Source organism: Dipodomys spectabilis, unplaced genomic scaffold, assembly GCF_019054845.1.
Source record: "Dipodomys spectabilis isolate Male_0828 unplaced genomic scaffold, ASM1905484v1 ptg000327l, whole genome shotgun sequence".
Lineage (NCBI taxonomy): Eukaryota > Metazoa > Chordata > Mammalia > Rodentia > Heteromyidae > Dipodomys > Dipodomys spectabilis.
In genome coordinates this window covers 3,438,766-3,510,854 of record NW_024871004.1, presented here as the reverse complement: position 1 = coordinate 3,510,854, position 72,089 = coordinate 3,438,766, and the positions used below count along the sequence as shown (strand labels likewise).

At 38.4% G+C, this 72,089-nt stretch overlaps 1 pseudogene; it reads right to left on the bottom strand.

Annotated features, from left to right (window-relative positions):
• Positions 1-35,941: 35,941 nt before the first annotated feature.
• Positions 35,942-62,685, bottom strand: LOC122128266 (annotated as a pseudogene).
• Positions 62,686-72,089: the final 9,404 nt, after the last annotated feature.

Genomic DNA, 72,089 nt, shown 5'->3' with positions numbered 1-72,089 from the left:
CTTGGAATAAAACGAGTCATTTAGCAGGTCACAAGAACTTATCGGCAGCGTGACCTGCCAGACTCAGCTCCACCAAGGGAAAAGTCACCCAGCTCAGGCACCAGCCCTAGGAGTGGGTTTCTTCACTGGGTAATCAGAGCCAGAGGCTGCCCCTCCCTCTAGCAGCCTCGAAAATCAAGTGAAAATCAGTAAACAGAAACCCTGAGAATGGCTCCAGGCTGGGCTCTGTGAGGTTTTCACAAACTAGCCCCGGAAAAGCTACTGTCTGTTGAAAGGCCTCAACTCTACCCAGAACCAAGCCTCATCACTTCATCCCCCTCTTTTGTGATACTCAAAGCAGATCTGCCTCTCAATGAACTAGGCTGGGAGGAGGATCGCCAAACACTGGGTAAAGCAGAGCATTTTTCTGCCTGTTCAAACAAACTGACTTAAGATACCAACCAACCCACAGGACCACAAGCAGACCAGAGACTCCAACAAGAGGCTGGTTATGGACACAAGGGAGATACAGGATTTTTCCCACTCCTCCCAAAAAAATCAAAGAAGTTTATATTCTTTCTTCTTCTTCTTCGTCTTCTTTTTTTTTTTATTTTTGGTCCCTTATAAAAAAATAATTTTTTTTCTTTTCTAAAACTTTTTTTAATCTTTAATCTTTGCCTTTTTTGAAAAAAAAATTTTTTTCCTCTTATAATTTTTATTTTAGGGATACATGAATGTGCATTTTTCTTTCTTTTTTGGTCTTCTTCCTCTTTTTATTTCTTTTTTAATTATCTTTTGTTTAGCTTCTTCTCATCTTTTTTTCTTCCTTTCTTATACTTTTCATCTTCTCTCTTTCGTTCTTCTTTATGTGACTTAATTGTTGTACTGTACACCCTCAGATAAACCCGTAGTTGACTATTAGACCCTATCCTCCATTGTGTACACAGTTAATCCATAAATTTATTACTCAAGTCAAAACCTCTAAGACTTAAATTCCTAAATAGCAGTACTACCTCTTTATAGCGATATAATACTTTAAGCATTTTTATTTTTAAGTTTTTCACATCTCCTTTATATCCCTCCCCTTCTCTCAATAAATTCACGTTCTTATCTAAATAGATTGTTATCGGGTCTACATAATTTTATTAATTTTTACCTTTCTATTTTTTCTGGTCTCTTTTCTTTTCCCGTTTCCTTTATTCTTTTTTTCGCTCTCTCTACTTTCATCCTACCCAACCTATTTCCTGCTTTGAGATTAGGACTTAGTTAACTCTCCCTGAGCCTCCCCACATCAATCTATTCCTATTTTTTTACCCACATCTCTCCCTAACCCTAATAATTTCTGGTCTTCCAAATTCTTCTTTGCGGTTTGTAGCCCATTAACGTATAGTTGTTTGATGTTGAATAGATGTATCTGTTGAACTAGATTGTATCTGTAGACTATTGACTGTGCAAATTCAGACTTGGGTTGATGCTTGCCTTAAGATAGTGTTCTAGCACAAAAGTGGTGCTATTTTCATCTCAAATGGGCAGAGTAAGCCGGAAAAACACAAGAAAAATGGCAAATCCGGGTATCTCAACTCCCAATCTTGATAATCAGGGGACAGAACAGATAATGAATAATCCAGAGGAGAGTTCCCACATAGCTCTAGAAACACTGCTGGCAAACATGATAAATGAAAAGATTGAAAGCATACAAAGGACTCTGTATGAGAATGATAGGGAGAGAGAGGAGGCAATCCAAAAGTTTATACAGGAATATCATATGCGTGAGGAAGCTACTCAAAAACTGATACAGGATTTGCAGGAGCAGCTTGAGAATACTCAAAGAGAAAGGCAGGAATGGCAGGAACAGGCTGAGAACACTCAAAGAGAACTACAGCAATTCCATGAACGGGAGGAAGCTAATCAAAGAGTAATACAGGAATTGAGAGAGCAGGTAGAGAATACACAAAGATCACTAAAGGCATTCATGGAATCCATTAACAAAGAGCTGAAGGAAGTCAGGGAGACCACAAAGGGAATGCTGAATGGAACCCAACAGAAGGAATGGGAATCCAAGGAAACCATAACCAATCAACTAAGTGATCTGAACATAAAATTAAGGAAGTAAAGAAGTTCATACAAGATGTAAATCAAAGCTCCAACAAAGAATTTGAATCCATCAAAGCAGACCAATTAGAAGGAAAAGAGATAAAAACAAAGTAGAGAGTCTTGAGAGCAGATAAGACCATGCAGAGGATCAAATCTCAGGGATTGAAGATAGCCTAGATATTAAAGAGAAAGATCATACAACCATTCAAGACAAGTCCCAGAAATATGATAGATCTATCCAACACTTGGAAGACACCCTCAGAAGGCCTAATGTAAGGTTAATGTGTGTAGAGGAGCACCTAGAACAGAAGTTAATGGTCTAGGAAATTTGTTTAACAGGATCCTAGCAGAGAACTTCCCAAACATGCAAAAAGATAGGCCTATTCAGATACAAGAAGCTTTTAGAACTCCAAACAGACCAGACCAGAATAGGACATTCCACCGTCACATTATAATCCACACAGGATCAACTCAAACCAAGGAAAAGATCCTTAAAGCTGTCTAGGAGAAAAGATTAATCACCTATAGAGGGAAACCAATTAGAATCACCTCAGATTAATCAGCACAGACAATCAGAGCAAGAAGAGCCTGGAATGATGTATGCCATGCCCTAAAAACAAACAACTATCAACCAAGAATACTGTACCCAGCTAATCTCTCCTTCATAACTGAAGGCCAAATAAAAACCTTCCATAGCAAAGAAAAATTGAAACAATACATGTCCACCACAACAGCCCTACAAAAGATTCTTAAAGATGTCCGACACATAGAAAACAAACAAGACCACAATAAAGGCCAAGAAATTGCATCCAAACTGAGCATCCAAGAACCATAGGAAGAATCCAGTTTTTGCAGCCCTCAAGAAGGTGGATAACATGCCAGGAACTCCCAAATACCTCTCAGTCTTTTCTGTTAAAATTAACGAACTGAACTCTCCAATTAAGTGACATAGACTGTCTAGTCAGATTAAAAAACAAGTCCCTTCTATCTGCTGCCTTCAGGAGTCACATCTTGCCTGTAAAAACAAACACATTATCATTGTTAAAGGTTGGAACAAAATCTACCAAGCAAACGGCCCCAATAAACAGGCGGGAGTTGCAATCCTAATATCAGATAAAATAGACTTCAAATTAAAATTCGTGAGAAGAGATAAAGATGGTCCCTACATAATAATTAAGGAATCTTCCTTTCAGGAGGATATGCAATTCTAAATATCTACTCGCCAAAAAATGGTGCACCCAAATTTATCCAAGAAACACTACCTTCCCTCAAATCCCATATAAATGCAAAGACATTAATTGTTGGGGATTTTAACACACCACTCTCCCCACTAGATAGACCAACTCGGCAAAAACTCAACAGAGAAACTGCAGATCTAAACAGCTGCATAGATCAACTAGATTTAACAGATATCTACCGAACATTTCACCCAGCAGCATCAGAATACGCGTTTTTCTCAGCAGCACATGGAACATTTTCTGAAATAGACCACATTTTAGGCCACAAAGCAAACTTGCGTAAATTCATAAACATTGAAGTTATACCTTGCATTCTCTCTGACCACAAGACAATAAAATTAGAACTCAACACCAAAAGCCACCAAAATAGGCTGGTATCACATGGAGGCTGAACAACACACTGCTGAATAACGAGTGGGTCATGGAAGAGATTAGAAAGGAAATTCAAATGTTCATGCTATTCAACAAAAATGAACACACAAATTACCAGCTCCTCTGGAAAACAGCAAAAGCAGTACTCAGAGGCAAGTTTATAGCTCTGAGCTCCTACATCAACAAATTGGAGAGATCTGAAACAAACAATTTAATGACACATCTAAACCTCCTTGAAAAAGAGCAGCTAGATAAACCTCAATCCAGTAGACGGAAAGAAATAATTAAAATTAAATCAGAATTAAATGAATTAGAATCCAAAAAACTATAGAAAGAAACAACAAAATAAAGAGTTGGTTCTTCGAAAAAATAAACAAAATTGAGAGATCCTTAGCAAATCTTATCAGAAAAACAAGAGAACACACCCAAATAAATAAACTCATGGGTGAGAATGGAAACATCACCACGGAAACAACCAAGACTCAGAACATTATAAGGGAATACTTCCCAAAAGCTTATGCTAATAAGTTTGAGAACTTAACAGAAATGGAACTTTTCCTAGCAAATATTAACATGCCAAAACTAAACCAAGATGAGTTAAACCAGCTAAAAAGGCCCATATCAAGCATTGAAATAGAAACAGCAATAAGAGACCTTCCTCCTAAGAAAAGACCAGGAGCAGATGGTTTTACAGCGAAATTTTATAAGGACTTCAAAGCAGATATCACACCAACACTGCTCCAACTCTTCAATGAAATTGAAAGAGAAAGTTCACTACCGAACACATTCTATGAAGCCATCATAACCCTCATCCCAAAACCAGGCAGGGATTCATCAAAGAAGAACTATAGACCCATTTGTTTGATGAACATGGATGCAAAACTTCTCAACAAAATTTTGGCCAACCGACTTCAACAATTTATCCAAATATCATACACCATGATCAAACAGGATTCATTTCAGGGATGCGAAGCTGGTTCAATATATGCAAAGCAATTAATATTATTCATCACATCAACAGTAGCAAGAATAAGAGCCACATGGTTATCTCAATAGAAGCAGAAAAAGCATTGGACAAGATCCAACACCCCTTTATGATGAAGGTTTTGGAAAAATTAGGAATCCATGGAACATTCCTCAATACAATAAAGGCTGTATATGACAAACCTACAGCCAGCATTATACTTAATGGTGAAAACCTAAAGCCATTTCCTCTTATCTCAGGAACAAGACAAGGATGTCCACTCTCTCCACTTCTCTTCAACCTAGTATTAGAATGCCTAGCTACAGCAATAAGACAAGCTGAAGACATAAAGGGGATCAAAATAGGGAAAGAAGAAATAAACTCTGCCTCTTTGCAGACGACATGATCTTATATTTAAAGAATCCCATAGACTCCACTCCCAAATTACTCAAGCTGATTCAAAACTTTGGCAAAGTAGCAGGGAATAAAATTAACCCCCCGAAATCATTCGCTTTTCTGTATGCCAACAATGAGAAAAGTAGGGCTGAAATTAGGAAAGCAACCCCATTTGTAGTAGCACCACAAAAAATAAAATACCTAGGAATTAACTTAACCAAAGAAGTGAAGGACCTCTATGATGAAAACTTTAAAATCTTGAAAAAGGAAATCAACACAGAACTTAAAAAGTGTCAAAACTTCCCATGTTCCTGGATTGGAAAGATTAACATCGTGAAAATTGCAATTCTTCCTAAGGCTATCTACAAATTCAACGCTATACTTATCAAAATTCCAACCTCATTCTTCAAGGAAATAGAAGAGGCAATTCAAAAATTCATATGGAAAAATAAAAGACCCCGAATAGCAAAAACGCTCCTCAACGGAAAGAACATTGCTGGAGGAATATCAATACCAAATTCCAACTCTACTATAAAGCCATAGTAATCAAAACAGCTTGGTATTGGCATAAGAACAGACCTCAGAACCAGTGGAATAGAATTGAAAACCCAGAAATGAACCTACAGACCTATAGCTATCTAATCTTCGATAAGGGAGCTAAAACAATAGAATGGAAGAAAGACAGCCTCTTCAGTTAATGGTTCTGGCAAAATTGGTTAACTACTTGTAGAAAATTAAAGCTAGATCCTTATAAATCAACCTGCACCAGAATCAACTTCAAATGGATCAGAGACCTCGAATTCAAAGCAGACACTCGGGAAACATTACAGGATGGAGTAGGAGAAACCCTAGGTCTCCTTGGCTCAGGCCGAAATTTTCTGAATAGAGACCCGGAAACACAACAAATCAAAGAAAGGTTGGACAAATGGGATTGTATAAAGTTGCAGAGCTTCTGCAGTGCAAATGACATAGCTAGCAAGATCAATAGAAAGCCCACGGATTGGGAGAAGATTTTTACTAGCAATACAACGGACAAGGGTCTCATATCTAAAATATACTTGGAACTCAAAAAATTAAATCTCCCAACAACAAATCCTCAAAGAAACAACTGCCCAAAAAATAAGTGGGCGAAAGACTTAAAGAGAAACTTCTCTGAAGAAGAAAGAAGGATAGCCAATATACACATGAAGAAATGCTCAACATCCCTAGCCGTAATGAAATGCAATCAAAACAACATTGAGATACCACCTCACACCAGTTAGAATGGCAAAAATCAAGAACTCTAACCACAACAGATGCTGGAGGGGATGTGGACAGAAGGGAACCTTACTTCATTGTTGGTGGGAATGTAAACTTGTTCAACCACTTTGGAAAGCAGTATGGAGGTTCCTCAAAAAACTTCACATAGAACTCCCCTATGACCCAGCAATCCCACTTTTGGGCATTTACCCAAATGTTTACAAACAAGACCACACTAAAGCTACCAGCACAAGTATGTTTATTGCAGCATTATTTTCCAAAGCTAACATATGGAAACAACCCAGATGCCCCTCAGTAGATGAATGGATCAAGAAAATGTGGTATATGTACACAATGGAATTCTATGCCTCCATCAGAAAGAATGACATTGCCCCATTTGTTAGCAAATGGAAAGGCTTGGAAAAAATTATATTAAATGAAGTAAGCCAGGCCCAAGAAACATAGGCCCCATGGTTTCCCTTATTTGCAATATCTAGTATATGTATGAGTCAAGTAGAAAAGGTCAGATAATGTGATGTTAGGAAAATGAACCCTTAGATATGTATTTTAATGTTTTTTTCTTTCATGCATGTGTTTCTAAGGCTTTTATAAGATTATTTCTTTGTTGCTTTGTATGTCCCTCCCCCACAGTATAACCCCTAATTTCACTGTACTTGATGTCAGTATAACTTGTGGAGGAGATGTGGAAAAACAAGTCGTTTAAGGATACAGGTGGACCTGTTGCAACAATGAGAAGCACAAGTTGTCATGTCCAAAACGAGCTTTACAACGTCGTTGCGGGTGGGGGGGAAGAGAAGGATTGGGATTGGGCGGGGAGAGGAGAGGTTGGGAAGGGATATGAAGGGTAAACAAAGGAGGAGGCTGCAATGCTTGGTAAGAAATGTACGCATTATCCTGTCCATGTAATTGTAACCTCTCTGTACAGTATGTTCACAAATAAAATTAAATTAAAGTAAAAAAAAATATTTAAAAATTTTTGTGGCTCCTTGGCTTGGAATTCATGCCATTTTTTTTTCTGCTAGACATGGGATTTGAACTCAGCACCTGGGTAAATCTGTAGCATAGTGGGGGATGGTATGCTCAGCATGCTGGAAGAGAAGAAAGTCAGGCTTTTTCCCAGGGGTTGGATTCAAGTCCTAGTATACCAATACATGGTTTATATCTACATATACATGTTTACTGCATATTGCAGTTAGTGCTGTTATTAATTTTATTTTGTGTTTTATTTATTTATTTCAAGAAATCAGAGAACTGCAAAATAACTTGCTCAAGGTTATTTAGAAGATTAAGTGTCAGTGCAAGGGTTTAAACCTGAGTCAGGGTGACTACAAAGCCACCTTCCTCCTGCTTTGCTGCTTTATATCAGAGTTGAGACCAAATTCTGTACCACACATTGGCATCTGGAACTTGGTAGAGCCTTGACATCTGGTCATGGGTCCTTTGAAGGTGCTGATTTAATCACTGGAGTTGGGGAAGTTAAAAATCCACAGAAACTCACACGAGGCAGGAATGTATGGTTCACACCTGTAATCCTAGCTACTCTTGAAGCTGAGATCTGAGGCTTGTGGTTCAAATTCAGCTCAGTTAGGAAAGTCCATGAGACTCTTATTTTCAATTAACCAGCAGAAAACTAGAAGTAGAGCTGTGGCTCAAATGGTTGAGCACTAGCCTTGAGCTTTAGAGCTGAGGGACAGCTCCCAGGCCCAGAGTCCAGGGCCCATGACTACCAACAACAACAAAAAACTCAACCTTGATATATCAGTGGTAATAAAAGAAGTATATAATATTAGAATCTTTAAGAAATAATAATATAATTTATGTATCATAATAATGTATAATATAAAATGTAATATTAGAGTTTCTAAGAATTACATGAATTTTAAGAAATACATTTGAATACCTACATACAACTAGAATATTGCCAATTCAAAACAGGCTTTTAATCAATTTACCATTATAGGATTAGCAATCACCAGAAAAGCCAGAAGTGGAGCTGTGGCTCAAGTGATAGAGCACCAGGCATGGGGGAAAAATATCTTAGGGACAGTGCACAGGCCCTAATACTAGCACACTCAAAAATAGCAGCAACAACAAAAACCAAAGAAAAAGCATAATGTGAATAATGTTATACATATACACTATATTAAAAGGGTATATACACTATTATTAAAACAGTTAAAAGGTTATATATATACTATTATTAAAATAAGTTTATGTATACTATATTATTTTAAAAAGTAGCCAAGTTTGGTAATGCACATCTATAATCCCTGCACTCTGGACGCAGGAGGATTAAGAGATCAAGGCAGTCTGGGCTACATTGCAAGACCCTGTCACGAAAAGAAAACCCAAAACAAGAAGCACTAAACTAAACCAAAAACAAACAAGATATTATTCTTCCTGTATTATTATTATTATTGTTATTATTATGATTATTCCTGAATGCCATTACATATAGAAGTCTGTTTTCTTTTTTTTTTTTTGACAGTCCTAGGGCTTTAACTCAGTCTGGACACTATTTCTTTTCTTCCTTCTTCTAAATACATTTTTTTTGTAAAAATACTGTACAGAGGGGTTACAGTTACAGAAGCAAAGTAATGAGTACATTTCCTATTGAGCATTGTTACCTCCTCCTTTGTTTTTCTCCTACCATCCTTTCCCTCCCCACCTCCCCAACTACACTCTCTCCCTCCCCTCTTCCTAGCTTAAATTGTAAAATTCATTTTTCAATATAGTGTCTTGTACATCTCATTGTTACAATGGGTCAATCTGTATACCTATTTAAGAATTTTGCTTTTTCCCTTCCCCTCCCCAGGCTAGAGAAGTGTATATATAAGATGCAGGGACCGACGTCAAATACAGTGAACACGGGTTATACCATGGGGGAGGAACATAGAAAGAAACCAAAAAAAACATGTTTCTTAGGGCCTGGCTTACTTCACTTAATATAATTTTTTCAAAGTCTTTCCATTTCCTAACAAATGGGGCAATGCCATTCTTTCTGATGGAGGCATAGAATTCCATTGTGTATATATACCACAGTTTCTTGATCCATTCACCTAATGAGGGGCATCTGGGTTGGTTCCATATCTTAGCTATGGTAAATAATGCTGCAATAAACATAGCCCTGTAATAAACATATCTTTAATGTGGTCTTGTTTGTGAACATTTGGGTAAATGCCCAAAAGTGGGATTGCTGGGTCATAGGGGAGCTCTATGTGGAGTCTTTTGAGGAACCTCCTTTCCTCCTTTCCAAAATGGTTGAACACTCCCACCAACAATGCAGTAAGGTTCCCTTCTGTCCTTATTTGCAATAACTGGTATATTTCTGAGTCAAGCAGAAAAGGTCAGGTAAGTTGATGTTAGGGAAATGAACCCTAAGATATGTATTCAAATGTATTTTTCTTACATGTGATTGTCTCTAATACATTTATAAGATTATTTCTTTGTTGCTTTGTAAGTCCCTCCTCCACAGTATAACCCCTGCTTTCACTGTATTTGATGTTGGTATAATTTGTGGAGGGGAAGGGAAAATACAAATCGTTTAAATAGGGATACAGGTGGACCCATTGCAACAATGAGATGTACAAGTCGTTATTTCAAAAACGAACTTTGCAACTTTCGTGGGGGGGAGGGGGAGGGGAGTATTGGGTGGGTGAGGGAAGGATGGGAAGGGATAGGAAGGGAAGGGGAAACAAAGGAGGAGGCTACAATGCTTAATAAGAAAGGTACTCATTATCTTGCCCATGTAATTGTAACCCCTATGTACAGTATTTTCACAATAAAATAAAAAAATGGAAAAAAATCACATGGTACATTATAAATACATTAGGAACAATAGCAAGAAAGAAAAAAAAAAACTTCTGTCCCTATCTTGGAGTTCATTTCGCTTAGACTCAACATAGAGCTTCCCTATGACCCAGCAATCCCGCTTTTGGACATTTACCCAAATGATCACAAACAAGACCATACTAATGCTACCAGCACAACTATGTTTATTGCAGCTAAGGTATGGAACCAACCCAGATGCCCCTCAGTAGATGAATGGATCAAGAAAATTTGGTATAAATATATCATGGAATTCTATGCCTCAATCAGAAAGTTAGGAAATGGGAACTCTTGGAAAAAACTATATTAAGTGAATTATACCAGGCCCAAAGAAACATAGGTCCCATGGTTCCATTATTTCCAATAACTAGTGCATGTATAGGATAAGCGGAAAAGGTCAAAAGCTCTGTACATAGGACCAAATAGGATGATGTTAAGCAAAATGGACACTTTCTGAGCTTCTTTTGCTCAATTTGATCACTCTACCACTTGAGCCACAGCGCCATTTCTGACTTTTTTGAGTAGTTAGTTGAACATAAGATTCTCCAGGAGTTTAAAGCCTGCCTAGGCAGGCTTTAAATCATGATCCCCAGAGCTCAGCCTCATGAGTAGCTAGGATTACAGTCATGAGCCATCTGCACCCAGCTGCTTATTCCTTTAAAATGGTACCTGAGAGAGTGTGGACAGTCCACATGCACATGCAAGTTTTAGAATTGTTTAATTGTGCATAAGCTGACAATGGGAAGAAAATTGTTGGAATCATTAAAAATGTGTTTTTTCCAATGGATCTTTCTCCCCCTCCTCTTTCTCTCTCCTTCTCCCTCCCTCCATCCTTCCTTCCTTCCCTTCCTCCCTCCTCCCTTCTCTCTCTCTCCCTCCTTCCTTCCTTCTTCCTTCCTTCCTTCCTTCCTTCCTTCCTTCCTTTCTTCCTTCCTTCCTTCCTTCCTTCCTTCCTTCCTTCCTTCCTTCCTTCCTTCCTTTCTTTCTTTCTTTCTTTCTTTCTTTCTTTCTTTCTTTCTTTCTTTCTTTCTTTCTTTCTTTCTTTCTTTCTTTCTCTCTCTTTCTTCCTTTCTTTCTTTCATTCTCTCTGTCTCTGTGCCTCTGACTGTCTCTCTGTCTCTCCTCTTTCTCTCTTCTCTCTCTCTCTCTCTGTCTCTCCCTTCCTCTTTCTTTTTGCAAGTCCTGAGGCTTGAACTCAGGGTCTGGACACTGCCCCTGAGCATCGTTTGCTCAAGGCTCTACCACGTGAGCCACAGTGTTACTTCCAGCTTTTTCTGTATATGTGATACTGAGCCATTGAACCGAGGGTTTCATGCATGCTAGGCAAGCACTCTACCACTGAGCCACATTCCCAGATCCCCCTATTTTTTTCTTTTTTTTTGTGAGTGGACAGCTGTTTTGCACTTTTTCAAAAAGGCCACAGAGATGAAATGCTGGAAATATTAGAGACATTATTAGAGAAATTGCTGGGTAGAAACAGTGCTCCAAATGGAAAGTTCTTTGATGAGCCCCATGACATTTCAGGGTTGCTAAGGAAATTCTTTTTTTTTTTTTTTTTTTTTTTGGTCTGGTCATGGGACCTGAATTTTGGGCCTGGGCACTAGCTCTTCAGCTCAAGGCTAGCGCTCCACTTGAGTCACAGCACCACTTCCTGGTTTTTTTCTTTTTTGCTTATGTGGTGCAGAGGAATTCAACCCAGGGCCTCAGGCATGCAAGGCAAGTGCTGTATCACTGAGCCAACTTCCCAGCCTGCTAAGGAAATTCTTGTAGCAGGTTTTTTGCTTCCCCACCCCCACCATCAGTGAAATAGTCAGCAAATGAAACAATGCATCTGAGCATACTCAATTGCTAGGAAAACAAATCAGCTGTATAAAGGACTTCTCTAATAAGAAGCAGAAGAAAGATGACAGAGCTGGGTTGTGTTCTGTTCCCTTGGGGGAAATTCTTTGGTGATGAGCTTTTCCAAGAGCCCAGGGCTGATAAACTTCTCACCTCAGGAGTACCTGCCCAGGCTGTGGACATTAAAAACCAGACACAGTGCAGAGACCAGTCCCACTGGCTTAGGCAGAGACTGCAGGGCAACAAATACAGATCCAGTGTGATATAGGGCCTTTTTGAACACCTTTAGGTCTAAAGAACTGACGACTATTCCTGAAATAATAACCCCAACTTCTTTCATGACATAAAATTAGTATAATTTAAAAACCGCGCACCATTTGGCCTACTGAGGAATGAATATTATTTCAATTAGTTTAAATCTGTCTTTATTCTTGCAAAAAAAAAAAAAAAACCAAACTTTCAATGTCAATTAAATGTGTCATACTAGGTGGAAAAGTTAAAATATAGAAATAAAAAATGTAAGTAAAACTACTACAGCCTGACTACAGGGTACATGAATGCAGAGCTTCCATGATGTATTAATTTACCATTCCCTTATAAGTCTCTATTCTACTAAAATCGCTGCCATCGGTTTTTATGGGTACAGTTAGTGCTAGAGTTTGGGTATGGAGTCGTTTAGTTTGCTTTTTTTTCTCCCACTACCCTCATAGCTTTGCATATCAAGAAAATCCAATTAGGTTAATGTAGAGAGTTGCCTGTTTGAGAAAGTTCATAATGCTCAACCATTAAGGAGTATGTGTTGTATGAGATTCATCTAACCGCAGTCCAAGTACTCTAAGCAACAGAAGAAAAAACTGATGAAATTCAAGGAAGATTCTGGAAGGATGACTCAATGGATTGTTAAAGCTACTAAGTGATTCACTATTGTAGTTAGGAGGTAACTCTTCCCTTCAAAGTTCATGGATACTATGGAACAAGTGCAGGTTTTACACAAACAAGAGGTCTAATTGCTCTGGAATAAAAGATCTTATATCTCAAGTCCTAGAAAAGAATGGTGTGAAACATGCTCTCAGGAAAAACAACTAAAAAGACACCATGCTTCTGTTTAGTGTTTAGCAATGCTATGAATAAATTAAAGTTTTTATACCCTTGGTAAAAAGAGTTTTAACCAAGTTGTTTATTTTAGAGAGTGGAAATTTGATGATTGGGGGTGGGGGCGTGGAGAACATGATGTGACTCATCCTGTCTGGCGTTTATTTCTTCATCTGATTCTTTTTAGTCTCTCTCCTACCCAGAATCTTATAAATTGCAAAATTTCTTATTTGCATTGCAGTGGTTCTTATTTTTTTATATCTCTGTATAGCTTTGGGTCATTTTAACTACTTTATGCCCACAAGTGATCCCTAGATACCTACGTATCTTAATGCTCAGACATTTACTTATATGTTGATAGTTTAGAAAATATGTAATCATATTTTTATTAAAAAGAGAAATATCAAGTAATACATTTTTTTTGTTTTTTTTTTAAGTAGGTAGCCAAAATTAAATGTATTGAAAAGGGATGGGGGTAGAAAATGATAAGTAGTGTGGTGGCTTGTTTATCTAGAAATATTATTTACATGAATCAAACAAGAAAAAATGCAGGAAAGGTCAAGTTCAAAGTGAAGTTGGGATGTTTTCATATTTGTCTTTTGTTTTTGTTATTATTTCTTAATCAGAGAAGTATGCAGTAACACCTAGACAAGATTTCCCTTAAGTTGCACAGTCCCTAAGACCCATGAACCTCTCTTTCTTCCCTCTCCCCCACCAGTCCCTCCCTCTCTCCTCCTTCCTCCCTCTCTCTTTGCCTCTCCTGGTACAAGGGCTTGGGAATAGTCTCTTAGCTTTTTCACTCATGGCTGGCACTCTACCACTTGCATCACAGTTCTACTGCCAGTTGTTGTGATTAATTATCAAGAATGTCGTAGACTTTGGTGCCTGGGCTAATATTGAACTTTGATTTTCACAATCTCAACCTCCTGAGTAGCTAGGATGATTGGCTTGAGTCACCAGTGCCCAGCTAGATTTGTATATTTATGTATTTAAGTATGTATTTATTTATTGGAATTCCACACAATTTTATCTGAACCCTAGTTATGGAACCCAAATATTAGGATTGTGGTAAATTGGGTCTGAGGTAGTGCCTTCTCCTCTTATATCCACAGAATTTATGCCTGTATTATGCATTTTGAATATTTGATGTCTAGAAGGCTAAGATGGTCGTTCCTATAGGTCTAAGATCTCGGTCTTCAGGCTCTGTCTCAGAATCCAGGCTACCATCCCTTGTTTAGGCTTTAGAAGTTTATATAAATATAATTTTAATCAAGAATAGTTAATACTGTATCTTTTTTCCATTTATTGTTTTATTTTTTGTGCTCATATTGTAGCATGAACTCAGAGTTTTATCACTCAAGGCTAGCACTCTATCACTTGAGGCACATCTTTACTTTCAACTTTTTTGGTAGGGAATTAGAGATAAGAGTATCATGGACTTTCCTATCAGGGCTGGCTTTGAAGTGGGATCCTTGGATTTCAGTTTCTTGAGTAGTTAGGATTACAGGCATGAGTCACCGAGGCCTGGCCTTATTTTTTATTTTTATTATGAGGGGACCTTTTAAAAAATCTTTAAGTAATTGTACAAAAAGATTTCAATTCAACATGGTTGTTCATTAGTACAATGCATCTAGATCAAGATCATCTAGTAATGTAATCTTTTGCCCTCACTTATTTAATTTGCAGAATATGATATTGCAAAGGAAAATCGACTGAAATTGGACATGCAATTCATGGAGTGAATTCCTGTGGCTGAGATAGAAATGGAAGAACATCTTTTGTGAGCCACTGTGATAGCTTGCACACTTCAAAGCCACTTCCTTTGAGGAAGATTGGTGATGAAAGTTCTAAACAAAACTGAGGTCAAACCGCCTGGAGTAAGCTGAATTAGGGAACAAGTATTTTAGGGGTTTCATTAAAAGTAAAATTGCAGTTTCAGTGCTTGCCCTAATGAAGGTGTTAAAGAAAACTTCGCTATTATCATTATATTTTTATATTTCATTTATTGTTTCTGTTTTATATTATAGACATTTATATTTTCCTTCACATATAATCAGAGGCTTATTATTGTTCAATTTTTCATGATCGGCTCTAATGTCATATAGACAGGAATCATTTTATCTAAAGGAAAGGGAAGAGAATGCATGTCTTTTCTACCCCCACTCTGCCCTGCTGCCTGCCAGTCCTGGTGTGCTGTCCCTGAGCATTTTTCCTCCTTCTTATTTCTCTCCTCTCCTCTCCCTCCTCTCTTTTTTTGTTTCTTTCTTCCTTGCCAGTCCTGGGGCTTAAACCTGGGCACTATCCCCGAGCTCTTTTTGCTAAAGGCTAGTGCTCTACCACTTGAGCCACAGTGCCACTTCCAGCTTTTTCTGTGTATGTGGTACTGAGGAATCAAACCCAGGGCTTTCTGTAGGCTAGGCGAGCACTCTACCACTAAGCTATATTCCCAGCCCTGGACCTAAGTTTTTTTTGCTCAAATCTAACACTCTACCACTTAAGCACCAGATCCACTTCTGGATGTTTAGTGGTTAATTGGACATAAGTTTCTCTGACTTGTCTGCCTGGGTGGACCTGTGATCCTCAGATCTCAGCCTTCTGAGTAGCAAGGATTACAAGCATGATCCATAAGTACCCAGCTAACATAAAAAATTTAAACAATTAATTATAAAGAACAAATCATAAGGTTATCTCTATATGATAATCATGTGACAATGACCCTTCCCTTTCCTTTCCTTCTTTATTTTCTCTTCCTTTCCCTTCGTTTCTTTTCTCTTCTTCCTCTCCCTCCTCTCCCCGACTCTGATCTCCACAGTAAAACAACATGGCCACCTAGTGCCTTCTCATACAAGCAACATATTTACAGTGAACCACAGACTGCATCTTTCTAAAAGATTTATTTTAGCCAAGCATCCATGGTTCAAGCCTAGCTACTCAGGAAGCTGAGATCTAATGAGTAAGTTTCCAAAGCCAGCCCTGGTGGGAAAATCCATGAGATTCTTATATCCAATGAGCCACCAAAATGGTGAAAATAGATGTGTAACTCATGTAGTAGAGTGCCAGACTTGAGCACAAATCTAAGAACATGAAGCCCTGATTTCAAGCCCCAGTACTGGAAAAAAAGTATCTTTCAGTTAGGACTGATTTATATATATATATATATATATATATATGTATGTATATATATATATATATATACACACATATATAATAGATTATTATATTTCTTTATAATTACAAAATATGTATAGTTTATTTAGCAATATATATTTATCATAGATTACATCTACATTATATTAAATATTATATCTATAGTAATTAGATTTGTATGTATTTATTTTATATTATTAATTACATTACAGATTGTATCTATAAAATCTGTATTATATCTATATATGTCATAGGTTATATCTATGATATATAATATTATATAACATATACTATATATTATACACTATATATATATATTACTATATAATCTATATCAGATTATATCTATAATATATAATTTATATCATAGATTATATATGGCATATAAAATATAGATTTTATCGATGACATATAATACATTATAGATTATCATAGATTATATATATGATATAGTATAATTGTGTATACATAGTATATACTATAATATGTAAAATATGTAGCATGAGAGAGAGCTTTTCTGCAAAGATTATATTTTTTTATTTAAAGCTTCAGTGTTTCAAAAAATCATGTGCTTCTTTAACTATAGGCATATAATAATAAAAATAATATTTAATTTTGTAATGAAAACCTGGTGAGGTGAGAATCGGGAGTCAGTGGAATGCTTTACATTGCTCTTAGGAATGGAAGTTAAAACATCATTAAGTTCTAGAATCATGTTTCTCAATATTGGCCAAAGGGAAAATGTGTGTAAGCTGTTCACTAAAAATATCTACAAGAATGTTTATAGAGCACTATTCAGAGCAGCTAAGAATTAAGTACCACCCAAATATCAATTACCTTACAATGGATGAGTAGAACAATTATATAACTGAATAGTACTCTGCAATAATATTATATAAACCACCAGAATACACAGCAATATAGATGATCTCAGAAATTTAACTTCGAACAAAACAAGGTCTTATTATATAGTTATGTTTATATATGACTAAAATACTGACCAATTGCTTTTATTGGTACCTTATGCCTATAATCCTACCAACTCAGGAGGCTGAGGTCTGAGGATGTGTTTTGAAGCGGGTCTGGGAAGAAAAGTGCATGAAACTCATTTTTTTTCTGTTTGTTTGCTTTTTTTGCGTAGTCCTGGGGCTTAAACTCTAGACACAGCACATTTTTTTCTGTGATTAATTGGAACTAAGTGTCTCACAGACTTTGCTGCCTGGGGCTGGCTTTGAACCATGAGCCTCTAAGCTCAGCCTCGTGAGTACCTACCATGAACTTGGCTCCATGAAACTTATCTTAAGTACCATAAAAGTAAGAAGTGGAGCTATGACATGGCAATCAATGAAAAGAAAACAATAAAGAAGGAGAATTTTCTTACAATGAGAGGGTCAACTATAGACAGGAGCAGGTGGTTTATACCTGTAATCCTAGCTACTCAGGAGGCTGAGCTCAGGATAGAAGTTCACATCCTGGACAGTGTCAGGCCCTGAGTTCAAGCCACATGAATGACAAAAAGAAAGAAAGGAAGGAAGGGAGGGAGGAAGGGAGGAAGAAAGGAAGGAAGGAAGGAAGAAATGAAGAAAAAAGAAAGAAAGTAAGAAAAGAAAGAAAGAAAAGAAAGAAAGAAAGAAACAGAAAGAAAGAGGTCAACTATAATAATATAATTATAATCTTTTCCAATTGAATATGTTATGAAGGAGTTTAAATAGTTAAAAACTATGTAAAGATGGGAGCACTATTCTAAGTAGAAATTGCTTACCTTTCTGTGTCTTAAAAAGTTTGTGTTTTAAAGATCTACACCACTGACATAATCTACTGTGTGTCACAAGAATGTTATCTTACATGAAATTAAAAAGGTTGAATGGTATAAAGGAGAGAAAATCATACTGCAATGAGAGTGGGTTCCTTAAGTGTACACCACAACACTGCGCCTGACTGGAAATGCCTTGGATAGGAAAGCAAAGTGGTAAGTGATCACAGATGAAAGAGACCTTAGAAACTGACAAATTTGATGGATACCCTGTGTAAAACTACTTAAAGAATAAATAAGATGAGATGTACAAGTCGTATGTAGCAAACGAACTTTACAATTTTGGTGGGGAGGGAGTAGGGGTGAGGAGGATTGGGTGGGGGGGGTGGAGGGAGGATGGGAAGGAATGGGAAGGGGAAACAAAGGAGGAGGCTACAATGCTTGATAAAAAATGTACTCATTATCTTGCCTATGTAATTGTAACCCCTCTGTACAGTATTTTCACAATAAAAAAAGAAAAGAAAACAATAAAAAAGGAATCTCAACCATCCTTTTTGCAAGTGAGAATGCCAAGACTGAATAATTTTAGGGGTTATGTTTGGTAATAAAACAATGGAGTTTCAAGTTTTGTTTGTTTCTTTCTTTCTTTTTTTTTTTTTTTTTTTTTTTTTGAGTCCGGTCGTGGGGCCTGAACTCTGGGCCTGGGCGCTGTCTCTCAGCTCTTCAGCTCAAGGCTAGCGCTCTACTACTTGAGCCACAGCGCCACTTCTGGCTTTTTTCTTTTTGCTTATGTGGTGCTGAGGAATCGAACCCAGGGCCTTGAGCATGCAAGGCAAGCGCTCTACCACTGAGCCACCTTCCCAGCCCCAAGTTTTGTTTCTTGTGATGTATTAATGTGAATATATTCTTGGACCTGGATTGTTTATTTTGGCCCTCTATAGAAGCACATACTTATTTAGGGAGGTATCCAATAAAACACTTAGGGTTGATCAGAGCTTGTTAGCAATAAGCTCTCAAATGAACTCAAGAAAATTAAAACGTCTGCACCATTTCTATCAATTTTTTCAAATTGTTTAAAATAACCAATTTAAAAAAGACCATATACTGTAAGAAGCAAAATGAATAAAATAAAGATCAACTGCGTGTGTGTGGGGGGGAAGGGTTAGCACACAGGCACGTGTATGCCTGGGGCTTGAACCTCAGAGGTCTAGGTGCTGTCCGTGAGCTTTCCCCCTCCATCTTAAGTCTACTGTACCATCACTTGAGCCTGACCTCCATCTCTGGCTTTTTGGTGATTAATTAGAGGTAAGAGTCTCCTGGATTTTTCCTGCCTACGCTGTATTTGAACTATAATTCTTAGATTTCAGCCTCCTGAGTAGTTAAAATTATAGGTGTGAACTACTGGCACCAAGCTAAAATCAACTATTTTAATTAAACTTGTGCTTCCCATTTGAAACTAATGTACAGCAAGTATATGTATTTCAGACCAATGAAATAAATAACATCAGAAAATAGGAGAATGGGATAACTCTACCAGCTGTACATTCAATAAGGGTCTAATATCCAGAATTGAAAGATTATGAAATTAGAAGTCAAAGAATTAATAACCAATAAATAAATGGGCAAAGGAACTAAATACAGATTTCTTAAGAAGAGAAGTAAAAAAGGTCAATAAACATATCAGGAAATGCTCAACATCTCTGTTCATGAAGTAAACGCAAATCAGAACAAAGTGAGACTCCATTTCACCCCAGTGAGCATGGTCATCATCAAAATTACAAACAACAGATGCTAGTGAGGATGAATTGTTTGTGAGAATATAAACTGGTGTAGACATTATGGAAGGCAGTTTAGGGATTCTTAAAATAACCAACGTAGGATGATCCAGCCATACCACTCTTGGGAATCTATTCAAATGTTTACAAGTCATGATATGGTAAAGATATTTGCACACCCATGTTCATTGTTGCACTATTCACTGTAGCCAAGTTAGGAATCAGCCTAGATGCCTTCAAATGGATCAAGAAAATATGGTATAGATCCACAATGGAATTTAATTCACCCATAAGGAAGAATATTATTGTATAATTTCAAGGAAATTGATGGAAAAAATCATGTTAAGTGAAGTAGGTCTAGCCCAGACATACAAAGAACATATTTTCTTTCACATATGGACGTTAGATTTAAAGTATACATATTTATGAAAACACATACAGGGTCATATGCATTTCTATACAAACTGAATAAATACCAGAGGATTTCAGTGGTGTAAGTCTTTTGAGTAATTTTTACAGTTTAAGAAAATGAATATCAGAAAGATGGAACATGTGTTGTTGGTGAGTGGTGGCTGGATGAAGTCAAGGGAAAGGAGCAAAGGCATGGAGAAAGGAAGAGTGGATAAATGCAATCATTAAACTCAATGTACATATTTTAAAAGGAGCTAGGTAGATGAGGTGATATATGAGGTTGAAAGAAATGTGATCCCAGCAGTGGCAGAAGCTGGGCAATAAAAATTCAAATTCTTGCTGCAGTAAATTTCAAATCTTGCCTGGTAATTGATGTCTGATAGGAAAATGTAACATATGCCTAGAGACTGAATTTACATTTCAATCTTCCATGCCTAACTAGTTAACATGTGTGTGTCTGGGCATGTAAACACGTGTGTGTGTGTGTGTGTGTGTGTGTGTGTGTGTGTGCATGCTAGTACTGATGCTGAAATGGAGGCTCTGTGTACTATTCCTACGCTCAAGGCCAGGGATTTACCAATTGCAGCTTTTTCATGGTTAGTTGTACTTAAGAGTATTACAGGAATTTTCGTGACAGTCTGGTTTCGTACTCTGAGCCTAACATCTCAACCTCCTGAGAAGCTGGGATTATAGGTATGTGTAACCAGTGTGGAGATTTAGTAGTCCTTGATACTGACTTATTGACCAAATTTTTTGTGATTGCTGCTAGTTACTAAACCATAATCTAAATCCCCATGGATTCAATGGACGACTCTACTTTCCCCAGTTCCCCTTAGACAATTATTAACACACTATCGCAGAAATCAGCTTTCACTGGCATGAGCATGTGCCATAGGGAGATCATATCTGGCAAAGATCCTCTGATTTAGAACAGAGAGAATCTTCATAGTCTAAGTGCTCATGGTGTGCACCAGCCCAAATACCACAAGGGAGTGTCTATTGACCTTCTGCAGTTGTCAGATGTGGAGGTTGAGGAGAGTATATTAGTGAAGCTGGTGGAGTGAGGGGTGAGCCTAAGGCCTGGCTTCCACTTAGATATGATAAGCCATTGCTACCATGTCTAGAGGACATAAAGGGTCCACTCAATGGCCCAGAGATGTTGGATACTCCCAGGTATGGCTCTGCCACCAGCATAGGGTACATCTTGACTTTGCACTTGCTAGCTATAGTCCCAACAAGTCCTCATACATTCATATATGCAAGGAGAGCCTTTAGGTTGGATTTTCCCTTTCTTAGACAAAATGAATCATTCTTTTTCTTCATCTTGGCTCCAAAGATTTCTTCCATTTTTCCCTCCTCTGTTGGTCTTCTTTCCAGCCAAGGATGTCATTCCAGTCCCAGTGCTTCCACTTCAGCATGTGTAGGTGTGTAGGCTTGCACAGTTAGAGCCTGGTAGTCCAGCCTCTAGTCTAGTCCTGAGGGCATGGGATCATATCCAGGCAGCCACAAATTCCAGTCAGAACTACCTAAGTGGAAAGTGACAACTCTCTATGGTGGCTAAGGGAGTACCCAACTAGCAACCAGCTTGAATTAGAGGACAATCTGGTTCAGGATGTCCCAATATCAACCCAGGACTGTGAGGGATTGGTTCCTTTTCCTGGACACAACTTTTCTTTTATGCTGTAAGAAAAGCAATTCATCTTATAACTCTCTAGTATAAAACACAAACAAAAAAGTATTTTCTTCCATATTATTCTCCATGCTTCCGAGGTAACCCTGGGGACTATCAGGTGATTTCCATCATGTAAGAGCAGTGTTTTAAGAGCTGCAAACTTAGACTTCTTCCATCATCCAGCTAGCCTCTCCTCTTCCCACATTCAGAAAAGATTCTACCAATGTGTGCTCTCATTTCTGTAGTTGGGCACACTTCATTTATAGGCAAAGTAAGAGTCGTTATCAAAACAGAGTCTCCAAGGTTAGTTTGTAACGTCCACATCTTAAATTGTCCTGAAATCTCCACAGTAGACATATTTTTGCTCCTAACATTTTTGTGCCTAAGCTATGGATTAAACTCAGGGCCTGGATGCTCCTGAGCTTTTTTTGCTCAGGGATTACACCATATCTCTTGAGTCACTGCTCCACATCCAGATTTCTGGTGGTTAATTTGAGATAGGAGTGTGGTGAACATTACTGCACAGGTTGGTTTCCAACTGTAGTCCTTACAGCCTAAGTAGCTAGGATTAGAGGCATGAGCTACCAGTGCCTGGCTGCTGCTACCGTTTTATGTTACCCATAGTGAGGTCTCAAATAGCAATTAACTATCGAGTCCACCATCACTTTTCTTGCTTAACAAAACCCTTGAGAGAAATGACCGCTAATGGAACTGCCTCCTCCATCCTATTTAAGTTTGAAGCTAACCTGTTAAGGCCACAATTGTGACATAAGACCACTTCACTCATGTGTTCCTAGCCTTCTGTCAGAATGGCTTCTCCCAGAACAAACCCTATCCAGACTATAGAAGCCTCCTGTGATATTGTTTGGGGACATTTATTCATACAATTCTAAGGATTCATAATTCCAGTCACAGAAAAAGGAAAAAATCCAAAAGAAGGTGACATTACAATGAATCTTGATAAATAAATACCACCAGTATATTGAGTACTGCCTCAAAGGCTGGCATGAGAATTTCATTCCTTTGGTATTGGAACAGGGTTTGAAGTCTTTGGAGTTGCAAATTTCTAACACCTTTTGGTTTATGTGTTATGTATTACATAACTCTGATTATAGAAAGAGTGTGAGAGTGGAGTGTTTGTCATTATCTATTATATTGTACACACACACACACACATAGACACACACACACACACACACACACACACACACACACACATCTTTCAGTTCCTCTGGATATCAAACAGATATCCATTCCATTCCTTTATGTTCTTTGTATTTTCTCAGAAATTTCAGGTAAGTGTTCTTTAGAGCTGATACTCTACATGCTTTATATTGTTCTTGGCCTCCTGAATAGCCTCCGGGTTTCAGAAAGGACCAAGTGAGCTCAGAAAGATGAGGGGTTGGACCATATAACAGGAGCTGTTATATGTTCATGTGTGCTGCTATTTTCAAAGAAGGTGAATGAAGCACCAGTCCATTGCTGATAGGAAGTGCTGCCATCAGAGTTTTTTTTTCCATTTACTCAATGGAAAAGTTGAGGAATCATCTCTCAAATGAGGGAAGTGTCTCATGAGTCAGACAAATGTGGACAGGTGGTGGCCAGATTCAGAGGGTTTGTGATCTGGTGAAGTAATAAGACCTCTACACAGCATCTGAAATCACTACCTGTGATTTCAAACCCAGTACAAAAGTCACCAGAGCCTCAGTCTCCAGCTCACCTGCTCAGCAAGATGCAGTGAATGGAAACCCTTCAGCTGTGAGAACAGTGCTCTGCCCCTCATAGCCCCACCTAGCCAACTCCTGCTACTTTCACCTTAGCCCCACCCCTCTCTGACCTGCCTAGCCAACAGGAGCCAGTTTAATGAGGCTCTGTTCCCTTCTTTCCAGAATGCTTCATTTTCTCCAGGGTTTCATTCCTCTCTACCTCCAACCACTGAGCAGGTGCGATTTAGCAAGGCTTCACTCCTTTTCCAATCTTTTAAAATTCAAGATGTATTCATATCATGTTACTCAACTGTTTTGTGGTTAATGTTACTTTCTTTCTTTTTCCCTTTTTTTTTGAAAAAAAAATGTGATAACTCGTAGACACATTTGTTTGCACCAAAATTGATGAGCTTCTCTGATATTTGAGTTTAAAACCATTTCCCTTTTTTTCCTTTGGCCTGTCGAGCCAGGTTATCTCAGAACTTCCTCAAAACAATTTACTATGCATCTTCTTAGTCAGGCTGTATGGTCAGATCAATTTGGTTGATTTTAGGCTCACATCACCACTTCCATTGATAAAAGTTTTTCATTTTAACAAGCAGAAAAATTAATAATTATGTCCTTTGACCCAGGTTCACATTAGTTACATTAAATGAAAAAAGAAAATAATTTAATTTTAATTTAATTTAATTTAATTTTGGGTCCAGTTGTGGGGCCTGAACTCTGGGCTTGGGCGCTGTCTCTCAGCTCTTCAGCTCAAGGCTAGCGCTCTACCACTTGAGCCACAGTGCCACTTCCGGTTTTTTTCTTTTTGCTTATGTGGTGTTGAGGATTTGAACCCAGGGCCTCATGCATGCAAGGCAAGCGCTCTACCACTGAGCCACCTTCCCAGCCCCAAAAGTAAATAATTTTAGATCATGGTAACAATTTTTATGCATTACAATGAAAGTACTTTAAACATATTTACACACACACACACATACACTTTTGCACAAAAATTTTAAGGCATGATTATTTTTTTAAAAAAAGGAAAATCGGCCATAAGTTCTTCAGCATTCTAGTGGCAAAATATATTTTGTCCATTTTATGATTAAACCATGGTCTCAATGCTAGAAAAACAGGCAACACCAAACAAAGTAAAAGTCAAACCTTTAAAACAATTTTAATAATAAGTCATACTATCATATTAATTGACCTTTAAATACTTGCTAAAAGTGTGGGGTTGTATAAAAACCAACCACATGTCCAAGATGGCAAAAACATGTCAGGTTGGTAAGAAAACTTGGTGGAACATTAAGTAAGTAAGCAAAGGGGAAGCAGGCAAACAGGAAGCAGACAAATTATATAAGCAGAAAGACAGAAAGACAGATCACACAGTAACACAGTAACACAGTGTGGATGTACTCGAGGAGAGATAGAGAAAGTTTTAGCTAAGAGAATTTAAGTCAGGATGGCTTGCCTTGAGAAGGAACCTAGAGGAGGTTACCTGAGACCCCGTCTGCACTTCACCTCTCAAGGGCAAGCAAAGAAGAGAGGGAGGAAGAGAGGGAGGGAGGGAGAGGGAGAGGGAGAGGGAGAGGAGAACGAGAGGGAAAGAACACATAGTGGATTTCCTTCCATTTTCTCATGCACTCATGGAAATTACATAGGCTCCATAAAATATTGGGAGACCTGGACTCATTTTTCAGCAAATATTGGGGCCAGGCTTGATGAACTATGTGCACTAGCCCATAGGCTTGAGCTTGGGCAAGACCTTGCGGGCCTCAGGCTGTGTAAAAGACAAGCTCAAAAGGAATGTTTAGTAATTTGGGGCTGGGTCCCTCCTGCTGATTGGCCCGTGGAACTGCATCTGGCAATCCACTGGCCTGTCCAGTGGATTCCAGCCACCCTTAACCAGTAGGGAGGGGGAGTGGTTTTACAGTTGGGGCCCAGGCCCGAGAATGCTCAGAACTTGGTTCCTAGATTCTCCCCTGAAAATCAAAAACACAGATTCAGAGTCCCTGGCCTAGAGAAGTGGCCAGTCGCCCAGAAGAGGGGGTACCGGAAGCTGGGGATGTAGCATGCACAGTCGTGGGGTGGGGAGGGTAGCCTTGGAGGTCCTCTGTGTGGGCCTGAAACCAGCACAAGGTCTGGGGGCAGCTTGAATTCCCAGGGGGAAGAACAAGAGGCACGGGGGGACCAAGATCAGAGTCGTAGCAACAATGAAAGCTTAAGCCCAAAAGACCCCCCCTGAAATCCAAGCACATATGGCAAAGCTTATTGTCAGCAATTGACAGACACCCCTGTCAGAGGGTGCAGTAGCCTCTTTATGTGCAGGGGAGTATTTTTAAGGGTGCAGGGGTAGAAAGTTCCCCTTAGAGTGGGGAATGTTCTGTGATTATTAGGGGAAGTTAAAGGTAACAGGCGACCCCGGGAGGGGACTTGGGGGCAACGGCTGTGGCTAGGACTGCTTGATCTGGTCACTTGATCTGGGAGACAGCAGATGACCTAGGGTGCAGCAAGTCAAACCCCAGTGGAGGGAGGTGCGCTAACAGATAGCAGAACACCCCAGACGGGAAGCTTACAAGAGGAGGAACAGGGAGGGCAAGCTGGAAACAGGCAGGGCTGACACCTGCTGTGGCAAATCTCTCTGTCCTGCCGGGGTGGGGACCCCTGTCAGAGAAGGGAGGACAGTTGCTGGCACTGGGCATGAAGGATCTGATTTGCCTGGCTTGTCAGTTAGTGTACGGGCCTGGGCCGGTATTAGTTGCCAATCACAAAGGCTAACTGTCCAATGAGAAGAAGGGGCAGTGAAGCAAGGCAACGCCCAGTTCACCTGTTGCTCCGTGAGGCCCAAGGTGGGGACAGCATGGAAACTGTTTCTCTGGTAACCTTGGGAACCATTAGGGGACACAACATAGATGAGAAGACCATGGAGCCTGTTGGTGGGAAACTGGAGGACTGGCTGTGACCCCTGCAGTCCCCTCCGAGGGACCTGAGGCCTGGGTCCCCCTGCCCAGGCCTCTACTTCTCCAGACAGTCAATGGGGCACAGAGGGACTGCACTTGCATAGGACAGGAGCTGGGAGGGACTTGAGGGCTCAGTGCCTTCCCTCTCCTCCGTAGGGAGGATTTGAGTTTATCCCTTCAGGATTTGCTGATGGAGCCTCTGAACTTCATGTTTGCCCACATTGCTACACACGTGGCTGAGGCCGGAGTGGGAAGAGAGGGGCCCCTCTATGACCACTTAGCCCCAGTGACTCTCTACAGACTTTTAAAAAAGATTCTAATTAATATCAGATGCTTGAATGTGCAAAATCAACTCTCCGTCTATAAAAGATTTTCCTTATGATCATCTTGTTTTTAAGGTGATCCTAGAGGGGCTGGGAAGGTGGCTTAGGGGTAGAGCACTCACCTCGCATGCATGAGGCTCTGGGTTCGATTCCTCAGCACCACATAAGCAAAAAGAAAAAAAAGCTGGAAGTGTTGCCATGGCTCAAGTTGTAGAGTGCTCGCCCTGAGCTGAAGAGCTGAGGGACAGTGCCCAGGCCCAGAGTTCATTCCCATGACAAACAACAACAACAGCAGCAAGAAAAGAGGATAGAAGAGTTCATGTAACTTTTTAGGATGTTTGCTTTCTCTATAATGTCTTTAAACAGAAAGGCTGAAGTCAGAGCTCTGTATCATAGCTACTTATCCAGATGGACTACAGCATTTGGGAAAAACATTTCACCTGTTGTTTTGTCTTCAGGTAGTTGGTCAGACAGGGTAATTCACTGCATTTGAGAAACGTTGAGAAGGGGCAGTCTGAAAGATACCTTTGGTTCAGCCTGATGGAGAAAGGTTTTGTGTGTTTGAGTGTTGGTGTGCGTGTGCAATATTTTTCCTTTTTTTGTCGGTTGTGGGGCTTGAACTCTGGGCACGGTCTCTTATCTTTTTGCTCAAGGCTAGTGCTCTACCTCTTTGAACCATAGCACCAATTATGTACAGTATGAATGTTAAGGACTGGTCTATGTGTAAGGTCTATCATGTTTTGAACAGGAGCATCTTTGTTTTTCATAATCATCTTCCAGCCTGTTGATAATTGATGTTAATGAGGTGACTGTGGTGCAAGACCTCTGTCTTCAAGATTATTGGTGACTACACAGAGTGAACACATGCTTTGCATTGGCTTCTGCCCTGGAGAGAGTGTGGCGGGGCTGAGATCTGAACTTGTGTGGACTGTACTAAGTCTAGGTGGTGTCAGAATTACATTGTGGGCCATTCAGATGGGGTTGGGAACAAGTCGTTATGTCGAAAAACGAACTTTACAACTTTGGTGGTGGGGGGTAGGTTCAGGTGGGGAGAGTATGGGAAGGGAAGGGAAGGGGAAGCAATGAGGGGGAAACAATGCTTGATAAGAAATGTACTCGTTATCTTGCCTATGTAATTGTAAGTCCTCTGTATGGTATTTTCAGAATAAAAAAAAGAAACACCACAGGTTTGGTATCAGAACTGTTGGAAGAAAAAAAAAATCGCAAATCATTATTTCAGTCTCTCTGGGAGATTGATGGCTGTTTAATTTAGCCTGTGTGAAAGAGAGACTTTTTTTTAACCATCTTTCATGGTTTTACCTATCTTGGATTCTGAGTTATTTTTGGTTTTTACGTACTCATGCAGAAACAGTTTACATGCCATAAACTTGAACATATGGTGAATGTTAAAAGACATTTTCAGGTTGTTTTATTGGTCATTTCTCTCCATATGTCTTGATTTGTTTCTTTTTTAAATAAATTGACTATGCTATTTATGTTGTCTGAAATCTCATTGCATCATAAATTACGTTAAGGAAACATCAATTGTGTAATGATTATGGATGATTCAAAATTAGTAAGAAAATTTGGTAGTACAAACATTTCATCAGAATTTTTAATGGTTGTTTGCATGGAGCTTAGTTCCTATGTGGTCTTTCACATTTGAAAATGTATCTCTCTCCTGTCTTTATATTGTATTCTCTTTCTGTCAATTTTCTCTCCATTCCTTCTTTTCCTTACCTCTTAGTACTCATATTCTGTTTTTAATTTGAAGTTTATATTTTATAGTAAATGAAGTCAGATGATGCATCTTTGTGTATTAGTCTGGTGTTGTATTATACTGCTATCATCCATTAGTTCCAGGAATATTCACACATGGTATTGACTATATAGACACTAATGCCATATGAGAACAAAGACGTTTTTCTTCTCAAAATACATGTTACCATATATTTTGACACTTTTATATGGTGTTGTACATTGACTCTATGTCCTCGAGCATACTAGCTATTACATTAGCTCACTACTAGTAACATATATTTCTGCCCCTGCAAACTGTGGAATTCTTAAGTTTCTCTGAAGTCTTCCCTTTAATGTGTGCAATTTAAAATTTGTGATGACTTGTTTCATCAGATATTTTAAATATGTTGATTTCCAGTTTTATTTCAGGATAGCTTGAGAGCATATAACATTTACAAAAGTTATAGCTGTTAGTGTCTATTTGTAGATCAGGACATCATCTATGCTGATGAGTGCACTATGTTATTTCAGTAGATTACACACATTGCAGTTGTTGACATGAAGTGTTCTGTAATGTCAAAAGACTCCAGTAGATGGAGTATGCTGTGAATTGCCATGATGTAATTACTGGTATTCTTGGCTTTCTAATCTATTACTGATCTAGATGCGTCAAAATCTCCACATACAGTCGGGATCTTGATTTTAGTTTTCTATTCCTTTTGTGATTTGATGGTCTCTTTAGCATAATACTTATTAGCATCAAATAAATTAAGGACAATTATACCTCTAGGAAAAATACTTGAGCTTTTAGTCCCTTTATTCCCTTAGTCTTGTTTTTTCTGAGGTATGATTTGAATAGTTTCACATAAATATATTTTTATGCCTTTATGTTATCTATGTATCTCCATGTTGATTTACTTTTAAAATATCCATATCTATTTACACATAAAAATGTAATACTTTGATTATATAGACCATAAGGTTTTGAAATATGTAAACATTACCGAATGGATCAGGCAATTGATGTAAATATGAGCTCTTGTCTGTCATCCTGCTGTGGTAAGGTGACTTAAAACCTAATTCCTTGGAGATTTTCCAGGTGCCTTTCAATGTTCTTAACTTGGTCATCATTTTTTATTATAGATCTGTCACTCTTTTGTATAGCTGAAATTTTGAATTCATTGAATGGTATCTCCAGAACTACACCACAGCATGTGTCTTTGTATTTAAAATGGTTTTTCTTGTGTAGCAACAAAATTTTGTCCTTATCTTCTAGTTTACTGTCACTATATTTTAATTATCATATGTAGATAATTCAAATAGAAAGTTATCATTGATCTACTGAGATTAGTATGCATAGTTGAAAGTTTTCTATTTGTTTAGTCCTTACAGATTATGTATAAATTTCTAATACTTTCTGTGCACTCATTATAATTCGGTGCTTTATGTGTGTTCTCTGCTCTCTTCAGAAATCAAGTATATTTTGTATACTGTTATTGATTTCCCACTTACAGACATATGTTTACAATTCATCTAAATGGTCTTTCTTATTACAGTGTACTGTGTCAGTGTAAGTATCTTGGCATGTTCCCAACTCCTGGTGTCCATCCTTTAAATAAATGAAATCATTCACTTTATATTATCATTACGATGAACTCCTTCTACATTGTTGAGGTTCCTATCTTGTCAGAAAACATTTTTTGTGAATACAGATTTGAACATAAGAAGTTGATTATTTTGCTTCACATTCATGTAAGTATTCTCAATACTGCACTTTTGTACTGAGTTCTTTGTATACATTTTCCTTCTCTCTAGAAAATTCCTATTAATAGTTCCTCTAATGTGGAAGCTGGTGATGGAGTCCCTTCCTTTTATTGTTTTCTTCAGGCTGTATGATTTCCTTAATTTTATCTTCATGACTTTTTTTTATTCCTCTTACTCTAGTGCCCCATTGAGCAAATGTAATAATGGCTTCCTTTAAGTGACTTTATACATGCATAATTTCTCTGTAGTCTTTTTGATAATTTCTTATTATTTGTTGATATTTCATATACAAACGTATTTTCCCCTTGTGTCTAAGGAATTTTTCATTATGGTGCCTATGACCCCTTTCACTACACTTCATACTTGCTAGTGAGTGTTTTCTAATAAGTTTTGTGTCTGAGATTTGTTGGAAATTGTTTCATTTCCATTGACAAATTATTTCCCTGTTTCATTGGTCATATTTATATTATTTCCATTGATATTTTATTTTCATATTTTATTTCATTGTCATTGGAGAGTGAACATTTGTATAGTAGAATCGTAGAAGTTCAGACCTCAGATTCACCTTTTTCCAGTATAGAAATCTTTGGTTGTATACATGTCAGGGGTGGTTAGGCATTTAGGAAATATTTGTTGTTGTGACATGATACAGGTTGTTGTGTTTGTTTTCAATTTTTCAGTATAAAACTTTTAAAATTTAAACAAGGTCTGTTTAAGACTATGTGTTGCAATATCTCAGATAACATAAGATTTAAAGTCTTGTGTTTGAAATCAGTGTAAACTAAGTATCTAATCTTAGGCCCTCAATTTTTTCCTATTTAAATGTGAAAATCTTTTTTCATCCCAAGGAATCAGTAGCTCTGGATAAAATATTCTCAGTAAAGACTTTATTAAAATTTAACCATAACTAAAATTGTTAGGCTAATGAGTGCAACGTATTAATACTGTATTTTAACCTATTTCCTACAAACGCTCTTTGTATTTTAAACAACCTTTTCATGTCTCTCTTCTAAGAAGTCAGTGTTTTAGTTTCAGTTCTATGTTTAGAAGGGTAGGCTATAACATTGGAGCAAGGAGGTACACTCCACATGTTTCTTTCAACCTAAAGGGAGAAGAATTGAGGCAGAAGAGATGACACGATATTTTTGCAATTGTTAAACATAAGCAGATTCTTTGTCACGATACTTAAATAAATAGAAGTATGTCAGAATGTAGTATTTACTTCCAGATTATAAATGTGATGGGTAAATTACTGTTACTTGGCTACTTAAATTTCGTCCTTCAAAGAATTTTGTTTGATTTTCATCAGCAAGCATCTTTGTGTGGACATTGTTTTAGTCAAGAAAAGAAAAGAGGGAATACCTAACAATAGCAGGTCTGGGAACTTGAAGGCCAATGAGATCCAAGGATTATCACATTAATTCAATTTTGGACAACTAAGTGAAAGATTAGGCTTCCCAAACTGATGCCTGGTGGTGGACTTCATATGTACCTGTTCTTTTGTAAGTTGATTTGTGTGTGTGTGTGTGTGTGTGTGTGTGTGTGTGTGTGTGTGTGTGTGTGTGTGTGTAGGTCTTAAGGATTGGAACAAGAGCCTGAGTGCTGTCAGCTTTTGTACTCAAGGTTAGCATTCTACCATTTGAACCACAGTCCCACTTCTGGCTTTATTTTCAGGTAGATGGAGGTTAGATGGACATAAAGGTGTCATAGGCTTTCCTGCCCAAACTGGCTTTGAACCCAGATCTCAGCCTCCTGAGTAACTAGAGCTAACAGACATGAGCCACCAGCGCCAGGCTGAGTCTTGTTTTAATCACCAATATGTATACTATGTATTGCATTTAATTTTAATATTCTGTCTCTAAAAGAGTTGTTGATTTTTAACCTCCTTTGCTTTTTCTTGTGTGTTTGAGAATCTGGTCTTCTGTACCCTCCAGCAAGAACTGTAATGTAAAAGTGTGTGACTTCATTTAATCATGATTGTAATGCAGCGTCACTCTTTTTTTGTGACTCACATGAAATTAAGGTGATCAAATTCCAGGGACATCATCCTATGGAACTGTGAGTGGCCTCAGACCACTCATATCTCTGCCTTTGTCAGTGAATACTCACTATAGACATACATAAAATACATGTATATATCTACTATGTACTTCCGTGGGAAACTTGCTACCAGTTTGAGTGGCCTACTCATCTCGTGACCTATTATTTAATTGAGTCGTAAGCATTTGAATGTTCTCTTGATTTTTAATGCCTTATGATCTCTAATGTTAAAGCCAGAACTTCGCCATGATGATGATGGTTGCACAACATTGACAGGATGTCTTAAGGACTGTCTCTTGTCTCTTTTTTCTTACACGGAGTTAATAACTTGCTGATGGCTACCAGGCACTCTCACTTCTTCATAGTTGATATTGAGGAACTCGTATGTTGTGATGATTGTTAATTGATTGCTACCTAATGGGTAAGCAGTGCTTTACACAGCAACAGTAATCCAACTCCATTGATGAAATCATTCAAATCAAGAAAAAAATATAATATGAACTGCAATAGAAATGGGAATATTTTACCATCTCTTGATAAAACATTAACAATTTATAAATATTTGCTAAATAGTATCCCTGTGTAAAGGAACATACAATTTTAGCCAATTCATTATCATATTTCAACTTAAAACTAAATAGAAGTCCATTGTCAGTATATAATCACTTGCCTATTAGAAATACAAACTTCTAAAGGTTAAATGAGCAATAGAAAAGAGCTAGAAAGACTGCCATTATGCAACCATGTCTTAAATAGTCCTGTGTTCCTTAAAGATGTATAGAACCAAATAATTCAGTCTGTTAAAAATAATGTATAATGCATTTCTTCTAAAAATAAAGTGCTGGAAAAAATAACATTTTTGTTATCAAGAGATGTAACAACATCAATTGATGATATAAAATGACAAAATGTGTATACATCCTGTATGTTTAATATTTTAAGTGATTAAACAAGAATAAGTTGAAAAGTATATCCCGCCATGGATAAGCAAACTATTAGGAATCTACACTTCCCTCAGCTATTATTCCTAAATCCAATTATTTTGATAGACAGTCGAAGTGTGTTTTTGTAGAACATGCACCACATTGTTGAAATTCTACAACCTTATAGAGAGGGAGACAAAGGAAAGGCTGGGGACCGGCCACCACCACAGCCACCAGGGCAGACGGTGGCCACCTGCAGCCCCCAGTCCGCTGACTTGGGGTGGATGGCCGTGAAGTGAGGCCTTCAGAAGACACCTCCACTGCGAGGAGAAGAAACATGCCCCAAAGCAGCAGTGAAGTGCATCAGGCGAAAACCCTGAGAACCAAGAAGCAGCAGATAGAAAACTCAAACAGGAGGTGATGGTAGAAGCTCAAAGATGGTCATCTAAGATCCAGAATGCCAAAAGGGGTTGCATGGTGGAGGAGGAAGAGGAAGTCATTCCGACCGAGTTGTGCATTCTGGAACCCAGATGCTGGCTTCAGGGATGTTTTGGTGGAAGGGACCCATTTTAATTAGACCTTTTTGAAGACACATTTGCTGACCTTTTGGGGACCAAAGGGGTCTTGGAGGAAGTGGGAAGCAGGGAGAAGGCTTGTGTCACTCTGCCTTCCCGGTTTCCTTCACCTGTGTCAGTGGGTCATAGAGGCCTCTCCCTCTCCCCCGTCTCCTCCGTGTCATTTGGCCATGGTGGGATGGGCAGCTCCAAGTCCACACCAATGTCCACTAACACAGTTAACAGCAGGAAAGGAGCTACCAAGAGAACACTGGGAATGGCCAAGAAGAGTAGAAATTGAAGAATACGGTCGGACAAGTCCTTGCCAATACAGAGGTCAAGGTGGGGCAAGAGGAAGAAGCAGGAGCAGAATAAGGAGTCGGAGAAGAGGAAGCTGACCACGGGAACCGCGAGCCTACTTGTGCGCCCTGGGTCGCAGCTTCTGCCTGTCTAGATGGCGATGGCTAGCACGCACTCATGGATTGGCAGGGTCAAGGCATTGCAGGTGGCCTGGTAGACATTTGGGACACAGCCTCGACTCGTTCCTTAGATCTTCTCCAGCACTAAACCCACGAGCATGTTCTTTGAGTGTCGCAAGGTCCTGTCTGGTTCTTTTTGGCTGAGATTTTGTAGTGGTGAAGTTCAGGAAGGTACAGCTGGAATACGGCCACATCTCCGCACCTGCACCTTGCCCGTGGTGGCATGGTGTTATGGCAACTCACCCCATAACTTAAGGGTAACATAAATCATCAGTCCTTCTTTTTGTCCACAGTAATCTGACAGCACACTGTTGGCTATCTTAATTGCTTCACTTGTAAGATCATTCCTGTAGTTGTCACTCTCTCCAACTCCAAATTTGACTGCTTAATTTTTGCTAAATCTCATCTTTCTCAGATCTGTAATTGTTCTTAAGAAGGTTTTGCTCAGTGATTCTGTCTCTAGCTTTTACAGGTATGGCTTATGCTGGGGAAAACCAAGCTGGTTATTCACACACACACACACACACACACACACACACACACACACACGTATGCAAAATAACCAGCCGTTGGGCAGATGCTTGACCTGAATGCTTCAGTTGCACACTTGGGTCCCTGAAGATGGCGTCTCACTCTTGCACAGTCTGCTGAGCTCTGTCCTTGACTCACTCCCAGGCCGTCGCTGCTTCCCCTCTTTTCCTCCAAGCACCGGTGGCTGTGTGCTCCCTCGTGCCTGTCCTTGTCCACACGGCCTGGGACACTCCACGTGTGCTTTTTCCCCTGGGAAGTGATGACGGCGTTTAGGGTGTCGCACACCACCATGGGGAGATGCTATGATACCCCTGTGGTGGAGGTCCCGGCTGTGCCTGGCTCCATTGGACGTGGTAAGGCAGTCATGGTGGGGCAGGTCGGTATTAAATACATGTGGAAAATGTGACCTTCAAGGCACATGAAGAAAAATAAAAGTAAGAGAGTGAGGGAAAGATGACGGAAACAAAACATATTGAAGAATATTGGCAAAAAACACACGTAGGAATGTAAATACACAATTATCAAACAAAGTAAACTCTAACAAGTATATAAAAGCCTGGAACTTCATCATGAGGGCAATATTAAAGGATTTCATTGAGGATTAAGCAGCATACTGATGTGTAGGCAAGAAGCTAATGTTCTTTAAAATTTAGAAAATACCATAATTCTAGCTACTCTAGGAGCTAAGATGTGATTATCACAGTATGAAGCCAAACTGGGCAAGAAAGTTCATGAGAATGTTATCTTGTTAACCACCAAAGAGCCAACAGTGGAGCTGTGACTTAAGTGGAAATGCCATAGTTTTGAGTAAAAAAACACAAACAACAAACTCAGAGAAAGTACCCAGAATTTAAGTTCAAGCCCCAGTAGTGACACCAAATAAGAAATTTTAGGCAAATGGTTAACAAAGCAATATTAGAAAACAAGTCAACAGAGAAAATATAGTAGTTGACATGATGGGATAATAAAACATATAGAGAATAAATTTCAAATTTACTTGGCTCTGGCTAGAAAAATGAGTAAGAGTCATTTATTCATAGAAGTTATTACAACAATATAAGCTAATATCTGATGGAAAAAGGAATATATTTGACCTAACATGTAAGTTTCACCTTAAGAGGGTGTATTTCTCCCGGGATGACTTCTGTCACGGAAGCCAAGCAGAAAATTTCTATCTGGTCTTAACAAGATAATGTAGCACTTGGGGGCAAAGATACACCCCAGTAGCCCTGCACTAGACACCAAGATGGAGAAGATCTCTACAGCCACCATGACCTACCTCTTGGCACTGTGGTAGACAGGCAGAAAAGTGAGCCAGACAATGCAGAACAACAGCATGCTGAAGGTCAGGAACTTGGCCTCATTGAACGTATTAGGCAGGTTCCTGGCCAGGAAAGCCAAAGTGAAGCTGACCAGAGCCAGGAAACCCAGGTATCCCAGTACACAGTAGAAAGCAGTGAGGGAGCCCTTGTTACACAGGATGATGAGGTGGCCATGTTCAGAGTGTGCATCTGTGTCAATGAAGGGAGGAGAGGTTCCCAGCCAGATTCCACAGAGAGTCACCTGGATCAGGGTGCAGATGAGGATGATGAAGTTAGGAGCTCCCGATAGCAGAAGCCACCTCATCCTTCTCCCTGGAGAAGTGACCTTGAAGGCCAGAACCACAGTTACAGTTTTGGCCAAGACAGCAGAAACAGCTACAGTGAACACAACTCCAAATGTGGTCTGTTGTAGAATGCAGGTGCTGTTGTTGGGACGGCCAATGAAGAGCAAGGAACAGAGGAAGCAGAAGATGAGGGAGATGAGTAGGATGTAGCTGAGAGCTTGATTATTAGCCTTGACTATGGGAGTGTTCTTGTGTTTCACAAAGACCCCAAGAACAATTGTTGTGAGTGTAGATCAAAAAAGAGCCATGCAGTCCAAGGCCATTCCTAAGGGTTCTTCATAAGTCAAGAATCTTGCAGCTGTTGGGAGGCACTGGTTTCTCTCTGTATTGGCATACTGATGATCTGGACACTTCATACACTGCTCCATATCTAGTGAAGAATTCAAATAAACATTTATCCATTTCCAATACTTAAAAGGAAATTAGAAAGTCCCTGTCTAGAGATAATACTGACACGTGAATACTTAGTAGCATAAAGTAAATATTACCAAGTATTACCAGACATGTTCACTTTTATTTTTATGTCTTCATCATGTTCCCACACTCATTCCCATATTCTCATATTTTAGTCTGATTGAAATTCTTTTGCTTGTAATGACAATCACAAATATTGTTTCTTGCCATTTCTAATATCATATGAATAATTTTCTGTGCCTCTTCATGCTGCCTTAATTCTCAGACATGTGTGCACAAGTCAAACCCCTTATTCAAAATTGTGGGTAGTAAAACTTCGCAACTTCCTCTATATTCTCTGTACAATATAAATTGGACAACTGTGACCCTTCCTTGAAGTTGTTATATTTGTCTCTTCTACTCACCTATAGGGGATGGAGAAATCTCTATTTGAAACTATAAAGTCATGCTATGCACAACACTTTTGCTTGCTTCTTACACCAAACCAAACCCAGAGTATTTTCTCCATTGCAAGAACGGTTCTAAGATCTAGGAAATAAAGATGTACAAGATCTGTGTTTTCTGTGTAGTCTGAAGGTAATTTTGAAGAAGATGGGGACCTCGTGCTTAAAAAGATTTGCACTTACTATGACAGAAGTTAAGCTTACATTACTAAGTATTTGAATAAACATATATACAATAGACCAGAAAAAAATTAATCTTATACATAAATCAGAGCCCATGATGTTTTTTTCAAGAAGAAGAATCAACCAGTGTCACAATTAGATGATTAAGTGAAGGAAGGAAAAATTTGATTCTGTAATCATAATATACAACTTTTGCATTGGCTTGCATGGATTGGGGATACCAGCAAAGAAACTGAATTTCTCACTATGGCATGAACTTACCTGTCCCATTAGCAATCTCATTCGCTGAGCACGGTGTGCAATAAGAGCAACAGGCTGCCTTTTCTTCCTGAGGGGATTTCCTGTATCCAGGACCACAACCCTCACTGCAGGCAGAGTGAATAGGCTGAGGACAAGCACATATGTGTCGTAATTGTTTAGACTTTACATAATGCTCCAACAATCCATAGTTTTAAAATATTGAATTATTAGAATTGAAGCTAGAGGGGGGACTAAGATGGCGACTGGGCAGTAGGGAAACACCACAGCTCTCCCCAACCAAAAAGAGGGTTCACGTTCCATCACTTAATCTCCCCAAGAGACCGGCAACAACAAAAAGACAAACATCCAGAGAAAAACAGAAGGAGGAAAAAAACAAAATAAGAGAGAAAAAGAAGAATTTTAGACAAGAGAAAAGCGAAGACCCCTCCCCCAATCTTTACTGGCCACACTGCAGCGCGTGAAGCCGCTGCCAGCCCAGCCCAGTGGGGGCTGACAGAGTTCTAGAGACACAGGGGTTTGTCTGCAGGTCACCCACACAGAAGCCACCTGAGGTACCGATGTTGGACCTGCTGATTGCTATGAACAGAGAAACCTCTGAGCCAGGAGCTTGCATAAAAATCCCACCCACACCCCTCACTGTATATCTGAGCAGAGAGGTTCCATTCCACCAAATCCACTCTGCACGACTCCAGGAACCCCAGTGCTACACGGTACACCCACAGAACACCAGAGCAGAAGAACTGCAAGGAACCAGTGCTGATCCAGAGAGCACAGAGACAAACCCCAGTGCTCAGTGCACGGAGGCCCCTCCCTTACCTCTTGGGCAGAGGCTGCCCACCCTACGGCGTAGACCCGAACAGCATCAACTGAGTCAGAGACAGAAGAGAAACATGCAGAGTGACCACCGCCCATCCCAGCCCACAACCACCTCAACTGAACTCTGATTGCAACAACAACCAATGACCTACATCACACAGAAACAGCTACTAGCTCCAGGGTGAGTACCCTACAGGGGACAGTGTATACCTCAAGGGAGACCACAGCTGGTGGGAATCCCTAGACCCCTACCCAGCCTCCCTATCCCAACATCTGGACCACAGGACCCACTAAAAATGGGAACTTTTCGAGAGCTCCACCAGCCCATGGAGCACACTCAGCTGGCCAGGCTAGAGCAAGAGTGCCCCCGGAAGGGACCTTAAATGCACAAGCAAGGAACATTGCCACTGGGTCCAGACACCCAACAGTGGAAGAAATTTGAACTGTGAATTCCAGGCTGCATAACCTAGGCAGGATACACAACAGCACAAGTCCAACCGGCGTGCCCCAGGCTAGGGATGGGACCCCGCCTGGGAATCCAGTGCCTGAGAAACACAACCAATTCCTCCCAACTGAACTCAGAAACTGAGCATATGCCTCAGCAGAGGGGAGAAAAACAGGGAACTGCACCCCCGGGGAAGCACGCCTGTGACAGCAAAAGACCCGAGGGGTCAGGACAAGAGAAGCCCAATCCGCACCAGAACCTGACCCATATATTCTAGGCTGGGAATTGGACAACACAGGCCACGAGCATCTGATAATAGTCATGATCTTAGGCTGGTAAGGTGGCTCAGCAGTAGAGTGCTTGTCTTGGGTGCATGAGGCCGTGGATCTATTACTCAGCACCACATAAGCAGAAAGGGCCAGAAATGGTGCTGTGGCTCAAATGGTAGGGTTCCAGCCTTGACCTGAAGAGCTGAGGTACAGCACCCAGGCCCAGAGTTCAAACCCACAACCGGCCAAAAAAAAAAAAAAAATATCAGGAGCCCATAGCAGACTCCAACATCTGGAAGAGTGCATCCAGCACATCCGATCTCGACAAGAGCACCTGTAGGAGCAAACAGGAGCAGTCTAGGCTGTTCAACACTTCTAAAGGTGGGAACTGCCAGTGATCTACAGCAGAGAGCCGAGAACCCCTATGTGGTTCAGAACAACAACTGGAGGTTGGCCCCTAACAGAACTGAGATCAGGTACAGACTCTCTCTACCAGCACAGAAACAGCAAGCAAGCAATGACAAACACCTATTGATCAAAACAAAATTTCAGATTAGTCTCCAATAATCCCTGAATCCCTGCAAAATCACAGAGAAAAATTACAAGGTTTATCAATACCCAGGATAGCAAGCTATCTCCAAAAGCAAGCAGCCACCCAGGGGAGAGCTCCAGTGGGAGCAAACAGGAATGGAAGACAAAAGCTACATCCAAGAGATGCTGTAGGCAATGACTCAAGAAATAAAGTGAGAAATAGACCAGAAATTGAAAGAGCACAGGTTCGAAATATTGAAAGAGATGCAGGATATCCAACAGGAGATGCAAGCAAAAATAGAGGCAGACCACACCTCGCTAAGAGGTGAGATTAGTGCCAAAATAGAAGCAGTACACTCCTCATTAAGAGGTGAGATTAGGACTTTGAGAACCAATATTGAATCCATAAATGAGTCCATTTCCTCCATGCAAACCACAATGGAAGCCACAGATAATAGAGAGAACGAAATGAAATGTAGAGTGTCAGATACCGAAGACAGAATATACCAACTGGACCAAAAATTTACAGATATGGAAAAATCACATAAATTATGCCGAAGGGAAATTCAAGAGTAGGCAGATAGTGACAAGAAATTTAACCTTCGTATAATTGGAGTAGACGAAGGTGAGGAATATCAAAGCAAGGGAATGCAACAGCTATTCAACAAGATAATCAGTGAAAATTTCCCCATCTCAAAAAAGAACATTTTACCTACATGACAGAAGCATATAGAAAACCTAACAAGCAAGATCGCAGGAGAAACACTTCTAGACACATTATAGTAAAAATGATAGATCTGAATAATAAGGAAACAATCTTGCATGCAGCAAAAATGAAGAAAGAGTTCTACTACAACGGGAAAAAATTAGAATCACTGCAGATCTCTCCACACAAACACTGAATGCAAGAAAGGCCTGGGAAAGTACCATAGGAGCCCTGAGAACAAACAACTGCCAACCCAGACTGATGTACCTGGCAAAGATAGCATTCACATTCGATGGAGAACTGAAAATTTTTAATAGCAAAGAAAAACTAAATGAATACAGAAACATTAAGCCAGCATTACAAAGAATACTAAGAGGGGGAACACAACCTGAAGGATGCAACCGGGAACAGGGACCTGTACCCAGACAGGCAGTAATAGACGTCTAACTGAGCAAACACAGGAGGAAAGGAAAGAAGAAAAACTTAGGAAAACAGGGAATGACAGGGACCACAATGCATCTCTCTATACTGTCTCTTACTATTAACAGGCTTAATTCGCCAATCAAAAGAAAAAGAACTGCAGACTGGATCAGAAAACATGACCCATCCATCTGTTGCCTTCAGGAGACCCACTTCTCAGCCAAACATACAAACAAACTCAGTGTGAAGGGTTGAAAAGGATCTACCAATCAAATGCCCCCAGTAAGAAAGCAGGTGTATCAATAAAGCAGGTGTAGCAATCCTGATATCTGACAAAATGAACTTTTTATTGAATTCAATGCACAAAGACAAGGACAGACACAACATACTAATACAGGGAACAATCCAAGAAGAGAATATTACTATCATCAACTTACATTCCCCAAACATTGGTGCACCCAAATATGTTAGGCAAATACTCTCAAACTTACAGAATAAAATAGATCCCAATCTGACAATACTAGGAGACTTTAATGCCCTACTCTCACCAAAGTTTAGGTCTACCAACCAGAGTATTGGCAAAGAAGCTACCGAATTAAGTGAGGCCATACTTCATGTGGAACTAACTGACATCTACCGAGTATTTCACCCTGAAACAACAGAGTACACATTCTTCTCAGCAACTCATGGAACTTTCTCCAATATAGACCATATCAAAGTTCATGCAAGGAACTTAAGCAAATACAAGGGGATCAACATAATCCCCTGTATCCTATATGACCACAATGGAATCAAACTAGTTCTCAATAACAAAGCATACCGCAGAAATTACTCAAATACATGAAAATTGAACAGTACATTTCTAAGCAATGCCTGGGTAACGGAAGAGATCAAAGATGAAATTTAAATATTCCTACAACTCAATGATAATGAAAAACACATCACAAAGAAACTTGTGGACACAGCAAAAGCAGTCCTGAGGGGCAAATTTATTGCCCTCAGTGCCCACATCAAGAAAATAGAGACAGACCAAGTAAATAATCTCATGTTGCAATTAAAACAGCTAGAAAAATAAAGAAAAAATGAAACCTAAATTTACTAGATGGAGCCAGATAACCAAACTAAGAGTGGAGATTAATGAAATAGAGAATCGAAGTCATAGCCAAAATTAACCAAACAAAAAGCTGGTTCTTTGAAAAATAAACAAAATTGATGGACCACTGGCAAGATTAATTTAAAAAAAGAAGAGAAGAAACCCATATTAACAGGATTAGGGATGCCATGGGAAAAATCACAACACATACCCAAGATATCCAAACAATTTTAACTGACTACTTTCAAAAGTTATACTCTCTAAAGAAAGAAAACCTGACAGAAATGGGTGCATTTTTAGAGAAACACAAGTTGCCAAAACTGAGCAAAGAAGTTAATCAATTAAATAAGCCAATGTCCTACAACAAGATACAAGAAGCAATCAGAAGTCTTCCAACAGAGAAAAGCCCAGGACCAGATGGATTCACAAGAGAATTCTTAAAGACCCTTAAGATCCTTAAAGAAGAAATAATACCCATATTCCTCAAGCTCTTCAAAGAAATAGAGAAGGAGAGAGCTATCCCAAACTCATTCTATGATACCAATATCACACTCATCCCCAAATCAGGCAAAGACCCAACTAAAAAAGAGAATTACTGGCCAATTTCCTTGATGAACAGATGCAAAGATACTTAACAAATTTCTAGCTAATAGAATCCAGAAAAACATTAAAAAATCATACACTACAAAGAGGTAGGCTTCATCCCAGAGATGCAGGGATGGTTAACATAGGTAAGTCAATAAATGTAATCCAACACATCAACAGAGCCAACGTCAAGAATCACATGATTATCTCCACAGATGCAGAAATGGCCTTTGATAAAATTCAACATTCATTCATGCTAAAAGCTCTGGAGAAAATAGGAATAGAAGGAACGTTACTTAAAACAATAAAAGCCATTTACTACAGACTAATAGCCAATATTATACTTAATGGGGAAAAGTTACAACCAATTCTCCTAAAATCAGGCAAAAAGGCAAGGATGCTTTGTCTCTACTCTTCTTCAATATAGTCCTGGAACCCTTAGCCAGGGCAATAAGGAAAGAAAGAGACACTAAAGGGATCCACATAGGAAAAGAAGTTAAACTATCCCTTTTTGCAGATGACATGATACTATAGATTCACGATCACAAAAACTCCATCCCCAAACTCTTAGAAATCATAAATCACTTTGCCAAAGTAGCAGGATACAAAATCAACCCACAAATATCAGTTGTCTTCCTGTACACTGACAATGTACAAGCAGAGTGGGAAATAAAGGAAGCAACCCCATTCACAATAACCTCCCCCAAAATGAAATATTTAGGAACTAACCTAGCCAAAGATGTAAAAGAACTATTTAATGAAAACTATAAAAAGTTAAAGAAAGAAATTACAGAAGACACTAGGAAATGGAAAGACCTTCCATGCTCTTGGATAGGCAGACTTAATATAGTGAAAATGGCAATACTGCCAAAATTAAAATACAAATTCAATGCAATTCCTATTAAAATCCTAATGACATACATCTCTAAAATATAGAAAATAGTCCAAAAATCCATGTGGAACAACAAAAGACCTAGAATAGCCAAAACAATTCTAGGGAATAAAGATAACATGGAAGAGATATCCATGCCAAACTTCAAGCTCTATTATAGAACCATAATAACAAAGACAGCATGGTACTGGCACAAAAACAGACTCGAAGTGCAAAGGAATAGAATAGAAGATCCAAAAATAAAACCACAGGCCTCCAGTCAGCTGATATTTGACAAAGTAGCCAAAGATATACAATGGAAGAAACACAATCTCTTCAACCACTGGTGCTGGGAAAACTGGGTGGCCACATGCAGAAGACTAATATTGGAACCCAGTCTATCAAGATGGATTAAAGACCTTAACATTAAACCAGCATCTCTGAAACTATTGCAGGACAGAGTAGGAGAGACACTTGAACTTATAGGCACAGGAAGGAAATTCCTGAACAGAGTCCCAGGGTCACAACAAATTGGAAAGAGACTCACCAAATGGGACTACCTTCAAATAAAAAGCTTCTGCACAGCTAAAGCTATAACAACCAAGCTAGAAAAGCAACCATCTCATTGGGGAAAAAAATTTACCCGCAATATATCAGAGAAGGGGTTAATATGCAGTACATACAGGGAACTCAAGAAACTAATTCCCTCCAAACCTAACAAACCAATTACTAAATGGGAAAGGGAACTAAAGTGAGACTTCTCAGATGAAAAGATAAAAATGGCAAAGAAATGTTCACCATCGCTAGATGTGAAGGAAATGCAAATAAAGACAACACTGAGATGCCACCTTCCCCAGTCAGAATGTCCCACATCCTCAAGGCAGCCAACGACAAACGCTGGAGGGGATGTGGAGAAAGAGGAAACCCTATTACACTGCTGGTGGGACTGCACACTTATACAACCACTTTGGAAAGCAGTCTGGAGGGTCCTCAGAAAGCTAAATATTGACCTCCCTTATGACTGAGTCATACCACTTCTAGGCATCTATCCCGAACAACAGGAACCACTATACAAGGACACATGCACGTCCACGTTTATTGCAGCACTGTTCATAATAGCCAAGATATGGAAACAAACCAGATGTCCCACCACAGATGAATGGATGCAAAACTTGTGGTATGTATACGCAATGGAATATTATGCAGCCATTAGAAATGACAAAATAATGGCATTTGCAGGGAAATGGATAGAGCTAGAAGAAATCATGTTGAGCGAGGTAAGTGAAGAGCAAAGAAACAAATGGTACGTGGTCTCCCTGATTAAGTGGCTGTTAAATACAAAATGTTAGGTGATATGACAAAATTAACAGGACTTAAGAATCAAAGGACTTCCACTCATCTGGGCGAATCACTACTAAATAACCCCGTGCTGCTGATCACATGTATGGTATATTTGTGTACACTGGAGGAGAACCAGGAAGATGACACAGACTAGATGGAATCAGGAAAAAACATGTAACAGGGATCAATCAGCTGCACTGGACATTAACCAAAGTGAACTAAACAACTTAATGGCAGTGATGGGAGGGAGAGAACAAGTGGGAAAGAGGGAACAGCTGATGCTATGCAAAACAAATGAAATGTACATACCCTCCAATGTGGAAGATATAACTGTATCGCAAAGCACATAGAACTCATAAATGTTATAGACCATGATAGACAATTTGTTCCAAGAAAGTTAGAACATGTTTGTGACTTTAACTGAGCATCACTATCCCACAATACTATGCAATTTGGCAAATTATGTAACCACTTAAACACAATAAAAAATTTGAAAAAAATATTGAATTATTAAGTGTTTTATTTCTATACACATAAATGATTTAAATGCTGTTATAGATTGCAAATCACATAATTACAAAAGTACTATGTGTTACAGCCTTGATCTATAGCCTGTGGAACTATTGAAAAGTGTGAGACCTTTAAATGTAGAGCTTAATGGTGAGAAAGTATGTTCCAGTGTCCAGGCCTATGGAACTTCCTTGAAGTCATGTTATTATATGTTGTCTCCTACTCATCTGTGAAATTGTGAAGTGCAAGAAGGAAGAATACTCTTTGAAGCTTCAAAAGTGTGCTGTAAGATAGGGCACAGACCTCCCCTTTATAGGATATGTGAACTCCATGCACGTAGTATTGTCTTAGTTTTCCAGTGCCCATGAAGTGAGAATCTTCTCACATAGCCTAATTGAAGGACTCCTCTCACCAAAGATGCTTAACCAATTAACCATTGAATGAAACCTCCACAGAAGGGAGAAAAATAACCCTTTCGCCACACTAAGTGATTCCTTGGGTACTTTTTCATAGTGTTAAAAACTTGTAAAGAAATATGCATTTTATGAGAGTTCCGGGAAGATGGCGGAGGAGAAGCTGGAGTCTAAACAAGCTCTCACATAGAAAGCAGTTTTACAGTTCCAGTGAAAAGTCCTAAGCCAGAGAATCACACCAAGTGTGTCATGACAGGCCAGAGAGTCAGGCCAGAGAGAGGAAATCCAGGCAAGGAGACACATCTGAGTTCTTGCCAGGAGCCGCTGCAGCTGCGGCAGCGGTGGCGGTGGTGATCGCAGGCGCCATACCTGAGCCACAGAGAATCCAGGACGAAGGAGCCAGACGCAGCGGGCGAGCGGATTCTACTCAATACCAGCAAGAACCAACAAAGAGTGGACATCTTCATCCTGCAGTTCGTAGACCAGAGACGACCCAGGAACCAAGACTCAGCATGAGTAGAAGCCTGACATCCTCATTCCTTCTCAGGGAGCAGAGGAGGGAAGGCCACCCCCCCCCCCCCCAGTACCAGAGATCTCCATCTTGGATACCAACAAAGCTCCACGGAGCTGCTAGCTCCAACTCAGGCCTTGGAATAAAACGAGTCATTTAGCAGGTCACAAGAACTTAATGCTGTGACCTGCCAGACTCAGCTCCACCCAGGGAAAAGTCACCCAGCTCGGGCGCCAGCCCTAAGAGTGGCTTTCTTCACTGGGTAATCAGAGCCAGAGGCTGCCCCTCCCTCTAGCAGCCTCAACAATCAATTGAAATTCAGTAAACAGAAACCCTGAGAATGGCTCCAGGCTGGGCTCTGTGAGGTTTTCACAAACTAGCCCCAGGGAAAAGCTACTGTTTTATGAAAGGCCTCAACTCTACCCAGAACCTAGCCTCATCACTGCATCCACCTCTTTTGTGATACTCAAAGCAGATCTGCCTCCCATTGAACTAGCCTGGGAGGAGGATCACAAAATCCTGAGTAAAGCAGAGCATTTTTCTGCCTGTTCAAACAAACTGACTTAAGAAACCAACCAAGCCACAGGACCAAAAGCAGACCAGAGACTCCAACAAGAGGCTGGTTATGGACACAAGGGAGATACAGGATTTTGCCCACCCCTCGCAAAAAAATCAAAGAACTTTTTTTTCTTTTTTGTGTACCTTTTATAAAAAAATTCTTTTTAACTTTTTTTTTAATTTTTAATTTTTGCCTTTTTTGAAAAAAAATTGTTTTCCAGTAACATTTTTTTCCTCTTATAATTTTTATTTTAAGGTACGTGAATGTGAGTTTTTCTTTTTTTTTAGTTTTCTTTCTCTTTTTTTTTCTTTTTAAATTATCTTTTTGTTTTTTGTTTAGCTATACTGAACTTCTGATCTCTTTTCTTCCTTTCAAATCCTTTTCACCTTTTCCTATCTTTCATTCTTCTTTATAAGACTTAATTCTTGTCCTGCACATCCTCAGATAATCCCGTAGTTGACTATTAGACCCTGTCCTCCATTGTGTACACACTTAATCCACAAATTATTACTCAATTCAAAACCTCTGAGACTTAAATTCCTTAATAGCAGTACTACCTCTTTATACATATATAATATTGGAGGTATTTTTATTTTTAAGTTTTTCACATCTCCTTTATATCCCTCCCCTTCTCTCATTATATTCACGTTCTTCTCTGAATAGTGTGTTTTCTCTTCTGCATAATATTTATAATTTAAACTTTTCTATTTTTTTCTGGTCTCTTAACTTTTCCCTTTCTCTTTCTTCGTAACTCTCCCTGTACCTTCCCACATCACCCTATTCCTATTTTTTACCCACATCTCTCCCTAACCCTAATAATTTCTGGTTTTCCAAATTCTTCTTTGCGGTTTGTAGCCCATTAACGTATAGTTGATGATGTTGAATAGATGTATTTGTTGAACTAGATTGTATCTGTAGGCTATTGACTGTGCAAATACAGACTTTGGTTGATGCTTGCCTTAGGATATTGTTCTAGCACAAAACTGGTGCTATTTTCATCTCAAATGGGCAGAGAAAGCCGGAAAAACACAAGAAAAATGGCAAATCAGGGTATCTCAACTCCCAATCTTGATAATCAGGGGACAGAACAGATAATAAATAATCCAGAGGAGAGTTCCCAAATAGCTCTAGAAACACTGCTGGCAAACATGATAAATGAAAAGATTGAAATCATACAAAGGATTCTGTATGAGTGTGAGAGGGAGAGAGAGGAGGCAATCCAAAAGTTTATACAGGAATATCTTAAGCGTGAGGAAGCTACTCAAAAACTGATACAGGATTTGCATGAGCAGCTTGAGAATACTCAAAGAGAAAGGCAGGAATGGTGTGAGCAGGCTGAGAACACTCAAAGAGAACTACAGGAATCGCACAAACGGGAGGAAACTAATCAAAGAGTAATACAGGAATTGAGAGGGCAGGAAGAGAATACACAAAGATCACTAAAGGCATTCATGGAATCCATTAACAAAGAGCTGAAGGAAGTCAGGGAGACCACAAAAGGAATGCTGAATGGAACCCAACAGAAGGAATGGGAGTCCAAGGAAACCATAACCAATCAACTCAGTGATTTGAGAATAAACACTGAACACCAAATTAAGGAAGTAAAGAAGGTCATACAAGATGTAAATCAAAGCTTCAACAAAGAATTTGAAGCCATCAAAACTGACCAATTAGAAGGAAAAGAGATAAAAACCAAAGTAGAAAGTCTAGACAGCAGGTTAGACCATGCAGAAGATCGAATCTCAGGAATTGAAGACAGCCTAGATATTATAGAGAAAGAACATACAACCATCCAAGACAAGTCCAAGAAATATGATAGATCTATCCAAAACTTGGAAGACACCATCAGAAGGCATAATCTAAGGATAATGGGTGTAGAGGAGTACCTAGAAACAGAAGTTAATGGTCTAGGAAATTTGTTTAACAGGATCCTAGCAGAGAACTTCCCAAAGGTGCAAAAAGATAGGCCTATTCAGATAAAAGAAGGTTTTAGAACCCCAAATAGACGAGAATATGACATGCCACCGCCAAATTATAATCCACACAGGACCAACTCAGACCAAGGAAAAGATCCTTAAAGCTGTCAAGGAGAAAAGATTAATCACCTATAAAGGGAAACCAATTAGAATCAACTCAGATTTCTCAACAGAGACAATCAAAGCAACAAGAGCCTGGAATGATGTATGCCATGCCCTAAAAACAAACAAGTATCAACCAAGAATACTGTACCCAGCTAAACTCTCCTTCATAACTGAAGTCCAACTAAAAATCTTCCATAGCAAAGAAAAGTTGAAACAATACATCTCCACCAAATCAGCCCTACAAACGATTCTTAAAGATGTCCTACACATAGAAAACCAACAAGACAACAATAAAGGCCAAGAAACTGTACCCAAACTGAGAATCCAATAACCATAGGAAGAACCCAGTTTTCACAGCCCCCAAGAAGGTGGATAACATGGCAGAAATCCCAAATACCTCTCAGTCTTATATCTTAACGTTAACGGACTTAACTCTCCAATTAAGCGACATAGACTGTCTAGTTGGATTAAAAAACAAGACCCTTTTATCTGTTGCCTTCAGGAGTCACATTCTAGCCCATAAAAACAAACACATTTTCAACGTGTGGAACAAAATCTACAAAGCCAACGGCCCCCATAAAACAGGCGGGAGTTGCAATCCTAATACCAGATAAAATGAACTTCAAATTAAAATTCGTGAAAAGAGATACAGACGGTCGCTACATACTAATTAAGGCATCTCTCTTTCAGGAGGATATTACAATTCTAAATATGTATTCTCCAAACAATGGAGCACCCAAATTTATCCAAGAAACACTACTTTCCCTCAAATTCCATATAGATCCAAAGACATTAATTGTTGGGGATTTTAACACACCACTCTCCCCACTAGATAGATCAACTCGGCAAAAACTCAACAGAGAAACCAGAGATCTAAACAACTGCATAGATCAACTAGATTTAACTGACATCTACCGAATCTTTCACCCAGCAGCATCAAAATACACATTTTTCTCAGCAGCACATGGAACATTTTCTAAAATAGACCACATTTTAGGCCACAAAGCAAACTTGTATAAATTCAGAAACACTGAAGTTGTACCTTGCATTCTCTCTAACCACAAGGAAATAAAATTAGAACTCAACACCAAACGCCACTAAGGAAAGTCCTGTATCACATGGAGGCTGAACAACACACTGTTGAATCACGAGTGGGTCATGAAAGGGATTAAAAAGGAAATTCAAATGTTCCTGCTATTCAACAAAAATGAACACATAAATTACAAGCTCCTCTGGGACACAGCAAAGGCAGCACTCAGAGGCAAGTTTATAGCTCTGAGCTCCTACATCAACAAATTGGAAAGATCTACAACCAAGAATTTAATGACACATCTAAACCTCCTTGAAAAAGAGCAGCAAGATAAACCCCAATCCAGTAGACGGAAAGAAATAATTAAAATTAAATCAGAATTAAATGAATTAGAAGCAAAAAAAAATATAGAAAGAATCAACAAAACAAAGAGTTGCTTCTTCGAAAAAATTAACAAAATTGACAGACACTTAGGGAATCTTATCAGAAAAAGAAGAGAATAAACCCAAATAAATAAACTCAGAGATGAGAACGGAAACATCACCACGGAAACAACCAAGATTCAGAACATTATAAGGGAATACTTCTCAAAACTTTATGCTAATAAGTTTGAGAACTTGACAGAAATGGACCTTTTCCTAGCAAATATTGACATGCCAAAACTAAACCAAGATGAGTTAAACCATCTTAACAGGCCCATATCAAGCATTGAAATAGAAACAGCAATAAGAGACCTCCCAGCTAAGAAAAATCCAGGACCAGATGGTTTTACAGTGGAATTTTACAAGGCCTTCAAAGCAGAGCTCACACCAATACTCCTCCAACTCTTCAATGAAATTGAAAGAGAAAGTTCACCACCCAACACCTTCTATGAAGCCATCATCACACTCATCCCTAAACCAGGCAGGGACTCATCAAAGAAAGAGAACTATGGACCCATTTCTTTGATGAACATTGATGCAAAACTTCTCAACAAATTTTGGCCAATCGACTTCAACAATTCATCCAAAAAATTATACACCTGGATCAAACAGAATTCATTTCAGGGATGCAAAACTGGTTCAATATAAGCAAATCAATTAATATTATTCATCACATAAACAGGAGCAAGAATAAGAACCACATGGTTATCTAAATAGATGCAGAAAAAGCATTAGACAAGATCCAACACTCCTTTATGATGAAGGTTTTGGAAAAATTAAGAATCAATGGAACATTCCTCAATACAATAAAGGCTGTCTATGACACACCTACAGCCAGTATTATACTTAATGGTGAAAAACTAAAGCCATTTCCTCTAAACTCAGGAACAAGAAAAGGAGGTCCACTATCTCCACTTCTCTTCAATCTAGTATTAGATTGCCTAGATTCAGCAATAAGACAATATGCAGACATAAAAGGGATCCAAATAGGGAAAGAAAAAATAAACTTCTCCCTCTTTGCAGATGACATGATCTTATATTTAAATAATCCCATAGACTCCACTCCCAAATTACTCAAGCTGATTCAAAACTTTGGCAAAGTAGCAGGGTATAAAATTAACCCCCCAAAATCAATGGCTTTTCTGTATGCCAACAATGAGAAAAGTGGGGTGAAATTAGGAAAGCAACTCCATTTGTAATAGCCCCACAAAAAATAAAATACACAGTAATTAACTTAACCAAAGAAGTGAAGGATTGCCATGATGAAAACTTTAAAATCTTGAAAAAGGAAATCAAAACAGAATTTAGAAAATGGCAAAACCTCCCATGCTCCTGAATTGGAAAGATTAACATCGTGAAAATGGCAATAATTTCCAAGGCTACCTATAAATTCAACGCGATACCTATCAAAATTCCAACCTCACTCTTCAAGGAAGTAGAAGAGGCAATCCAAAAATTCATATGTAACAATAAAAGACCCCAAATAGCAAAAACGCTCCTCAACGGAAAGAACACTGCTGGAGGAATATCAATACCAAATTTCAAACTCTACTATAAAGCCATAGTAATCAAAACAGCTTGGTATTGGCATAAGAACAGACCTCAGGACCAATGGAATAGAAATGAAAACCCAGAAATGAACCTACAGACCAATAGCCATCTAATCTTCGATAAGAGAGCTAAAACAATAGAATGGAAGAAAGAAAACCTCTTCAGTTAATGGTGCTGGCAAAATTGGTTAACTACTTGTAGAAAACTAAAGCTAGATCCTTATATATCACCCTGCACCAGAATCAACTGCAAATGCATCAAAAACCACGAAGTCAAATCAGACACTCTGAAAACATTACAGGATGGAATAGGAGAAACCCTAGGTCTCCTTGGCTCAGGCCGAAATTTTCTGAATAGAGACCCAGAAACACAACAAATCAAAGAAAGGTTGGACAAATGGGATTGCATGAAGTTGCAGAGCTTCTGCATGGCAAAGGACATAGCTAGCCAGATCAATAGAAAGCCCACGGATTGGGAGAAGATCTTCACTAGCCATACAACAGACAAGGTTCTCATATATAAAATATACTTGGAAATCAAAAATTAAAACACCCAACAACAAATCCTCAAAGAAACAACTGCCCAATAAATAAGTGGGCTAATGACTTAAAGAGAAACTTCTCTGAAGAAGAAAGAAGGATGGCCAATAGACACATGAAGAAATGCTCAACGTCCCTAGCCATACAAGAAATGCAAATCAAAACAACATTGAGATACCACCTCACTCCAGTTAGAATGGCAAAAATCAACAACAGATGCTTGAGGGGATGTGGACAGAAGGGAACCTTACTTCATTGTTGGTGGGAATGTAAACTTGTTCAACCACTTTGGAAAGCAGTATGGAGGTTTCTCAAAAGACTTCACATAGAGCTCCCCTATGACCCAGCAATCCCACTTTTGGGCATTTACCCAAATGTTTACAAACAAGACCACACTAAAGCTACCAGCACAACTATGTTTATTGCAGCATTATTTACCATAGCAAAGATATGGAACCAACCCAGATCCCCCTCAGTAGATGAATGGATCAAGAAAATATGGTACATATTCACAATGGAATTCTATGCCTCCATCAGAAAGAATGACATTGCCCCATTTGTTAGGAAATGGAAAAACTTGGAAAAAATTAAGTGAAGTACGCCAGGCCCAAGGAAACATAAGTCCCATGGTTTCCCTTATTTGCAATATCTAGTATATGTATGAGTCGATCGGAAAAGGTCAGATAATGTGATGTTAGGAAAATGAACCCTTAGATATTCATTTTAATGTTTTTTTTTCTTTCATGCATTTCTAAAGCATTTATAAAGTTATCTCTTTGTTGCTTTTTATGTCCCTCCCCCACAGTATAACCCCTGCTTTCACTATATTTGATGTCAGTATAACTTGTGGAAGGGAATGGGAAAAAGAAGTCGTTTAAGGGTACAGGTGGACCTGTTGCAACAATGAGAAGTACAAGTTGTCATGTCGAAAACGAGCTTTACAGCGTTGGTGTGGGAGGGGGGGAAGGAGGGTGGATTTGGTGGGGAGGTAGGGGAGAGGCTGGGAAGGGATGTGAAGGGTAAACAAAGGAGGAGGCTGCAATGCTTGATTAGAAATGTATACATTATCCTGCCCACGTAATTGTAACCCCTCTCTACAGTATGTTCACAAAAAAAATAAAATAAAATAAAAAATAAAAAAAGAAATATGCATTTTATGACACTATTCTAAATCCCCATTTAGAGACTGTGAATGTCTATTTTTTTTTGTCCTAGTCCCAGGGTTTGATATAAGTACATGTTCATTTTCCTAGGGCTTTTTTCTCCTGAAGATAAGCACTCTACCATTTGACCTGAGGTTCCATCTGAGGTTTTTGATGGTCAATTGAGAAAAGAGTCTCAAAGACTCTTCTGCCCAGTTGGACTTTCAACAGATACGTAATCTTAGACCTGAGGATATCTTTCTCCTGAGTAGATAGGATTACAGGCATGAGTCACTAGTGTCCAGCCCTGCTTTTTTGGTGGTTAAATGAAAATAAGCATCTCAGAGAAGATTCTGCTTAGACTGCCTTCCAACCACAATATTTGTATCTCAGTCACCTAGTTAGCTAGTATTACAGGAATAGGTGGCGGGCATCCAACCAGATATACATTTTAAGGCTGAAATTTTCTTATATGTCATCCAACCAGATATACATTTTAAGGCTGAAATTTTCTTACTTATATGTCCTTAAAATCATTGCAAATAACCCAACCCACCTCTGTATTTCCTATGGCCCAGTGTACCATATCTTCAGATAAAGACATTTGATGAGCATATGGAGAAAACTTTCCTACTTTCACCTCAAGTTCAAGACCTTCTGGGAAATTCCATATGTTTACAATGTCATAGTCTGCTTCCAATTTCCTTTTGTCATCCAAAGTCACTTGATCTCCAGCAGCATTGTGAAACTGGATGTTCTTCAGAAAAGAGTGCAGCTAAAAGACATACATCATCTTATGGTGAAGTACATCCCAAGTTAAGACAGAAAACCTGAAGAAAAAAAGTTCCTGATTGCCTTTAAATTTTGATGTAGAATGAAAGAATAGTAGATCCACCTAATGAAGCATTCCAGAAGAAAATCTATGGAGGAATAAAAATAATTTTGCCAAATCTTGGTCATTCAACAAAGGGGTAGATGCAATCTTTTCAAAAGAAACCAAGTCTAGAGAGTCACAAATAAGATGACTCTCAGTCGTCTAGCCAGTGTTTCCTACAACCACTAATTTTATGCATGTTGCTAATATGAACTTGGTAAAATTTTAATATTTAAAGTAGAATAAAACTAGGTCCCTCATGCAAAATGTGGATAATTCTTTTCAGCAGGTCATCCTTTGCTATTACATAAGAAACTCATAGGGAAAATCAAGGTGCATTTATACTTTTCAAAACATCTGCTATAAGGGAGGGGCCAATGCAACAGCAATATATACAAGACAATATTTTGGAAATGATCTGTACAATTTTAGGGAGAGGGGTAGGGAAAGTAAGAGAAAAATGAATGAAGGGGTAACAAGTTTGACAAGAAATGTACTTACTATCTTACTTGTGTAACTGTAACCGCTCTGTATATCATCTTGACAATAAAAAACAAGGAAAACTATCTGCTATGAATATGTTGAGGCTATTTGTAACTAAAAGAATTTATGAAACATGGAACTCACTTGATCCTTGTTATGGCCTGCTTTTCCTGAAGAGCACAAAAATACGTCCAGAGTACTTCACAGACATTTAAACAAATATTATTTGTTGCTTTTTGGAAAACATACCTAAAATGCTTAAATTTTATATGGCATGAAAACTATCTAGGAAGTGACATTGCCTATGGGGTATGTCATCTAACACAGAAGGCCTTACCTGTGCAGGGGAAGTCACTACCCCTTCCCTCTTTCCCACTGTTTGTGCTTCTGTTTGATGAAGAAGCAGCTCATGGAGAGCCTGGGCCACAGCATACACAGCATTGTATATATGGTAACTGTCTCCAGACAGTCGTGTCAAAAATGTGTCCAGGCAACAAATCCAAGGAGGCTTCGTGAGGACAGTTCTCCCACGTTACACAGTCTGACTCTGAATCTGAACAATTAAAAGACAGAAACCATAGTCTCGCTAGGAAAAAGTCTTCTGGATATTTGAAAGGGTTAACTGCCTTGACAAAATCTGTGAATCCCAAATTCTCTGGATGATGGTGTGAAAAAATGTGAGGTACATGTAATGAACCTAGTACAAAATATTACCTCCTCATGGTGAACTCTAGCTGTGAGTTCATGATACAAACTTTTCCTTTTACTAAAAATTGCTCAATACATCTTACCATATCTAGTAAGGCTTCATTATCACCATGTATGATGAGGACGTTTGCTGAAGATTTATTAATCTGTTTATAAAGTGCCATGACTTAAAAACATATGCCAAGCCCGAGGTTGGGATTGCTAGCTCAAAGTCTACACAAATTCTATTCTTGTCCATCTCTTCTTGCAATTCAGGAAGAATCCACAAGCCATTCTCATCTTGTGAGGTCGATAGTCCAACCCAGTTCCAGATGAAATGAAGGAGTAAGGAGATCAGGGCAATGGCTATGGATGTGTCCTTTGAGGCCATCTGATACAGAGCAGGAAAGTTCTTATGGTCACTCAGAGCATGATCAAAAGGCCCAAATGTAAGCTAAAAGGAATGAAAATTGGATGCTCCATGAATGAGAAGATTTCTATCCATTATGATCTCACTTATGATATGTATTAAATAACCATTTGAAGTAGGTGGAAGATAGATTTTTCTTAGTTTAAAAAATTGCTTTTAATAGTTGTACATTTCAGTTTGTTCCTACAAAGCTCCTTGATCTTTATCACTATTTCCATCAACTCATTCAATCTATAGCAAATCTACCCATTCCTTGACTTTTCTAGGTCCATTTTCACACACACATCTGAATATGTATATATATCTAAATATCTATATATAGACATATACATACATATATGTGATATGTTGTAATTTCCCACCCATCTACTCCATATTTCTCTGCCCCTTTGCACATCCCTCTAACAACTCTCCCCAGACAAGTTATGCTTCAATGTTCTAGTGTTAGTGTTTTATATCTCTTAGTTGATCAGAAATGTTATACCATGGGATTCCACCTCTATGTGTACCATAGTTTACAGATTAATCAAATATATTTGTAAACGGATATGTGTGTGTCCTATATTTATTTTATATTACATGTTCATATTTTAGATTTAACTTTCACATATGAGAGAACACATGCCCCTTTCCCTTTGTGAGTCTGAGTTACATCATTCAACATAATATCTTACGTGCATGCGCACACGTGTGTGTGTGTGTGTGTGTGAGTGTGTGTGTGTGTGTGTGTGTGTGTGTGTGTGTGTGTGTGTGTGTACTATTATAGGGGCATGAACTCAAGGCCTCGTGCACTTCCTTGGCTTTCTCCCTCAAAGCTACCTCTCTATCACTCAAACCACACATTACTTCCTGCTTTTTTTGGTTAATAAGAGATGTCTCCTTAGTAGCTAGGTTTGCAGTTAGCCATCAGGACATATCTCAACATATTGCTATACTTTAAAGTCATTTTTCCATTTCCTGATTTTTTAAGAAAATTATTGACAAGGCTTAAAAGTCCAAATAATCTCTTTGTGGCTCTAACTTTTCCAGTCCCTTTCCTAAAAATGGTAGTGTGGATCTTTATTACTTTGAATACTTACTCTTTGATATCACAAAATTTGATAGGTTCATAAATCCAGTATCTTCCTATAATTATCTTCTAACAGCTGAAATGGCACCAAATTAGATACTTCTTTATATCCCTTCACTCCTCCCACTCTCACCTGGGGAAACCTGTACAGGTTCAGCAATATACCAATCTGGGCAGATAATAATCCTGATGGTCCTGTCAGTACTGCTATAGACTTGCTCACTCTCACACAGGAGTAGTTTGGAAGGTTGTCCTTCCCAAAAAGGCTCATGAAGGGATTTTTAAATGTTTTCCAAGCTTCCATGTGAGCATTACAGATATTAAATCCTAGCATCAAGTTATGTAAATTATGAGGATTTTCATTGATCTCTTCAATAGCAAAAGCCAAGGCCAAAACAAACTGGTAGGTGTTGAAGATAAACCTGCATAATGAGCATAGAAATTTAAAACTTATCAATTTGATGGACTAAATACTTGCTTCTCTGCCAATGAATATGTTAAAGCATTATCCCAACTATGATGGAATGCAAATATAGTCTTTTATGGTTGTCTATGGGATTAAGGACATGAAGGGAATTTGTCATGCATAAGATTAAGAAACTTAAGAGAGAGCTTGCTTATTCCCCATTATCACATGCACCACAGCAAACACTAATGTTGCCCATTAAACATGGAATAGTCTTTCATGAGACACCAAATTATTCTCTTGCGAAGATAATTAGAGTAACTAGCTCCACTGTGTGAAAAATTGTGTGTTTTTGGTCACCCAGTTTATCTTATGTGGTTATAAGGCAGGCTGGGCTAAGTAATACATCTTCAATAGTCATTTAAGGAAGATTCTATATTAAGTTTCTCTAACTAACAGACCTGACATATTGAACAGCTCTTCCTACAATATCAGCCAGAAGAGAGCTCAAATACCAGGTGAAGGAATTTTATTCTTATTTATGTAATAAAACCAACGGGATGAATCTAACTGCAAGCACATCATAATGGAGAAAGAAATCTCCAACATGAAGAGTAATGAAAGAATTGTAAGCTTTACATTGAAATCCAAAGATTCAAGGCCACCATTGTAAAATGCAGTAATCTCTATTACCTTCCCAATATTGTTATTTTGAGATTCTAGAAAAACTACAGAGGAATAAAGAGAATCAACACTTTGCTCTCTCTCTCTCTCTCTCTCTGTTATGTCTGGGCAATGGTGTGAGTATGTGTACACACACATTCTAAAGAAATAATATTGAATCAATACATATTGTTTTAAAAGGAAATAATGGAGGCAAGAAAGAAATTCAAATGTGAGGCTTAACTTGTTTAACACATGGTGTACACATATTTGAAATTTCAATTTGGAAGCCTATCATGTTAATGATGTCTTCTAAACAGAAACAAATAGTAAGCTTGAATAAAGTCTAATTGAACATATGCATATGTAGGAGGAACCTGAAAGTAAGAATGAAGACATGTGGAAAATGATTGGTCAAAAGCTGACAACACTATTTTGAAAAAGAAAATATTAGTGTATTGAGGATTTAGTAAATGGTTGAGAATGACAAAAAGTTAAATGCTTGTTCTAAGAAGCAATGGCAGAATTTAAATTTCCTAATGTAGACAATGATAGAAATATGAGATATCTAGAGATGAAAGCTTAATCAAATGTTTGACCACAACACATAGTCGTGTACAGAAGCTACAAATGGAACTCATAACACATAGGTATTTCTCTGTTTTCCTAATGGCTGACTCCTCAGTAGAATCCATAGAATCCTGGAGAGCATGGCAGACATTCTTTAAAATATTAGGGACAAAAATGGATAAATTGTGTACCAAGATTACTGTTGCCAGCAAAGACATCCATTAGAAGTCAAGGATAAAAGGGTAAAGATATTCCCAGACAAGTACAATTAAAAGAATATACTCCCACACACCTGTTCCACAAAAAAAAAAAAAAACAAAAAAAAAAACAACAAAAAAAAACTATTCTATTGTCAACCAAATTTAATGCCCATGTAACATGACCACTTTGTGAGAAAATCAGAATGGGGTAGACAGCTGTTTGAAGAAGTTTTTAAATGTGAAATGCTAAATGTTTATGGAACCACTGTATACAAAAATAAACAGTTATTTTTACATAGTTAACAGAAAAGCATTCTGTCCAAAAGATTGAACCATTGATGAGTAATAAAAATGTTCAAGAATGTATAAAACCTACTAGGCAAAGGGGCTATAAAACTTGTTGAAAATACTCTAACATTGTAAATGTGCTAGCAAAATCACACACACAATTTTTATGCAGAGAGAAAAATTGTTAATATAATTATATCTTGTAATTACTGTAGAATATAAAATTGGATATCCACTATTACAAATGATAAGAGGAATATAATGCAGTTGCAGTTCCTGTTTGTCTTTAACATTTCATCTTAATATATTAAATGAAAGATTTAATTTAAAATTAAATTAAAAGATTTCATTATGACATTTCTGAACATTCATTTATGGACTTTGATCATAGCCCTCTATTGCTTGTATGTTTATTTTCTCTTTTTATTTCATCCTCCTCATCCCAGATAGTTGTTATTCCAAAATAGCTTCCTGTCATCTATTTTCAGCCCAGTGATTACCAGAAAATATATAACAGCAAATGAAAGCTCGTAATCCAGTAATCAAAAGACACTACTATTGAACTTCCTTCATAACCACTGAAGGAGAGAAAGAGTGGAAGAAGCTTCAATTAACATGGAGAACAAATTACATAATAGCAATAAGGAGCTCTGACCTGTCAACAATGACTGCAAAGGTAAATGCATGAAATTCTACCTGTAAAAGCTAAACTGGCTGAATGAATAAAAACTCAAGGCCAAAGGAAACGTTGATGCCAAGAAACTCCCTTCACCATCAATGGCCCTCAGTGAGTATAAGAAAGGTCAGTAAATACAAATGAAATACAAAAGAAAGTAGGAGTGTCTATAACATATCCAATAGACTTTAATCAAAGCAATGAAGTGACATTTTGTAATGTAATGATGAAGATATCAAATTTACAAGATGAAGTAGCAATTCAAAATGTGTATTTACATATTATACAATCACTAAACTATGTTAAGCAGACTTTGATAGTCCTCAATATAATAGTAGCTGAAGATTTTATCAATGGATCTTTCAGACAAAATCAACAGGGAGGCAGCAGAGTTAAATTTCACACTTGATCAGAAGATCCTCACATACACCAGCAGAACACCTCATTCAACTTCTGAGTAAAACTTCTCTCCAAACAAACAATCATGGGATGGGACACAAAGCCATCCAGATTTTAAAAATGTTGAAAGTATATTGAGCATAAATACAAACACATATAGTAAGGATAGAAATTAACAAGGAAGGGGCTTGAACTCTGGGCCTGGGCGCTGTCTCTCAGCTCTTCAGCTCAAAGCGAGTGCTCTACCACTTGAGCTACAGCACCACTTCCGGTTTTCTGGTGGTTTATTGGAGATAGGAGTCTCACGGTCTCTCCTGCCTGGGCTGGCTTTGAACCGCGATCCTCAGATCTCAGCCTCCTGAGTAGCTAGGATTACAGGCGTGAGCCACCAGCGCCCTGAGAAGTACAAAATGTCATGTCAAAACCAGCTTTACAATGTCGGTGGGCGGGGGAGGGGGGGTACGATTGGTTGGGAGGGTGGGGGGAGGCCGGGAAGGGAGGTGAAGGGTAAACAAAGGAGGAGGCTGCAATGCTTGGTAAGAAATGTATGCATTATCCTGCCCATGTAATTGTAACCCCTCTGTACAGTATGTTCTCAAATAAAATAAAATTAAATTAAAAAAAAAAAAAAAAGAAATTAACAAGGAAGGGGCTGGGAACGTGGCTCGGTGGTAGAGCGCTTGCCTTGCATGCATGAGGCCCTGGGTTCGATTTCTCAGCACCACATATGCAAAAAGAAAAAAGCCAGAAGTGGTGCTGTAGCTTAAGTGGTAGAGTGTTAGCCTTGAGCTGAAGAGCTGAAGGACAGAGCCCTGGCCCAGAGTTCAGGCACCATGACTGGACCCCCCCCCCCCAAAAAAAAAGAAATTAACAAGGAAAATAAGCATATAACCAGAAAATTACATGAATTATCCATTAAACAAAATTAAGTAGTAAAATAATAATTAAGAGTATTCAATTTAATTACATGATTAATGCATGATAAAGTGAATTGTTTTCAAGGCAAATTTCAAGAAATAAACTGTTCCTTGGAACAAATGAAAATGAAAACCATATGGGTATAGAAAAAGGGGAATAAAAGGAAAACATAACCTTTCCTATAATTAAAGAGAACAGATAATTAGCTGAAGCACCTGCACTGCATCTGAAGGAACTAGAAACAAGGTGATTTTTTATTGTACTCTTTTCTGTTCTTTTTTTTCCTCTTTTTTCATTTTTTCCTTTCCCTTTTTCTTTGGTTTAATCCCCTCTTGTCCTGTTTGTTATTCCTCTACCCTCTGTTTTGCATATAAGCTTATCTAATGTGTGGAAGAGAATGGGAAACAGAAAGGGTGGGACAAAAGGTGAAACAATTAAGCAATGATACACATTAGATAATATGGCAGAAACTATACCCTTTGTCAGTGAGAGTAGTCGGGATAGGAGAAACTGAAGGAGAATGAGGGAGGGAGTGACACTGTTCAAAAAGAAACATACTCACTAGCTTAATTATGTAACCCCTTTGTATATCATCTTTTCAATTTAATTTTTAAAAATTGAAAATAAAATAATAATGATAAAAGAAAATAAAAAAACCTATGGCTATAGAAAATATAGGAAATGGTAAAAACTTCTGCAAGTTATTAAAAGGAATGAAATAATCAAGTAGAAACAGTGAGACAAAAGGTGTGCCAATTTAAAAGTAATACTTACTAGACACTGCTTTGGAAATGAATTTTACATCTTGGAGCAGAAGAGGAGTCAGGAGATCAAGAAGTGGGAGGAAACAAGGCGAGGAGTAACATTGTTCCAAAAGAAATGTATTCCTTACCTGACTTACATAACTATAACCTCTCTATAATCATCTTTATATTAAAATTAAATTCATAAAGAAAAGGAAATAGAGTGTGAAAACACAGTAGCAATAATCAATCAAGCAAAGAGGACGTTCTACAAATCAAAAGGTAGATATAACTGAAGTAAATATCACGAAGAGCTTACCATCATAGAAAGAAGAATATACTCGGATGGAAACTAGATTTCTCTCTTACTTGTAGGCAGAAAACCACTCAAAAGTAGATACAAGATAAAATAATGAAACTGAGGTGTTTCTCTAGCAAAAGGATGGGATGTCAGGGTAGAGAAGACAGAGAGCATTCATGTGTGCACTTGGAGTTACCATTGCCCATCCTGAGAACAAATTAGTAAATGGAAATACAATGATGTTACTTACGGCTTGTTCTGTCCATCTCCAGAATCATCACTTTGACTGCGATCTGTTCCCAAAGTGTAAAGAGGGAAAAACCCAGCAATCATTACATCTCCATCCATGACGCACCTGCCTAGGTGAAATTCTGGCTGTCAAGTATATATATATTCATAAACCTTTTTATTCATGTCTATCTGTCTTTTTATTGACAGAGAGGTGCACTGTAGTGCACCTTTCATCAAAGCCTCTGTGAATCCTCAGGAAGAATGGGTAAAACTTCCCTGGGGCTCTGCATCTGCGGCCTTGAATGCAGAGTAAAACATGACTTGAAAACATGTTTGCAGATTCTCCTTCTTCATCCTAAGTAGTGTAATTTCCTCCAGGACCGCAGATAGTGATGCCCCAGGGATGAAGTTGACTTTGATGTATTTGCTCTAATATCTGTGTCAAGGAACTATTTGCATCAAAGTTATTTGGGATGATGCAACCGGATTGCATCAGAATATGCCATTTCAGGTGCATGGTGAAATGGCCAAAAAAATTATGCCAGTGAGATGTCAATGAAAGATATTATTGCATCATACCCAGATGGTAAATTCACACACCTGTTATCCAAAACAGCTACAGAACATTTCTGGTTGATTCAAGCAGGTTACAATCCAGATTCCATATACAGAGGTCTCTACAAATGCATCCATTTACCATTGCCTAAGGAAGCAACAATGTTCCTGATCTATTGATTGTTTACCTTGTTGTGCTAAAAGTTTTTAGTTTGATATAATCCCAATTGTTATTTCTTGTTCTTATTTACTGAGCTATTTGGAGTTTTAATCAGGAAGTTACTACCTAAACAAAATGTTCCATTTTTGTCCATATTGTAGTGCTTTATCCCAAGTTTTAGCTCTTTAGCATCAGGGTGCTGAAAAACAAAGATCATTCACAATATAGGGCATCCTTGGTACCTGGACATGGTGTCCAGGGAAGATGGCTGCAAGTGTGTGCCTAAAGAACCTCGGTGAAAGGAAGCATATAATCAGCACATGGGCTGGCCTTGTGTGTACACATGTGGGGTCTTTACACCCAGGGGCATGGCTGCCTGGCTCTCTCTCTCTCTCTCTTCTCTCTCTCTCTCTCTCTCTCTCTCTCTCTCTCTCTCTCTCTCTCTCTCTCTCTCTCTCTCTCTCTCTCTCTCTCTCTGCAGCCAGCAATTGCTTCCAGGATTCTGAGTAAAGCCCTACAAAAGACAAATGCATCAAGAAAGGACACAATGGAATTATATGCTTCCATAAGACAGAATAATACTGTGCCATTCAGAAGGAAATGGAAAGATGTGGAAAAAATTATATTAAGTAAATTAAGCAATACCAACAGAGACATAGGTTGCATGGTTTCCCTCCTTTTTTCTAACTAGAATATTCATATAAGTTAAAAGTAAACAAGCTGGATGATAAAAGACAAAAAATACACTGGATGGAAAAAGACAAAAAAAATACACAAAAAACACATGATAAATTATACTGGACTCCAATCATTCACACTGTGAGACCCAAGGAGGATATTCCAAAGAGGGTCATGAATCCCAATAAGTGATTGCATATGAGTATATAAAATGATATTTATAGAAATGAACTCAAAGATTTGGAAATGAAGGTTTCGATATTTTGTTTATGTTTTCTTTGTCTTGTTTTTATTTTCTGTACATTTTGTCTTGTATGTAAGTTTAACTCTTTTGGGGAGTGTAAAGGGGGAGCATAGAAATTGTAGGACAAAATGCAGCAGAGATAATCACTAGACACTATTTTGAAAATGAACTACAACTCGTGAGCAAGTTTGGGATGGAAAAAATGGAGGAAGAAAGGGTAGGGTTGATGCTGTTCAAAAAGAAATGTATTTATTACTTGAATTACTTAACAGTAAGCCATCTGTATATCACTTTTACCATAACAATAAAAGAATTATCTTCTAAGATGAAGTATGCATCCATTAAGTGTTTGTAAGAATTAAGGGGATATTGAATTGAATTATAATTGCAGATGGTCCACATACACTCATGGCAAAAAGAGGGCATTTCTGCTCAAAATGAATAGTACAACAAAGATTTTACCTGCTATTTGAGTAAAAGATAGAGTATCTCTATGCCCCTAGAATCATTGTATGTATAGTTTGTCTTCCCTAATGCCATTAGGATATCACAGTACAACACATTGTCACTGTCACCTGGACAGGGTTAAGTCTTTTACAAGGTGTTCTAGAACTTGACTTCACAGCCCACCCTTTCTGTACACCTACCATAAGTTAGTTAACACCCAGCATATACTGAACTATCTGTTCAAAAGGTGAGTGCCAATTCTAATACCATGATACCATGAGACTCTTTACCTGCAGGAAGAACATAAGGAATAGGCTTGTGAAGTATGTGCTCAGAGAAGCATCCTTTTTGGCTGATGTCAGAACCACATGTCCATAAACAGTGGTGGTGCTAGCTTAGGCTGGTCTTGTGGAGTGTGCTGTCCACAGCTGTGGAAACTTTTCTGTGCCTCTCTTTCCTTATAAGTATAACATTCTCTGCATATAGCTTCAGTTATCTGAGGCAAGAAAGAAGGAAGACATTTTTATGAAGAGGATACCAGATTCTATCTGGAAGAAATTTCCTAACCTAGATATATACAGAGCAAGGATAGCAGAGATCAGACTGAGAAGACTCTAGTCACACAGACATATCTGGGGTTGGTTGTCCATATGTATGGAGCACCTACAGCATAAAAGCGTTATTTCTAGCACTGAGCGTAGTTTCCTAAGATGATCAGGAAACCCATGCTCTGCTGGGCTTCAGGAAATAGAGAATTCTCTTTAACACTAGAAATCCTGAAGAGTTCAGTAGGTGTGAAGTCCTCAAAGACTCATCTAGACAGAATGAAGTTCTCAACTCCAGTTTGAACTTCATATCATAGGACCAACTCAGAAAGTAAGAGTGCTTTGGTTTCAAGGGAGGATAATTTTCCTCAGCATGTTGATGTGTGTGTGTGTGTGTGTGTGTGTGTGTGTGTATGAGTGTGTGTGTGTGTGTGTGTGTGTGTGTGTGTGTGTTGGACATGGGCAAGCACTAGAGGACATAAGTGTTGTGATGTGCCCTAGAACCCTGAGGTTTGGGTCTTTTTCTACAGGAAGAAGAAGACATAGAATGGTGGGTATTGTTTTCAGCTCTGGATGAGGCTGCAGCTTAAAGTTCAACTCTGTGACAAGTCATTCTCATGACAGAGAAAGGGCATCCTTTCAGAAAAGAATACAGCTACTAACAACATTTTGTCTCTGACTTCCTCCCTAGAGTTTATCATCACTACATACTTGCCTCCTCCTTTGTTTTCCCCCTACCATTACTTCCATCCCACCTCAACAACTACCACACCCCCCTGCCGAAGTTGTAAAGTTCATTTTCAACATAATGTCTTGTGCATCTCATTGTTACTATCGGTCAACTTGTATCCTTTTTTAAGCATTTTGTTTTTTTCCCTTCTCCTTCCTGAATTAGAGAAGATGCAGGGCAACGACAACAAATACAGTGAAAATAGGGGTTATACCATGAGGGGAGAACATACAAAGCAACAAAAATATTACATGGCACATTATAAATACATTAGAAACTATAGTAAGAAAGAAAAAAGATATTTGTGTCCCTATCTTGGGGTGCATTTCACTTAACATCATCATATACAGTCATATTTACATAGCTTTCGGCCTTTACTGTTTGTCCTACATATGTACTAGATATTGCAAATAAGGTAAACCGTGGGACCTATGTTTCTTTGGGCTTGGCTTACTTCACTGAATATAATTTTTTCCAAGTCTTTCCATTTCCTAACAAATGGGGCAATGTAATTATTTCTGATAGAAGCATAAAATTCCACTGTAAATATATATATATGTATATATATATATTTATATACATTTTCTTGATCCATTCATCTACTGAGAGGCATCTGGGTGGGTCCCATATCTTAACTATGGTAAATAATGCTGTGATAAACATACTGTGCTGATAGCTTTAGTATTGCCTTGTCTGTGATCATTTGGGTAGATGCCCAAAACTGTAATTGCTGGGTCATAGAGGAGCTCTATATGGAGTCTTTTGAGGAACTTCCATACTACTTTCCAAAGTGGTTGAACAAGTTTTCACTCTCAACAACAATGCAGTAAATTTCCCTTCTATCCACATCCCCTCCAGCATCTGTTGTGATTAGAGGTTTTGATTATAGCCATTCTAACTGGAGTGGGGTGTAATCTCAATGTTGTTTTGATTTGCATTTCTTTTATGTCTAGAGAAATAGAGCATTTCTTCATGTGTCTATTGGCCATTCTAATTTCCTCTTCAGAGAAGTTTCTCTGTAAGTCTTTAGCCCACTTATTTATTGGGCAGTTGTTTCTTTGAGGATTTGTTGTTGGGGGATTAAATTTTTTGAGTTCCAGGTATATTTCAGATATGAGACCCTTGTCTGTTGTATGGCTAGTGATGATCTTCTCCCAATCTGTGGGCTCTCTATTGATATTGCTAGCTATGCCTTTGCCATGCAGAAGCCTCTGCAATTTCATGCAATCCTATTTGTCTAACCTCTCTTTGATTTGTTGTGTTTCTGGATCTCTATTAAGAAAATTTCAGCCTATGCCAAGAAGATCTATAGTTTCTCCTATTTTGACCTGTAATGTTTTCAGGGTTTCTGCCTTGACTCCAAGGTCTTTGATCCATTTGGAGTTGATTCTTGTGCAGGGTGATATATAAGGATCTATCTTTAGTTTTCTAAAAGTGATTAACCAATTTTGCCAGCATCATTTACTGAAGAAGTTGGCTTTGTTCCATTCTATTTTTTATCTCCTTTATCGAAAATTAGGTGGCTATAGGTCTGTGGGTTCATTTCTGGGTTTTCAATTCTATTCCTTTTGTTGTGAGGACTGTTCTTGTGCCAGGACCAAGATGTTTTTATTATTATGGCTTTGTAGTAGAGTTTGAAAATTGGTACTCATATTCCTCCAGCACTGTTCTTTCTATTAAGTATCATTTTTGCTCTTTGGGGTATTTTATTGTTCCATATGACTTTTTGGATTGCCTCTTCTATTTTCTTGAAGAACAAGCTTGGAATATTGATAGGTACGGCATTGAATTTCTAGATAGCCTTGGGAAGTATTGCCATTTTCATGATGTGGATCCTTCCAATCCAAGAGCATGGGAGATTATTCAACTTTCTAAGTTCCGTTTTGATTTCCTATTTCAGTTATTTTTTCCTCATAAAGATCCTTCAGTTCTTTGATTAAGTTAATTCCTAGTTATTTTATTTTTTGTTGGGCTATTATGAATGTAGTTGCTTTCCTGATTTCAGCCACGCTTTTCTCAATGTTGGCATATAGAAAAGCCATTGATTTTTCAGAGTTAATTTTATACCTTGCTACTTTGCCAAAGTTTTGAATCAGCATGAGTAATTTGGGATTGAAGTCCATGGGATTCTTTAAATACAAGACCATGTCATCTGCCAAGAGGGAGAGTTTTATATCGTCTTTCCCTATTTTGATCAATTTTATGTTTCCATCTCGTCTTATTGCTGTACATAGGCATCCTAATACTAAATTGAAGAGAAGTGGAGAGAGTGGACATCCTTTCCTTGTTTGCGAGTTAAGAGGAAATGGCTTTAGTTTTTAACCATTAAGTATAATGCTGGCTGTAGATTTGTCATATGCAGCCTTTATTGTATTGAGGAAGGTTCCCTGGATTCACACTTTTTCCAGAGCCTTCATCATAAAGTGGTGTTGGATCTTGTCAAATGCTTTCTCTGCATCTATTGAGGTAACCATGTGGTTCTTATCTTTCCCCTTGTTGATGTGATGAATTATATTAATTGATTTGCATATATTAAACCAGATTTGCATCCCTGAAATGAAACTTGTTTGATCTTGGTGTATGTTTTTTTGGAGGAATTGTTAAATTCCATTGGCTAAAATTTTGTTGAGGAGTTTTGCATCAATGTAGATCAAAGAAATGGGTCTCTAGTTCTCTTTCGTTGATGAGTCCTTGCCTGGTTTTGGGATGAGGGTCATGATGGCTTCATAGAATGAGTGCGGTAGTCAACTTTCTCTTTCAATTTCATTGAAGAGTTGTAGGGGTATTGGTGTGAGCTCTGCTTTGAAGGCCTTGTAGAATTCTGTTGTAAATCCATCTGGTCCCGACTTTTCTTAGTTGGGAGGTCTCTTATTGCTGCTTCTATTTCAATGCTTGATAGGGGCATGTTAAGTTGATTTAACTCAACTTGGTTTAGTTTCGGCATGACGATATTTGCTAGGAAAACTTCCATTTTTGCCAGGTTCTCAAACTTATTAGCATAAAGCTTTGAGAAATATTCCCTTATAATATTCTGAATTTTGGTTGTTTGTGTGGTGATATTTACATTCTCATCTCTGAGTTTGTTTATTTGGGTGTGTTCTCTTCTTTTTCTGATAAGATTTGCTAAAGGTCTGTCCATTTTGTTAATTTTTTTTGAAGAACCAACTCTTCGTTTTGTTGATTCTTTTTATGGTGTTTTGGGATTCTAATTCATTTAATTTTGATTTAATTTTAATTTTAATTATTTCTTACCATCTACTGGATTGGGATTTAATTTGCTGTTCTTTTTCAAGGAGATTCAGATGTCTTATTAAATTGTTGGTTTCAGATCTTTGTAATTTATTGATGTAGGAACTCAAATCTATAAACTTGCCTCTGAGTACTGCATTTGCTGTGTCCCAGAGGAGGTGACAATTTGTGTGTTCGTTTTTGTTGAATGTCATGAACATTTGAATATCCGTTCTAATCTCTCCCATGACCCACTGGTGATTCAACAATGTGTTGTTCAGCCTCCATGTGCTACAATACTTTCCTTGTCGGCTTTTGGTGTTAAGTTCTAATTTTATTCTCTTGGATGCCATTTCCCAGCCTTTACTGTGGTCTTCTTGGTTTTCTATGTTTAGAACATCTTTAAGTATCTTTTGTAGGCCTGGTTTGGTGGAAATATATTGTTTCAATTTTTCTTTGCTATGGATGCTTTTCATTTGACCTTCGGTTATGAAGGAGAGTTTTGCTGTGTACAGAATTCTTGATTGACAGTTGTTTGTCTTTAAGGCATGACATACATCTTTCCAGGCTCTTCTTGCTTTAATCATTTCTCCTGAGAAATCTGAGGTGATTCTGATGGGTTTTCCTTTATAGGTAATTGATCTTTTCTCTTTGAGAGCTTTAAGGATCCTTTACTTGGTCTGAATTGATGCTGTGCGGATTACAATGTGATGGTGGGATGTCCTGTTCTGGTCTGGTCTATTTGGGGTTCTAAAAGCTTCTTGAATCTGTATAGGCATATCTTTTTGCATGTTTGGGAAGTTCTCTGCTAGGATTCTGTTAAATAAATTTCCTAGACCATTAACTTCTGTCTCTAGGTGCTCCTCCACACCCATTATCCTCAAATTAGCCCTTCTGATAGTGTCTTCCAAATATTGAATAGCTCTATCATATTTCTTGGATTTGCCTTGGATAGTTGTATGTTCTTTCTCTATAATATCTAGGCTGTCTTCAATCCCCGAGATTGGATCTTCTGCATGGTCTAACCTACTCTCAAGACTCTCTACGTTGTTTTTCATTGCTTTTCCTTCTACTTGGTCGGCTTTGATGGCTTCAAATTCTTTGTTGGAGCTTTGTTTTAGATCTTTATGAACTTTACTTCCTTAATTTGGTGTTCCGTATTTATTCTCAAATCACTTATTTGATTGGTTATGTTTACCTTGGACTGCCATTCCTTCTGTCGGGCTCCATTCAGCATTTCCTTTATGGTCCTCCTGAATTCTATCTGCTGTCTGTTTATGGATTCCATGAATGCCTTTATGGTTCTTTGTCTATTCTCATCCCACTCTTCCAATTCCTGCAATACTCTTTCATTAGCTTCCTCATGTTTTACACAACTCCTGTAATTCTCTATGACTGTTCTCAGCTTGCTCACGTGATTCTTGTATTTCTCTTTGACTGTTCTCAACCTGCTTACACAATTCCTGTATTTATATTTAAGTAGCTTCTTAATGCTAACAAGATTCCTGTATTAATTTTTGGTTTGCCTCCTCTTGCTCCCCCTATGCAAATTTTCAATAATTTCAATCACCATGTTTACCAGTAGTATTTGTAGAGCTTTTGGGGAACTTTTCTCTGGATTATTCATTAACTATTCTGTCACCTGATTATCATGAGTGGGAGTTCAGATACCTGGACTTGCCATTTTTCTTGTGTTTTTCTGGCTCGTTCTGTCCATTTTGTATGAAACTAATACTAATTTTGTGCTAGAGCACTATTTTAAGGCAACCATCAACCAGAGTCCTATAGTTGCACAATCAAAATTGCTGAAGATACAATTTAGTTCAATAGACACAATCTATTCAACATCAAACAACCATTGATTAATTGGTTAAGAACAGCAAAGAAGGATTTGGCAAACCAGAAATTATTAGCTTTAGGGAGAAATGTGGGGAAAAATAAGACTAGAGGCATGTGGAGAGGTAAAAGGAGAGTAAATTTAACCAAGTCCTAATCTTTGAGAGGGAAATGAATTGGACAGAATGATAGGAAAGAGATTAAAAAAACAAGAAAAAATGGAAAAACAAAAATTTAAGTTTAAGAAGTGAAACACTTAAAATTATATAAATTTAAAGAAATTATATTGAGAAGAAAATGATAGGAGGAGAGGGAAACATAAATTTGTGAAAGGGAAGGAAAAAAAAACCAAATCGTTTAAATAAGGATACAGGTGGGCCCATTGCAATAATGAGATGTACAAGTTGTTATGTCGAAAAACGAACTTTACAACTTTGGGGGGGGGGGGAGTTGGTGGGGGGAGGGAAGGATGGCAAGGGATGAGAAAGGGAAACAAAGGAGGAGGCTACAATGCTTGATAAGAAATGTACTCATTATTTTGCCCATGTAATTGTAAACCCTTTGTTCAGTATTTTCACAAAAAAATATATTTCAAATTAGTTACTTGAAAATTATGTAGTTATAAAGAGATAATACTGCTATTAAAGAAATTAAGCCTAAGAGGTTGTTGAGTAATAAATTTCTGGATGAAGTATGTACACAATGGGGAATAAGGTCTAATAATTAACAACAGGTATATATCTGGGCATGAGCAGAGCAACTATTAAGTCATGAAAAAAAGAAAGAGAAAAAAATGTAAACAACAAAAAAGACCAAAAGATCAAAAGAGTTTAAACACACAACACACACACACGCACACACACACACACACACACACACACACACACACACACACACACACCAAAAATAAAAATTATAAGAATAAAAAGGGTAACAGAAAACACTTAAAAATAAAAATTTTAAAAAAGGTTCAAAAAAGAGGTTTTTGATTTTTTTTTTGGGGGGGGGGGAATGGGAAGACCCTGTATCTCCCCTGTGTTTGTAACCATTCTCTTAGTGGAGTTTCTGGTATGCTGTGGTGTTTCATTTTCTTATAGC